Genomic DNA, 72,089 nt, shown 5'->3' with positions numbered 1-72,089 from the left:
CCAAGCGCATGCTCGGCGATCATGTTGCTGAACACCTCCGCTCATTCCGCCTTAACCTACTTGATTGCCCGGTTGCTCAACACTTTAACTCCTTCTCCCATTCCCACACTTACCTTTCTGTCCTGGGCATCCTCCATTGGCAGTGAGGCCCAGCACAAATTGGACCTTACACCCCAGCGGTATGAACATTGACTTCTCTATATTCAAGTAGCCCTTGCTTTTCCTCTCTCTCAATCCCCTCCCACTTCCCAGTTCTCCGAACAGTCTTACTGTCTCTGACTACATTTTATCTCTGCACTGCCTATACCCCTTACATCAGTCTGAAGGAGGGTGCCGATCCAAAACGCCACCCATTCATTCTCACCAGAGATGCTGCCTGTCCCGCTGAGTTACTGCAGCATTTTGTATCTACCTTCGAAGGGTAAATGTTGTCAGCAACGCTGTTTCCACGACTCTGTCAAGCAGTATATTACAAGTACTCAGCACTTCCTCATTCCGGTTTCCTCTCTGGAGAGAGGGGGGGGGGGGGGGGGGGGGGGGAGAGGGAGAGAGAGAGAGAGAGAGAGAGAGAGAGAGAGAGAGAGAGAGAGAGAGAGAGAGAGAGAGAGAGAGAGAGAGAGAGAGAGAGAGAGAGAGAGAGAGAGAGAGAGAGAGAGAGAGATTTGTAGGTTAATTGACTTGGTGTAAATGTAAATGGTCCCTACTGTGTGTAGGATAGTGTTTAATGTGCAAGGATCACTGGTCTGTACGGACTCGGTGTGCCGAACGGCCTGTTTCCGAGCTGTATCTCTAAACTGAACTAAGCTAAGTGTTTCAAAAAGAATTAAACGATGGTTAATTAATTAAAACCTATTTAAACTATATGATTTGTGATGGTGCCTCCTCCCTGGTGTGCCTCTCTGAACCCCATTAATAGTAGACAGACTCGGAGGAGCTGGTCTTCAGCACGGAGGACAGTGGTTGCCTACTGGAAATCAGTCAGTACCCCACACAGCGCTCTGGACTGAGGTGAGACCACAGCCAGAGGGGCAACAGCTGTGTCCAAATGGGTGTTATTGGATTGGTCCATATACATCTCATCACCCTCCAAAGAGGAAGATGAGGCAGAAATTAGAAAAAGAGAATGGAAGAAGTTCCCAGATTCACAAGTCACAGGAGCAGAATTAGGCCATTTGGCCCATCGAGACTACTCTGCCATTCAATCATGGCTGATCTATCGTTCCCTCTCAACCCCATTCTCCTGCCTTCTCTCCGTAACCTTTGACGCCTTTACTAATCAAGAACCTGTCAATCTCTGCTTTAAAAATACCCAATGACTTGGCCTCCACAGATGTCTGTTGCAATGAATTCCACAGATTCACTACCCATTGACTAAAGAAATTCCTCCTCGTCTTCTTTCTAAAAGTACATTATTTTATTCTGATGCATGCCCTCTGGTCCTATACTCTCCCATTAGTGAAAACATCTTCTCCACATCCACTCTATCCAGGTCTTTCACTGTTCAGTAAGTTCCAATGAGGTCCCCCCTCATCATTCAAAACTCCAGTGAGAACAGGCTGAGAGCCATCAAAAGTTCATCATATGTTATCCCAATCATCCCCAGGATTACACAGGTAAACCTCCTCTGGACCCTCTCCAATGCCGGCACACCCCTCCTCAGATATGTGGCCCAAAACTGCTCACATTAATCTGTGTATGGTCTGACCAGTCCCTTGTAAAGCCTCAGTATTACATCCCTGTTTTTATAGTCTAGTCCTCTCAAAATAAATGGCAACATTGCATTTGCCTTCCTTATCACTGATGCAACTTGCAAATTAACCTTTTGGCAATCCTGCAGCAGCACACACAAGTCCCTTTCCACCTCTGATTTCTGAATCCTCTTCCCATTTGGAAAATAGTCGATGCCTTCATTCCTACTACCAAAGTGCATGACTGCACACTTTTCTATGCTATATTTCACCTACCACTTTTTTGCCCACTTTCCCAACCTGTCCAAGTCCTTCTGCAGCTACCTTTACATTACCTGCCCCTCCTCCTATCTTCGTATCATCCACAAACCTGACCACAATGCCATCAATTCCATCATCAAATCATCAATATGCAATGTGAACAGTAGCGGTCTCAACATCGACCCCTGTGGAACACTACTAGTCACCTGCTGCCAACCAGAAAAAGCCTCTTTTATTCCCACTCTGCCTTCTGCCATCCAGCCATCCTCCCAGCCAGTCTCCTTCACAAGAAATAGATTATTGATTAATGTCTATTAGAAACCTGACTCCCAAAACTATCTTGACTACACTTCTTCCCACCCTGCTTCCTGCAAAGACTCTGTCCCCTACTCCCAATTCCTCCGTCTATGCCGCATCTGCGCCCATGATGAGGTGTTCCATACTAGAACATCCGAGATGTCCTCATTCTTTAGGGAACAGTGGTTCCCCTCTCCCATCATAGATGAGGCCCTCACTCGTGTCTCCTCCTTGCTCCCCCTCCCCCTTATCCCAACAGAGACAATCCCCCTAGTCCACATTTTCCACCCCATCAGCCGTCGCATACAACACATAATCCTCTGAAATGTCCGCCACGTCCAACGGGATCGAACCACTTGCCACATTTTCCCATCTCCACCCCTTTCCGCCTTCCGCAGAGACTGTTCCCTCCTCAACTCCCTGGTTAACTCATCCCTTCCCACTCAAGCCATCCCTTCTCCAGGTACCTTCCCCTGCAACCACAGAAGATGCCTGTTTCAATAGACAATAGACAATAAACAATAGGTGCAGGGGTAGGCCATTCAGCCCTTCGAGCCAGCACCGCCATTCAATGCGATCATGGCTGATCACTCTCAATCAGTACCCCGTTCCTGCCTTCTCCCCATACCCCCTCACTCCGCTATCCTTAAGAGCTCTATCCAGCTCTCTCTTAAAAGCATCCAACGAACTGGCCTCCACTGCCTTCTGAGGCAGAGAATTCCACACCTTCACCACTCTCTGACTGAAAAAGTTCTTCCTCATCTCCGTTCTAAATGGCCTACCCCTTATTCTTAAACTGTGGCCCCTTGTTCTGGACTCCCCCAACATTGGGAACATGTTTCCTGCCTCTAATGTGTCCAATCCCCTAATTATCTTATATGTTTCTATAAGATCCCCCCTCATCCTTCTAAATTCCAGTGTATACAAGCCTAATTGCTCCAGCCTTTCAACATACGACAGTCCCGCCATTCTGGGTTTCAGCGCTGTATCTCTAAACTAAACTAAGCTAAACTAAATGAAAGGCCATTTAGCCCAATATAAATTTGCTCGCTGTCAGAAAGACCTTGCCTCTTGTCCCTTTCCCCCCAACTCTTTCCTATGCCTATATTAATTTTCCCTTTTCAATTTTCAATCCACTTCCTTTCGTAAGAGTTTTTTTCGAATTCTGCTTCAACGATTTTTTTATGACAGGTTAATCATTGCGATATTGTGATCTGAATAAAAGATGGAGTGGGTCCAAAGATCTCTCTATCCACCCCTAATTGTTATGATCCTTATCAATGGAAAAACCTACGCACGATATTAAAACATCTGAAGTCATCTTTTGCCAACTAATTTAAACTTATTTACGGAATGGCTCGCTAGTGCAAATGGTTATTCCCGATTTATCTTACTGGGAAATTTATTTCCTGGAGAAGGAAGAAAAGAGAAAGAGATACAAAAAAAAAAAAGAGGTGGTTTTCAGAACGAAGGTGAAAAGATAGCTATGGGAGCCAGAGGGTTTGTAGTAGATACCAGTCTGTCTCCTATATCGGTCAATAGTCTGCCTCCTTAAGTCGGTCAATAGCCTGTCTCTTCACCGCGTTACATGACTTCTGCTGAAGCTCTCAAGTTTTGTAATTTTGGTTCCAATGTCAATATAGTCTAATATCCTGGTCCCTGGGCCCCAAGAAGACATCCGCACGAACCCTCCGCAATTTCCCCCCCGTCATCGGATGTATTGATCAACCCGTGGTATTGTTTTAGCGTTACGGTATCATCGTGAAAGTCAATCTATGATCTGCCCGGTGCTTTAAATATTGTCGCAAACACATGAAATAATAGTTCTATGAATCAGCCCTCCACCGACCAGTTTACCCGGACGTTCAAAGCCGCAGCTTTTTATCGAAAGGAGACATAAAGTCCTGGAGTAACTCAGCGGGTCAGACGGCACATCTGGAGAACATCAATAAGGTGGCGTTTATGGTCGAGTCCCTTCTTCAGACTGATTGTGGTGATGGTGGTGATTGGTGGGGGGGGGGGGGGGGGGGTCGGTCGGATATACTGTTTCTGGGGGCAACAGTACCAACTCCCCCCCCAAAAAAACCCTCCACGCCACAATCAGTCTGAAGAAGGTCCCCGACCTGAAACATCGCCTCTCCACGTCCTCCAGAGATGCTGCCTGGCCGGCTGAGTTACTCCAGCACTTCGTGTATTTTTCTTCGTCAACCAGCATCTGCGGTTCCCTGTATCTGCTTTCATCGCGAGGGTGTTTTCTCGGGCACGAGCAGTTATTTGATTCTAAAACAAAATAAAAGAGTTCGTGACGGTGTTGAATTACCTGCGATTTGCAATTATTTTCGTTTCATTGACGTCGAGCATTGACGTCCGCAGGAGGCAGAGTGCTGTTGGTATTACCTGGTCACATTTAGCAGGCGTGGGAGGTCGTCTCCTCGCAGTTTCGCTGACCTTTTGTACACTATACAATGGCACACCCATTCATTCCACACCCCATCCAGTTCCACACGCAGCAAGCAACCAGACCCTTCAGACGAAATAAACGTTACACTTATTTTATAAAATTAAACTGTTCAGTAAAAGTTATTCAGTTTGGCCATTGACATCGTGAACAGCGTGGAGTTAATCTATGCCTTGAACATCTATGAGCAAATGTCTGATTTCGTCCTCAAGAGGTGAAAGCCAAGAACAATAATTAACATTTATAAAAAGCAGGACATCCGTGTTCACTTTGAGAAAAACGAATTCAGGGTAGTGCAAGAAGTGGTCCGAGATGTTCCGTGGCCAAGTTAGGATTTGGGTAATACAAGTTGGTTCAAGCCCCTGAAAGTTGTGGGTGAGTAGCTGGTCGGTACCTGGTCAATAGTCAATAGTCCATTTATTTGTCACATACACATAAATGTGCAGTAAAATGAAAGATTACCCGCAGTTCAACAACAAGACCAATAAAAATAAGCAATAAAAATATGCAATAACACATACAATCATAAACCAACACCAAACAAAAGAAACATCCATCACAGTGAGTCTCCTCCAGTCCCCTCCTCACTGTGATGGAAGGACAGAATGTCTTTTTCTCTTCCCCTGCCGTCTTCTCCCGCGGTCAGGCTGTTGGAGTTGCCACGTCGGGGCGGTCGGGGCTCCCGACATTGAAGCGCCGCGCCAGATGGTGAAAGGTCCACGGCTGGTCGACCCAAGCCCCGTGATTCGTGGTTGTGTGAGGCTTCAGCATGTGGGAGGCAGCAAGACGAGAGCATGGACTGGATGGTGGAAATACTTGATGTCATTCTTCAGATAATTCATAAAGATGCTTTCTGTGGTGAAATGTGTTGTTCCCCTGTTTGTTCGGGATGAGGCCATGTGGATAAGTGTGAGGTTATCCACTTTGGTGGTAAGAATAAGAAGGCAGATTATTATCTGAATGGTGTCAAGTTAGGAAAAGGGGACGTACAACGAGATTTGGGTGTCCTAGTGCATCAGTCACTGAAAGGAAGCATGCAGGTACAGCAGGCAGTGAAGAAAGCCAATGGAATGTTGGCCATCATAACAAGAGGAGTTGAGTATAGGAGCAAAGAGGTCCTTCTGCAGTTGTATAGGGCACTAGTCAGTGACATACGTCAGTAAATTGTATAGGGCACTAGTCAGTGACATACGTCAGTAAATTGCTGAGCCTGCTGCATCCTGTCCAGTTATCACCTGTTTTACAAATTAGAATGTTTGCATAACAAAGCAACCACATTAAAAATATTCTTCCTTAGCAACCAACAGATAAAGAAATGTAGGAAAATAACTGCAGATGCTGATTCATTTAGAACGGAGGTGAGGAAAAACTTTTTCAGTCAGAGAGTTGTAAATCTGTGGAATTCACTGCCTCAGAAGGCAGTGGAGGCCAATTTGAATGCATTCAAGAGAGAGCTAGATAGAGCTCTTAAGGATAGCAGAGTCAGGGGGTATGGGGAGAAGGCAGGAACGGGGTACTGATTGAGAATGATCAGCCATGATCACGTTGAATGGTGGTGCTGGCGCGAAGGGCCGATTGGCCTACTCCTGCACCTATTGTTTATTGTCTATTCTCTATTGAAATGCCCCGAAAAACAAGATATGAATTCAGGTGAGGACTGTTTATATATATATTCCTTTATGTTCCTTTATTTGTCCCACACAGGGGAAATTTACAAAGTAGTCCACCATGGTGCTATTAAAATACCCGCCAAACACTTGTCCTGACCTTTGTGGGTGGAATAAGACTCTCTGCTTACGAGGCCCTATTGTCCATTCCACCTCTTGCTGCTCAGGAGTGGTAGCAAGTCTTGACTTAACATCAAGCTGTAAAAACCATGTCAGTGACATATGTCAGTGAATTGCTGAGCCTGCTGCATCCTGTCCAGTTATCACCTGTTTTACAAATTAGAATGTTTGCATAACAAAGCAACCACATTTAAGATATTCTTCCTTAGCAACCAACAGATAAAGAAATGTAGGAAAATAACTGCAGATGCTGATTCAATTTGAAGGTAGACACAAAATGCTGGAGTAACTCAGCGGGTCAGGCAGCATCTCAGGAGAGAAGGAATGGGTAACGTTTCGGGTCGAGACCATTCTTCAGCCTGAAGAAGGGTCTCGACCCGAAACATCACCCATTCCTGAGTTACTCCAGCATTTTGTGTCTATCTTCAACAGATAAAGAAATGTCAGAGGCAGCTACAGAGATCATACATTTGTCGTCAAAGCTCAGATCAAGAATGCATTGAACATGATGTGTCTTTTGAACTCTCTTCCTTTGAGGGCAGTGGTAGCTGAGTCTTTCAATGCTATTGAGGCAGAAAAATATATTCTCGAGAAGCCAAGTTCTGAGTGATTTCTTGGACAGGAATGCAGTTTACAATTAGGTCAGTTGTGAAATTGTTAAGTGGCACAGCAAATTTGAGGATCGAGTGGTATATATTCTGTCCTTACTTTGTTTGTTCTTAAATCAATATTAAAATGACATTGACCAGAAATAGTTTGATTTAGTTTAGAGATACAGTGTGGAAACGTCGGCCCACCAAGTCCACGCCAACCAACAATTGGTGGCCCGTTGTAGACGATGATATCATGTTTGCGCAGTCTCATGTCTTGTGGGATCGAGCGTGTCTCACGAGTCTGATGCATGAGCCACACATAGACTTATGTTATTTCACATTTGTGATTTTGAGAAACAAACACAGCATTTTCCCATGTTCAAAGTTCATAAGCTGGACACGGAATAACAATATCATTCATCAAAACAAACGGGTATACTGTCTCCGTGTACTTCTTGTTTACTGTCTCAGTGCACTATTCCTCTACACATGTATTTAACTATGATTGTTCGTGTATAATAATATTTTTACTGAACTATGCAAAAATGAAATTTCACTGTACATGTACAGTACTAGGTACATGTGACAATAAAGTACCTTTGAAACATTAATTCCTGTCATTCATAGTAAAGCACAATTTTCACATTATACCTGTAGATGAAACATTCCTGGTCACAGACTCAGAGAGGGCATTTTTGCAAAACAGAAATGCCAGAAGAACTCATTCAGTCCAGCAGGTTTGGTCGGTAGATTCAGGTCAACCGTTTGGGTCAGCTGACCTTTTCTATGCTGCAGGTTGGGGGTGTGTGAAGTGTTCACAGTTTTAAAGTAGAGCAAAGAATGATCTGTAAGACAAAACGATATTCAGATGATCAGATGATAAGGAGCATGGTTACAGATCATAAGAAAGATATTATAAGAAAGCAAGTTGAAAAATGGACACAAGTATGGTAATGGAAATGTTTACCTGAAGTTGGGGAATTCAGTCTTCACGCACAAGGGTTGTAAAGTGCCTGAGGTTACCTTGATGTTGTTTTCCAGTTTGTTGTTGGGCCTCAAGGGAGTGGAGGATGTTCAGACAGACAGGTGGTGATGGGAGTGGATTGAGAATTAAAGTGGCAGGCAACAGGAAACTCAGGTCACCTTTGCTGACTGAGCGCAGGTGCCCCGCAAAACGACCACTCAATCTGCGGTTTTCACAAAATGCTGGAGTAACTCAGCAGGTCAGGCAGCATCTCAGGAGAGAAGGAATGGGTGACGATACCCTTCTTCAGACTGATGTCAGGGGAGGGGGCAGGACAAACTTAGGATGTATTAGGAGACAGGAAGACAGTGGGAGAACTGGGAAGGGGGAGGGGAAAGTGAGGGACAGAGGAACTATCTGAAGTTAGAGAAGTCAATGTTCATACCGCTGGGCTGTAAGCTGCCTAAGTGAAATATGAGGTGCTGTTCCTTCAATTTGCGGTGGGCCTCACTATGACAATGGAGGAGGCCCATGACAGAAAGGTCAGACTGGGATTGGGAGGGGGATTTGAAGTGCTGAGCAATCGGGAGATCAGGTTGGTTAAGGCGGACTGAGCGAAGGTGTTGAACAAAACGATCGCCGAGCCTGCATTTGGTCTCGCCGATGTAGAGAAGTTGACATCTGGAACAGCGGATACAATAGTTGAGGTTGGAGGAGGTGCAAGTAAACTTCTGCCTCACCTGGAAAGACTGTTTGGGTTCTTGGATGGAGTCGAGGGGGGAGGTAAAGGGACAGGTGTTGCATCTCCTGCGGTTGCAGGGGAAAGTACCTGGGGAGGGGGTAGTTTGGGTGGGAAGGGAAGAGTGGATCAGGGAGTTACGGAGGGAACGGTCTTTGTGGAAAGCAGAAATGGGTGGAGATGGGAAGATGTGGCCAGTGGTGGGATCCCGTTGGAGGTGACGGAAATGTTGGAGGATGATTTGTTGTATACGATGGCTGATGGTGTGGAATGTGAGGACAAAGGGGACTCTTTCCTTGTTACGAATGGGGAGAGAGGGAGCAAGAGCGGAGCTGTGGGATATAGAGGAGAACCTATAGGGGGCCTCATCTATAATGGAAGAGGGGAACCCTCGTTTCCTAAAGAATGGGGACATCTCTGATGCCGTAGTATGAAACACCTCATCCCGGGCGCAGATGCAGCGTAGACGGAGGAATTGGGAGAAGGGCATAATTTTTACAGGAAACATGGTGGGAAGAAGTGTAGTCAAGATAGCTGTGGGATGCAATTGGTTTGTAGTAGATATTGGTCACTAGTCTGTCTCCTGTGATGGAGATAGTGAGATTCAGAAACGGTAAGGAGATGTTGGAGATGGTCCAAGTATATTTAAGAGCAGGATGGAAATTAGTGGTGAAATTTATGAAGTCAGTGAGTTCTGCATGGGTACAAGAGGTAGCACCAGTGCAGTCGTTAATGTAGCAGAGGTAGAGTTTCTCCAATTTAAAGAACACCACATTGTTAACATCCAATGTACTGCATCTGATTGAATGAAGTGCAAGTCAATCGCTGCTTCATCTGGAATGATTATTTGGGGCGCATTTTGTTTTTTCCTGGGCGACTACCAAAGATGTAACATTTAACCCCAGAACCGCCAAATGTGCTCACCAGTGTATGTGAGAGGAATCCAAGGTCATTTAAATCTACCCATATATTAATGACATCACGCTGCTTACATTTGAGATGCCACACCAGTTTTATAACATAACTGATATCTGATTATCTACCCTCTGCAGCCTCCTCCTACGTTGGAATTGCCACAGCATACAATTATGCCATCAGTCAAGGTGCTTTCTCAGTACATTATGCCGAATTTCTTTAAACTTTGAAAAAAGTTTAAGGAAGTGAAACAAAATTGACGTTTCAGGTCAAGGACTCTTCATCGGAATGAAAAAAATAAGAAACCAATTTTAAAAGTCTCTTTCACAAAGAAAATCTTGAAAGGGGCTGTGCAATGGATTGATAACCCTTAAAGATGGCCACAAACTCTTTCAAGTGATTGCTGGGATCAGAGCCAGACAGTTAGGCAAATATGTTAAAAGTGTGTAAGACTTTGAAAATGTCTAAAGTTGAGTAAGAGAGGACAGAGGTTATGCCATTTTATGACACAAAAACAAATTAGTCAAATTTGTAAAGTAATTAAAAAGAAATAACTGAAATATCACAGTTACATAAGTATTCAGACCCTTTACTCAGTACTTTGTTGAGGCACCTTTGGCAGCGATTACAGCCTCAAGTCTTCTTGGGTATGACGCTCCAAGCTTGGCACACCTGTATTTGGGTAATTTCTCCCATTCTTTTCTTCAGATCCTCTCAAGCTCTGTCAGGTTGGATGGGGAGTGTCGATGCACAGCTATTTTCAGGTCCCTCCAGAGATGTTCGATCGGGTTTAAGTCCAGGCTCCGGCAAGGGCCACACAAGGACATTCAAAGACTTGTCACGAAGCCACTCCTGCGTTGTCTTGGCTGTGTGCTTAAGGTCGTTGTCCTGTTGGAAGGTAAACCTCTGCCCCAGTCTGAGGTCCAGAACACTCTGGAGCAGGTTTTCATCAAAGCTTCTGTACTTTGCTCCATTCATTTTACGCTCGATCCTGCTAGACTCCCAGTTCCTGCCGCTGAAAAACATCCCCACAGCATGATGCTGCCACCACCATGCTTCACCATACTGCTCCAATGAACCAGTAATATCTATGGACTAATATTTTTGTGTAAGTTTATTTTCTTTCACGATTGCGATTTTGAGAAACAAACACAGCATTTTCACATGGACAAAGTTCATTAGCTGGCAATATAATTCAGCAAAGCAAATGTAATTGGTAAACCTGTGCCTAGACTTTGCTCAGGTATTGTTATTCTAGTTTCTTTTCAGGTCACAATGTTGCAGTGGAGCAGGTGCAGCCAGACATGTGGTGATGGGAGTGGAACTGAGAATTAAAGTGGCAGGCAATAGGAAACTCAGGTCATCCTTGCCAACAGTGCAAGTGCCCCGCAAACCAACCACTCAATCTTCATTTCATTTCTCCAGTGTAAAGGACATCACACTGTGAACACTGAATGCACTGCATCTGATTGAATGAAGTGCAAGTGAATCGCTGTTTCATCTAGAATGATTATTTGAGGCGTATTTTGTTTTTCCTGGGTGTCTACCAAAGATGCAACATTTAACCACAGAACCTCCAAATGCCCTCACCAGTGTATGTGAGAACCCAGAGAAACCCCACGCGGTCACAGGGAGAATGTATAAACTCCATACACACACCAGCATCCACGATTAAACTTGGGTCTCTGGTGCTTTCGGGCAGCCAAACTACCACTGCTCTACTGTGCCTAATAGTGTCCATCATGATGCTGCTCACTGCTCTGTACCTTTTATCTCTTGTTTTCCTTTCCCCTGACTCTCAGTCTGAAGAAGGGTCTCAACACAAAATGTCACCTATTCCTTTTCTCCAAATAAGCTGCCTGACTTGCTGAGTTATTCCAGCATTTTGTGTCTATCTCAGTGTCAACCAACATCTGCAATTCCTTCCTATACATTTTGTCTGCTTCACTGAGAAATCTCCTCAAGATATGCCTACATTGAAGAAGTTCTCCTCTCTATGACAAGGGTTCTGCAACACCCTCTCTCGCTGCTGTGTACCCTCTATATCTCCCATTTCCCTTTCCCCTGACTCTCAGTCTGAAGAAGGGTCTCAACCCAAAACGTCACTTATTCCTTTTCTACAGAGATGTTGCCTGCCCGCTGAGTTATTTCAGCTTTTTGTGTCTATCTTCAGTGTAAACCAGTATTTGTGGTTCCTTCCTGCACAATTGTTCTGTGTATAGGACTCTCTTCTTGCAAGGCCCTGTTCTCTTTTTAGGTGGGACCCCCAAATAGTCAATGGGAATTAGGAGAACAAATGTGCCGGGAGATTGCAGAGAGCTGTAGGTCAAATAAGGTTGTTGTAGTGGGGGATTTTAACTTTCCCAATATAGACTGGGAAAATCATAGCCTGAAGGGATCAGATGGGGTGCAATTCCTCAAAAGTGTTCAGGAGAGTTTTCTTAAGCAGTATGTGGCGGCCCCCACATGTGAGAGGGCAATGTTGGATCTAGTATTTGGAAATTGGGAAGGCAAATTAATGAAGTGTGCATGGAGGACCCTTTTGGGACCAATGACCACAGTTCGATTTGGTTTAAGATAGTTAAGGATAGGGACAGAGGGTCCATGGGTTAAAATGCTCAACTGGTGTCAGGCCAACTTTGAGGGTATGAGTGAAGGTCTCGCTCAAGTTGACTGGAGCAGGTCATTAGATGGGAAAGGAACATCGGCCAAATGGGATGTTTTTAAAAGTGTACTGAAGAAAGCTCAGGATGTGTACGTCCCCATTAGAGTGAAGGGCAAAGCAGGCAAAAGTAAGGAAGTTTGGTTGACAAGGGGAATTGAGACGTTAGTCAAAAACAAGAAGGATGCATTGGGACAGGTATAGGCAGCTGGAATCAAGTGCATCCCTGGAAGAGTTTCGGGAGCTAAGGAGTCAACTAAAAAAGGAAATCAGAAGGGAAAAAGGGGCCAGGTGATAGCTCTGGCTGGTAGCATTAAGGACAATCCCAAAAGATTTTATAACTAGAATTTATAACTATTCTAGACGACCCGTGGATGCGTTAGATCCAAACCTCTTCTGTGGGCCCGGCAACCCTCCCCAACTGATGACCCGTGGACCCATTGCTTGCCAGGGAGTCTCCCTGGGGCCGGGGGTGGGCGAGTGGGGAGAGGAAAGGGGAGAGGGAGCCACTCACCCCGGCCCCAGGCGGCCATCGCGGCGGCCAGCAGCAGAAGAGCGGCTGCAAGGTCGTCCTGCCGGCGGCCATCTTCTTTGACCCTCTGCCGCCGCGCTACACCACGGGAGGAAGGTCAGGCTTGGGGCATGCTGGGACGGGCACTGGTCCTCCCGGCACTGCTGCGCAGTTAGGGGGAGTGCATTTATTAAAGTTTATTAAGTTAATTACTTTAAAAATGTAACAAAACTTTATCAATGCATACCATAGGTGAATGGTGAGTAAGGTGGACCAAAAATTTGTGCGCTATCGTGTACCATTTTGGCTGTTGCCGAATACCACCATAGATCAACGGGGAATGCAATCTCGCTGCCTCTCCACTGCACTAGACCACTTGGAGAATAGTTTTTAGAGATACAGTATGGAAACAGGTCCTTCAGCCCATTGTGTCAACACCAACCATTCATCACCGTACACTAGATCCCAATGTTATTCCACTTTTGTGCGGAAACTCCACACATAAGATGGCTCTACTAGCTTTGTCACTATGCCATCCTTATGATATCCCACCTCATACAGATTCACAACCAAACTGGCACTCTTAACACTGATCAAACACTCCGGAATTGATCTTAAGTCTTCCGACATCTACATTATTAAACATCGACAGCTGTTTTATTTACAATTATTATTCATTAATAACACAGTCTCAGAGGAGAAGTTGCTTGCAACAGCTATTTGTAACAGTAAAATTGAGCTGACCCATCTTAATCTTGGTTGATTGGAGAAGTAATGTTGACAATTGTAGACTTGGTTACCATGGAGCCAAAGACTACTTGTGGATCAGAAAAGATTGAAGTGATAATGTGACTGAAATCCAATCTTATTAGTCACATCATACTTCTTATACCATCTCCTCTTATACAATTATCATTTGCTCGCAACAGGACATAGAGAGACCAAACAACTCCTTACTAGACTTCTCCCATGACTATAATCATATGGTCATGCCTTTCTAAATTTGGTCACTGAAGTTATTGTCACGGTCTTGTTTGGATGTAGTACATGCTGACTGACTTGGTTGTCGTGAACATTATTTCTGACATGACTACCAACAGGAGAGGTGGCAATATGGGATTGGTGTCAATGAGTTTGGTGGAAATGAGTTTCTCGTTACTCATTCCCCGGGGATGGTTGTTGGACATTTCAACAAGGTCAGTATTCATTGATCGTACCCTTTTTCCTGAAGAATAAATCTTTGAGAAGCCAAGTGATGAAAGACAACCTAGACAGGAATGCAGTGTTTGGGTTACAATTAGATCAGCCATGATCTTATTAAGTGCACAGTGAATTGGAGGATCAAGTAGTGTCCTCCCATTCTTAAATTGTTTGTTCTTAAACAAATATTTAAACGACATTGACCAAAAATTGTCCTTCTGCCCCAGCATGCCACAAGCAACGGTAGGAGGTTCTCCTAAAGGGACTTTTTAAATTATTTATCAACCAGGGTATTTTCCCAAATAAATTCTCATAACTGCACATCAACAGATAAGTATTCAACAGATTAAGAACCTGTTAGGAATTCAGTTCATTCCCATTAAATAAACCATCTTGTGAAAATTGATTAAAACCAAATAAATAAAATAATTCATGTGAGTGTGTGGGCCTATGTAAACATAAATAATACCATTGAGAGAGAGAGGTAGCTGCATCAATTGTCAAAGGTGAGATTTTTTCTCTATTAAAAATTCTGCTTGGAACTAAGCTTAGGGCATCTTGAAAGGGGCTGCAGATTGGATTGATTAACCTTAAAGATGGCCACAAACTCTTTCAAGTGATTGCTGGGATCAAAGTCAGGCTTTACGAAATAGTTTGCATAAATTTGTTTAAGGCGTTAAGGCTTTAAGGGCACAGAGGCTGTGCCATTGTGTAATTTTATGTCAGTTGCTCAAATTTAGATTAGTTTATTGTTATATATAACAGGGTGCAATGAAGTTCCTTGTTCACACAAAGCCCACAGAGTAAGCAATATATGGGAATGATTGGTACATCAATAAATAAAAGAAATGTAAAACAGCCGAATAGTGCAAAGATTGCTCTGCAGCCTTTAGTGGAGCAAAAACATTCTGGAAATGCAATATTGAAATAACCATCGGAGACCGCGTTGAAAATAAAAATACATCACAGCACCTCAGGAAAAGAGTGTGAAAGAGGTAATTGCTTTAGGAGTCTGATAGCAATGGGGATGAGGCTGTTCTTCACTGGCTGGCTCTTCACTCTGCTCCAAACTACTCTTCAATAAGAACACTTACATCCAGCTGTTGTTCATCACCTACAGCTCATTCCTTCCAAGCATGGTACTAGGCTCAGGGAACCAGGTCTCTGCGCAATGCTTTGCAAGTGGATCCTAGAATTCTTCACAACAGACCACAATGGGTACGAATTGGCAACAACACTTCCTCCTCGATAACAATCAGCCATGATACACCTCAAGTCTTTTAGTGTTGGAAAATAACTGCAGATGCTGGTACAAATCGAAGGTATCACAAAATGCTGAAGTAACTCAGTGGGTCAGGCAGCATCTCTGGAGAGAAGGAATGCTCAGTCTGAAGAAGGGTCTCGACCCGAAACGTCACCCATTCCTTCTCTCCAGAGATGCTGCCTGACCTGCTGAGTTACTCCAGCATTTTGTGAATAAATGCTCTTTTAGTGCTCAGTCCGTTGCTTCACTCACACTAAACCCATGCTGTGTGGCTGGACACAGTTCCAACTTCATCTTTAAATTCGTAAAGACACTGCCGTTGTTGGACGAATCACAGGTATCAATGTCAGAATGCATGAGGGAGATCAATCGCCTGATTGAAAGGTGCCAGAACAACTTTGCTCTCAAAGTCAATAATGCTAAGGAGCCGATTGTTGTCTTTGGAAGAGAAAGGCCAAGGATTCACAAACCTATCTTCATCGAGGGGTTGGTGGTGGAGAGTGACCAATGTCAAGTTCCTGGGCATGTATATCTCTGAAGATCTGTTCTGGACTCAGCACATTGATGCAATCATAAAGAAAGCCCATCAATGCCTCTCCTTCCATAGAAGATTGAGGAGATTCAGTTCGTCAACGAATACTCTCCTGATTTCCAATGGGTGTACGGTAGAGAACATATTGACTAGTTGCATCATAGCCTGGTTCAGCATCTCCAAAACCCAGGAACAAAGAAAACTACAAGAAGTGGTGGACACTGCTCGGTCCATCATGGTTATGGACCTCCCCACCTCAGAAAGGCAGCCGGCATCATCAAGTACACACACCACTGTGGTCACACCCTCATTTCACTTCTGCCATCGGGAAGAAGGCATTGAAGTCTGAAAACTGTGATCTCCAGGTTCACGAACTGCTTCTTCCCAATAACCATCAAGCTCCTGAATACTACAAAGGACAACAAAAATATGAACCTCAAATTCCCTTCATTGCACTATGGAATTTGTTTTGTACTAATACTGATTAAAAAATAAAATTGTTGAACTTTTCTTTTTGTTATATCTATCTGTGTATAAAGACCTATTATGCAGCTGCAAGTAAGAATTTCATTGTTCCGTTTTTGGTACATATAACGATTAAACTCTTCCCTCTTGGTTGGGCTGAGAGATCAATGTGGTAGACACAAAATGCTGGAGTAACTCAGCGGGACAGGCAGCCAGTATGGATATGCAAATGACTTGGCCCTACTGCACTCGGACAGGAGCTGGTCAAATGTTGAGGATGTTCTCTCGGCGTATATGGAACTTGTCGCGGGCTACCTTAAGACCTGGAGATTAAAACTGAGTATGGCAGTATGACAGATGGGCTGACAAAGGGCTAATATACATAGATCAAATGTTTCAGGGACAAACAATGAAAATATTCACACAACTTCAAAAAGAATTCAATTTACCTGCTCATGACTTTTACAAATTCTTACAGCTAAGAGATTACCTACAGAAACATCAGGAATGGGAGAACATCTGCAAGACTCCATCTAAATTAGAGGAAGTGTTGTGGGGGTTCTCGGAAGACAAGTCAAAAAAAGGGATTATATCAAAAATTTATGAAGCACTACAACATGAATCCAAAGAGAACAACTTACATATCAAAGAAAAATGGGAACTGGAAGCGAATATCATAATATCAGAAGAAGGGTGGGAGGAATCATTTAAAGAGGGACATAAACTAACTAAGAGCCCAACATGGAGGGAATTTGACTGGAAAGTTAAAATGCGTTACTTTTATACTCCATTCATTACATCGAAATATAGTAATACAACTGATTTATGTTGGAGGGAGTGTGGAGAAGTTGGGGACTCCACTCATATATTCTGGGATTGCCCAAAAATACAGGATTTCTGGAAGAATATTCAAAAGGAAATTAAACAGATTATGGGCATTAACTTCCCTCTGGAACCAGCACTTTACATTTTGGGTATAATTCCTGACAGTATGACAGATAAGAGTTCGAAACATTTACTGACAATCCTGCTGCTGATAGCAAAGAAGACGATAACAACTTCGTGGTTGAAACCACAGCCTCCAAGCATAATGCAATGGAGAGATAGGGTAAAAAATGTGTATATAATGGAAAAAATCACAGCAAGGTTACAGTTGACAACAGACATGTTTGATAAAAGCAGCTGAAGTTAATATGAATTCTTTATTAAAGCATTGCAAACAATAGTACACCATTGATCAACACCGTCAATTCGATTGATCTTTTGGAGTCACGCCACACGCAAGGAAGCAGGTTGTGGCTGTTGATTTTGCGAGGAGAGGAGAGTTGGAACTAAAAGTAAAACATTTCTCCCCGCCCCCAACCACCACCCTGTATAAATGAGGTCAGCAGCATCCCTTGGAGAATAGATGGAGTTGAGGGGTGTTTTTTGTTTTGCTGGAGGGTGGGGTGAGATTTTGTGGTATAACTTAAAGATGTAAAGACCCGTTATCCAATTAATAACCATATTTGAATGGCACCGGAAGTGTGGAATTGAAACAAATGGACCCAGGGTTCAGGAATGAGGAGAGAGCTGCTACATACAGAGTTCAACAAGCTGAACAGAAAAGGAAAACAGTTATTACCGTTGTGAGGAAGAATGATAGCTACCATACACAGCAAATTTCCAAAACAATCATTCATGCAATAACTGGCCACATGATAGCATCAGAATTCAGTTGGATAGCATCTGTTGTTTGGCTGCAAATCTCCTTATAATTTAGCATAGGGATGTGCACATTTAAAACAGCAGTAGAAGATATGAGAGCAGGCCGTTTTAGACTATAGATACAGCTTGGAAAAAGGCCCTTCGGCCCACCGAGTCCATGCTGACCAGCGATCACCCCCTACGCTAGCACTATCCTACACATTAGGAACAATTTACCATTTTTACTGAACCCAATTAGCTTACAAACCTGTACGTCTTGGGAGTGTAAGAGGAAACCGAAGCGCCCGGCGAAAACCCACGTGCCACAGGGAGAATGTATAAAACTCCGTAGAATAGTTACAAAAATAAGACATCCCACTTCCAATTTTATTATGGCTAAGCCAAAAGAGATAGCAAAGGCCTTTGCAGAATATTATAAAAACTTATACAGTGACTCAGAATCTAATCTCACTGAGACCAAAACACAAGAATTTTTCAAAAAACTACATTTACCAGCATTAAAGGTAGAAGAAGCATCTGAAATGATAAAACCAATTTCGTCACAAGAAATAGCCGATACTATAAAAACCCTTAAAAGTAACAAATCCCCAGGTACAGATGGCTTCTCAGGGGAGTATTATAAATGTTTTGCAGAAGACATAAGAATTCAATTTACCTGCTCATGACTTTTACAAATTCTTACAGCTAAGAGATTACCTACAGAAACATCAGGAATGGGAGAACATCTGCAAGACTCCATCTAAATTAGAGGAAGTGTTGTGGAGGTTCTCGGAAGACAAGTCAAAAAAAGGGATTATATCAAAAATTTATGAAGCACTACAACATGAATCCAAAGAGAACAACTTACATATCAAAGAAAAATGGGAACTGGAAGCGAATATCATAATATCAGAAGAAGGGTGGGAGGAATCATTTAAAGAGGGACATAAACTAACTAAGAGCCCAACATGGAGGGAATTTGACTGGAAAGTTAAAATGCGTTACTTTTATACTCCATTCATTACATCGAAATATAGTAATACAACTGATTTATGTTGGAGGGAGTGTGGAGAAGTTGGGGACTCCACTCATATATTCTGGGATTGCCCAAAAATACAGGATTTCTGGAAGAATATTCAAAAGGAAATTAAACAGATTATGGGCATTAACTTCCCTCTGGAACCAGCACTTTACATTTTGGGTATAATTCCTGACAGTATGACAGATAAGAGTTCGAAACATTTACTGACAATCCTGCTGCTGATAGCAAAGAAGACGATAACAACTTCGTGGTTGAAACCACAGCCTCCAAGCATAATGCAATGGAGAGATAGGGTAAAAAATGTGTATATAATGGAAAAAATCACAGCAAGGTTACAGTTGACAACAGACATGTTTGATAAAAGATGGTCATTATTAATACAGGCAATGCCGGGACTCGAGTCTCTTCCGTTTTTGGGAACTTAAAGTAAGGGTATTTACATTCAATATGCATCTCCTATGTTTGTTTAGTTTGTGTTTGTATGTATGTAAAAAAAATAAAAATAAAAATAAAGTAAAAAAAACAAAAAACTGAGTATGGCAAAAGCCACCACAACGGCCTTTCACCTGAACAACAAGGAAGCTCAACGCCAGCTAATTGTCTCCCTCAATGGGTCACCCCTACCCTACAACCCATTTCCTACATACCTTGGGGTGAAACTAGATCGACAGCTGACCTACAAGCAACACCTTGAAGCTCTCCGTCTCGGCACGGAACAACCTCCTGCGTTGCTTGGCCGGATCGTCATGGGGCGCCAGGACATTTACTCTTCGAACCAGTGCTCTTGCACTCGTGTACAGCGCCGCTGAGTACGCCGCCCCGACATGGTGCCGCAGCGCTCATACCAGCAAGCTAGATGCCACCCTCAACGACACCATGCGGATCATCACTGGCTGCCTACGCCCATCTCCAACGGATCTCCTGCCGGTGCTCGCAGGTATTGCACCTGCCAAGCTTCGCAGAGAGTTCTTCACTCATAGGCTGGTGTGCAAGGCCCCATCGGACGCCAAACATCCTTTGCACCACCTCGCCCAGGATTCACAGCAACTGGGACCTCAACGCCTGTCATCTCGTTGCCCTTTCTCCCGTCATGCAGCGACCCTCTGTGGCTCCGGTTTCAACATACTAGGAGCATGGAGAACCAGCTGGGAACAGACATCGCAACCTCCTCAATTCACTGTCGCACCGAACACCACAGCCCCACCCGGCTCGGACATGCCCCGCAAAGAGTGGGTCGCCCTGAACCGGCTCTGCACAGGGATCGGCCGGTTCAACGCCAACATGCATCGTTGGGGGTTGCGTCCATCAGCAGCCTGCGTGTGTGGAGCAGACCAGCAAACAGCGCAGCACGTCATTTTCGACTGCGCTGTCCTCCATCCCCCTGGTGGAGGGGTAGACCTCACGGCCCTCGACAACAGCACATTGCACTGGCTACAGCGCCTGGAGGGCATTACATAACTTCTGCTGCCTCAAACGCAAGAAGAAGAAGAAGGCAGCATCTCTGGACAGAAGGAATGAGTGACGTTTTGGGTCGAGACCCTTCTTCAGACCAATGCGGTGTGTGGTGTCACAGGCCAGGTGCCATGTACTCCTGGGTCAAGCAGCATGAAAACAGACTCTCGGCCAACCAAGTCGACAATGTGAATCAAGCACCCATCTACACTAATCCCATTTTTCTTTTAATCGCCCCACATTCTGATCTATCTCACCACTCACCTACCCACTAGAGGCAATTTATAGCAGCCACGTAAATCACAAACTTGTATTTCTTTGAATGTGGGAGGAACCAGGTGGAAGTGAGGTTCTCTTTATTCGTTCCTGGGGATGGACGTTGAGCATTTTGACGAGGTCATTACTTTTTACCATTCCCTTTTCCCTGCAAAAGTGAATTTCCGGAACTGCTGCATTGTGGCAGAAGTTGGAAACTGCTGTATGTGGTGAGCTACCAAAGAGAGAATGGCGATTCTTAGAACAGCTTGTACTGGAGCCTACCAGGGAGAAGGCAATGATGGATTTAGTGTTGTGCAATGAACCTGATCTGATAAGGGGACTCGAAGTAAAAGAGCCATTAGGATGCAGTGATCACAATATGATAAGTTTTACTCTACAAACTGAGAGGGAAAAGGGAAAATCGGAAGTGTCAGCATTACAGTATAGCAAAGGGGATTACAGAGGCATGAGGCAGGAGCTGGCCAGATTTGACTGGAAGGAGGCCCTAGCAGGGAAGACGGTAGAACAGCAATGACAGGTATTCCTGGGAACAATGCAGAAGTTGCAGGATCAATTTATCCCAAAGAGGAGGAAAGATTCTAAGCGGAGTAAGAGGCACCCGTGGCTGACAAGGAAAAATAAAAGAGAAGAAGTATATCATAGCAAAGAAGAGTGGGAAGCCAGAGGATTGGGAGTCTTTTAATGAGTAACAGAAGATAACTAAAAAGGTAATACGGGGAGAAAAGATGAGGTACGAGGGTAAGCTAGCCAATAATATAAAGGAGGATAGTAAAAGCTTTTTTAGGTATGTGAAGAGGACAAAATTAGTCAAAGCAAATGTGGGTCCCTTGAAGTCAGAAGCAGGGGAATTTATTATGGGGAACAAGGAAATGGCAGACGAGTTGAACTGGTACCTTGGATCTGTCTTCACTAAGGAAGATACAAGCAATCTCCCAGATGTTCTAGTGGCCAGAGATCCGGGGGTGACGGAGGAACTGAAGGAGATTCACATTAGGCAGGAAATGGTGTTGGGTAGACTGATGGGACTCAAGGCTGATAAATCCCCAGGGCCTAATGGTCTGCATCCCAGGGTACTTAAGTAGTTGGCTCTAGAAATTGTGGACGCATTGGTGATCATTTTCCAATGTTCTGTAGATTCAGGATCAGTTCCTGTGGATTGGAGGGTAGCTAATGTTATCCCACATTTTAAGAAAGGAGGGAGAGAGAAAACGGGAAATTATAGACCAGTTAGTCTGACATTAGTGGTGGGGAAGATGCGGAGCATTTGGATAGCAGCAACAGGATTGTTCCGAGTCAGCATGGATTTACGAAGGGGAAATCAAGCTTGACTAATCTTCTGGAATTTTTTGCGGATGTAACTAGGAAATTTGACAGAGGAGAGCCGGTGGATGTGGTGTACCTCGACTTTCAGAAAGCCTACGACAAGGTCCCACATAGGAGATTAGTGGGCAAAATTAGAGCACATGGTATCGGGGGTAGGGTACTGACATGGATGGAAAATTGGTTGACAGACAGAAAGCAAAGAGTGGGGATAAATGGGACCCTTTCAGAACGGCAGGCAGTGACTACTAGTGGGGTACCGCAAGGCTCGGTGCTGGGACCACAGCTATTTACAATATACATTAATGACTTGGATGAAGGGATTAAAAGTACCATTAGCAAATTTGCAGATGATACAAAGCTGGGTGGTAGTGTGAACTGTGAGGAAGATGCTATGAGATTGCAGGGTGACTTGGACAGGTTGTGTGAGTGGGCGGATGCATGGCAGATGCAGTTTAATGTGGATAAGTGTGAGGTTATCCACTTTGGTGGTAAGAATAAGAAGGCAGATTATTATCTGAATGGTGTCAAGTTAGGAAAAGGGGACGTACAACGAGATTTGGGTGTCCTAGTGCATCAGTCACTGAAAGGAAGCATGCAGGTACAGCAGGCAGTGAAGAAAGCCAATGGAATGTTGGCCATCATAACAAGAGGAGTTGAGTATAGGAGCAAAGAGGTCCTTCTGCAGTTGTATAGGGCACTAGTCAGTGACATATGTCAGTAAATTGCTGAGCCTGCTGCATCCTGTCCAGTTATCACCTGTTTTACAAATTAGAATGTTTGCATAACAAAGCAACCACATTAAAAATATTCTTCCTTAGCAACCAACAGATAAAGAAATGTAGGAAAATAACTGCAGATGCTGATTCATTTAGAACGGAGGTGAGGAAAAACTTTTTCAGTCAGAGAGTTGTAAATCTGTGGAATTCACTGCCTCAGAAGGCAGTGGAGGCCAATTTGAATGCATTCAAGAGAGAGCTAGATAGAGCTCTTAAGGATAGCAGAGTCAGGGGGTATGGGGAGAAGGCAGGAACGGGGTACTGATTGAGAATGATCAGCCATGATCACGTTGAATGGTGGTGCTGGCGCGAAGGGCCGATTGGCCTACTCCTGCACCTATTGTTTATTGTCTATTCTCTATTGAAATGCCCCGAAAAACAAGATATGAATTCAGGTGAGGACTGTTTATATATATATTCCTTTATGTTCCTTTATTTGTCCACACAGGGGAAATTTACAAAGTAGTCCACCATGGTGCTATTAAAATACCCGCCAAACACTTGTCCTGACCTTTGTGGGTGGAATAAGACTCTCTGCTTACGAGGCCCTATTGTCCATTCCACCTCTTGCTGCTCAGGAGTGGTAGCAAGTCTTGACTTAACATCAAGCTGTAAAAACCACGTCAGTGACATATGTCAGTGAATTGCTGAGCCTGCTGCATCCTGTCCAGTTATCACCTGTTTTACAAATTAGAATGTTTGCATAACAAAGCAACCACATTTAAGATATTCTTCCTTAGCAACCAACAGATAAAGAAATGTAGGAAAATAACTGCAGATGCTGATTCAATTTGAAGGTAGACACAAAATGCTGGAGTAACTCAGCGGGTCAGGCAGCATCTCAGGAGAGAAGGAATGGGTAACGTTTCGGGTCGAGACCATTCTTCAGTCTGAAGAAGGGTCTCGACCCGAAACATCACCCATTCCTGAGTTACTCCAGCATTTTGTGTCTATCTTCAACAGATAAAGAAATGTCAGAGGCAGCTACAGAGATCATACATTTGTCGTCAAAGCTCAGATCAAGAATGCATTGAACATGATGTGTCTTTTGAACTCTCTTCCTTTGAGGGCAGTGGTAGCTGAGTCTTTCAATGCTATTGAGGCAGAAAAATATATTCTCGAGAAGCCAAGTTCTGAGTGATTTCTTGGACAGGAATGCAGTTTACAATTAGGTCAGTTGTGAAATTGTTAAGTGGCACAGCAAATTTGAGGATCGAGTGGTATATATTCTGTCCTTACTTTGTTTGTTCTTAAATCAATATTAAAATGACATTGACCAGAAATAGTTTGATTTAGTTTAGAGATACAGTGTGGAAATGTCGGCCCACCAAGTCCACGCCAACCAACAATTGGTGGCCCGTTGTAGACGATGATATCATGTTTGCGCAGTCTCATGTCTTGTGGGATCGAGCGTGTCTCACGAGTCTGATGCATGAGCCACACATAGACTTATGTTATTTCACATTTGTGATTTTGAGAAACAAACACAGCATTTTCCCATGTTCAAAGTTCATAAGCTGGACACGGAATAACAATATCATTCATCAAAACAAACAGGTATACTGTCTCCGTGTACTTCTTGTTTACTGTCTCAGTGCACTATTCCTCTACACATGTATTTAACTATGATTGTTCGTGTATAATAATATTTTTACTGAACTATGCAAAAATGAAATTTCACTGTACATGTACAGTACTAGGTACATGTGACAATAAAGTACCTTTGAAACATTAATTCCTGTCATTCATAGTAAAGCACAATTTTCACATTATACCTGTAGATGAAACGTTCCTGGTCACAGACTCAGAGAGGGCATTTTTGCAAAACATAAATGCCAGAAGAACTCATTCAGTCCAGCAGGTTTGGTCGGTAGATTCAGGTCAACCGTTTGGGTCAGCTGACCTTTTCTATGCTGCAGGTTGGGGGTGTGTGAAGTGTTCACAGTTTTAAAGTAGAGCAAAGAATGATCTGTAAGACAAAACGATATTCAGATGATCAGATGATAAGGAGCATGGTTACAGATCATAAGAAAGATATTATAAGAAAGCAAGTTGAAAAATGGACACAAGTATGGTAATGGAAATGTTTACCTGAAGTTGGGGAATTCAGTCTTCACGCACAAGGGTTGTAAAGTGCCTGAGGTTACCTTGATGTTGTTTTCCAGTTTGTTGTTGGGCCTCAAGGGAGTGGAGGATGTTCAGACAGACAGGTGGTGATGGGAGTGGATTGAGAATTAAAGTGGCAGGCAACAGGAAACTCAGGTCACCTTTGCTGACTGAGCGCAGGTGCCCCGCAAAACGACCACTCAATCTGCGGTTTTCACAAAATGCTGGAGTAACTCAGCAGGTCAGGCAGCATCTCAGGAGAGAAGGAATGGGTGACGATACCCTTCTTCAGACTGATGTCAGGGGAGGGGGCAGGACAAACTTAGGATGTATTAGGAGACAGGAAGACAGTGGGAGAACTGGGAAGGGGGAGGGGAAAGTGAGGGACAGAGGAACTATCTGAAGTTAGAGAAGTCAATGTTCATACCGCTGGGCTGTAAGCTGCCTAAGTGAAATATGAGGTGCTGTTCCTTCAATTTGCGGTGGGCCTCACTATGACAATGGAGGAGGCCCATGACAGAAAGGTCAGACTGGGATTGGGAGGGGGATTTGAAGTGCTGAGCAATCGGGAGATCAGGTTGGTTAAGGCGGACTGAGCGAAGGTGTTGAACAAAACGATCGCCGAGCCTGCATTTGGTCTCGCCGATGTAGAGAAGTTGACATCTGGAACAGCGGATACAATAGTTGAGGTTGGAGGAGGTGCAAGTAAACTTCTGCCTCACCTGGAAAGACTGTTTGGGTTCTTGGATGGAGTCGAGGGGGGAGGTAAAGGGACAGGTGTTGCATCTCCTGCGGTTGCAGGGGAAAGTACCTGGGGAGGGGGTAGTTTGGGTGGGAAGGGAAGAGTGGATCAGGGAGTTACGGAGGGAACGGTCTTTGTGGAAAGCAGAAAGGGGTGGAGATGGGAAGATGTGGCCAGTGGTGGGATCCCGTTGGAGGTGACGGAAATGTTGGAGGATGATTTGTTGTATACGATGGCTGATGGTGTGGAATGTGAGGACAAAGGGGACTCTTTCCTTGTTACGAATGGGGAGAGAGGGAGCAAGAGCGGAGCTGTGGGATATAGAGGAGAACCTATAGGGGGCCTCATCTATAATGGAAGAGGGGAACCCTAGTTTCCTAAAGAATGGGGACATCTCTGATGCCGTAGTATGAAACACCTCATCCCGGGCGCAGATGCGGCGTAGACGGAGAAATTGGGAGAAGGGCATAATTTTTACAGGAAACATGGTGGGAAGAAGTGTAGTCAAGATAGCTGTGGGATGCAATTGGTTTGTAGTAGATATTGGTCACTAGTCTGTCTCCTGTGATGGAGATAGTGAGATTCAGAAACGGTAAGGAGATGTTGGAGATGGTCCAAGTATATTTAAGAGCAGGATGGAAATTAGTGGTGAAATTTATGAAGTCAGTGAGTTCTGCATGGGTACAAGAGGTAGCACCAGTGCAGTCGTTAATGTAGCAGAGGTAGAGTTTCTCCAATTTAAAGAACACCACATTGTTAACATCCAATGTACTGCATCTGATTGAATGAAGTGTAAGTCAATCGCTGCTTCATCTGGAATGATTATTTGGGACGCATTTTGTTTTTTCCTGGGCGACTACCAAAGATGTAACATTTAACCCCAGAACCGCCAAATGTGCTCACCAGTGTATGTGAGAGGAATCCAAGGTCATTTAAATCTACCCATATATTAATGACATCACGCTGCTTACATTTGAGATGCCACACCAGTTTTATAACAGAACTGATATCTGATTATCTACCAGTATATTCCCAGAGAAACCTTAATTCATTACAAACAAATTCAAAATGCACTACAGAAGTATATAATAATACAAATAAAAATCTGTTGTATAGAGTGAAACTGCACTCTTATAGTAAGGGGTAAAAAAAATGGGATTTCATCTTCAATAAAGCACACTCAGAGGTGTTATGCTCTGGGGCACACAGGAACTGGACTCAAACACACGACTCACACACAAGAGTCAATTTGGAGAAAATAAAGGCGTTCTTTAATTTTCACATTAAAGAACACTGCGATTCGAACCAAAAACTCTAAACTTACTCAGCTACAAAAACATTAGTTACAAAAATTACTTACTGGCTATACTACGACCGAGAGCACATGAATCAGAGCACATGAATCAGAGCACATGAATCAGAGCACATGAATCAGAGCACATGAATCAGAGCACATGAATCAGAGCACATGAATCACAATACGAACTGGCACAGGACAAAGCGAGGCGTGGACTATATATACATGAGGTAAGGGCACACAGGTGGAAACAATCAAGGCGGGGTTGACAATTACAATGGCAGGAAGTCAAGGGACCTGAAATGAGAATCTAAACACAGAACATGACACAAGACTAACAGATATGATGGGACATTACAAGAGGCTAGAGTTGGGAATGGATTAGCCCATAAGACTCTGTACTGAAGCAGTCCTTCATTGGGATCTGCACTTGTTTGCCAATGTTACAATGTGTATTTTCTGAAAGTGTGTGTGTGCATTTGAATTCTAAATCTATATACTAAAACTCTCGTTTGTTATCTTGTTTGTGACTGAACTTCAGCCAAAACAGTACACGATAACGCGACAATTTTAGGCCCACCCAACTCACCGTTGTCACTTTAGTGATAATGCAAGTAGTTTTATTGAAATCGGTGTTATATTTTTAAAGTTATTCACATTTTAAAGTTTAAAAGGAGGGGAGGAGGGAAGGGGAGAGTGGGGGAGAAGGGAGAGGGGAGGGGTTGAGGAGAGGGGGGAAGGGGGGAGGACAGGGTGCTGCACCAATGCAGGAGAGGTTTGGGCCCAACGGGTCCACTTTGTCTAGTCTTTTATATTTCTCTGTCAGTGCGTGTTGAGTGGTTTTAATTTAATGAGTATTGTGATCCTGTGGAAACTGACAGTGTTAAATGGAATTAGGACACCGGATTTTAACTAGGAGCTGACCATTGAATCACCCAGAGTTAGAAGTCATTGTACAGAAGTACGAAAACACTTCTGCAGCAGGACCTATGCCATGGACGACAGCTAATGTGGGAAGGAGCAGCAACTGTACATATATCAAGCTGTATACACAAGCCACAATCCCAGGATCACCCTGCCCTCTGCTCCACCGCTTGTAGGCAGCGTTGACGTTTAAAAGCAGGGGGATGGGCAGAGAGCTCATTGCCTGGTGTGAAGTTTCACAGGCCTGGTGCTGTGTGTTACTAAGTCAGACAGAGATACGGCTCGATAAAATGCTGTTCAACCCACCAAGTCCACAATGTCCATCAAGCATCCATTTACACTAATCCTGCATTAATCCCATTTTCCTTTCATTCACCCCACTTCTTGACCAATTTCTCCATTCATCCACCAACTAGGGCCAATTTATAGTAACCAATGAATCTATCAAGCTGCACACCTTGGAATGGGTGTGGAACCCAGAGCAGCTGGAAGAAACCCATGCAGTCACAGAGAAAATGTGCAAACGCCACACCGACAGCACCTGTGATGGATTGAACCCTGGTCTCTGGTGCAGCAGCTCTACTATATCCACCCTTATTATATCCCTCCTGACAGATTCACAACAAAGCTGGCACCCTTAACACTGATCCAAAACTGAGAAATTGTGCTTAAGTCTGACAGACATCTGGAACTACAGCCATTTTATTCACAATTTGAAAGGCATTAACAATACACTCTCAGAAGAGAAGGTTGCTGACAACAGCTGTCTGTGACAGTAAGTTCAAGCTGACCCATCTTAATCTTGGTTGATTGGAAAAGATGATGTTGGCAATCGTTGATTTGTGGATCAGAGATGATTGAAGTGATAATGTGCTCAAATCCAATCCTGTTTGCCTCAACTCACCTCTTCTTCTACCATTATCATTCACTCGCTTTCTCCCATCACTATAATCATAACCATATGCCATTCTAAATTTATTTGCTCAAATTATTGTCCCGGTCTTGTTTTGAAATTGTGCATGCTGAATAAATGTCTTGTGGCTGCAATAATATCTGAGATGTCAACCATTGAGAGAGATGGTGGAAGTGAGCTTCTCTTTATTCATTCCTGGGGATAGACGTTGGACTTTTTGACAAGGTCAGTATTTGTTGACCATTTCCTTTTAGACAATAGACAATAGATAATAGAAAATAGGTGCAGGAGTAGGCCATTCGGCCCTTCGAGCCAGCAACGCCATTCAATGTGATCATGGCTGATCGTCCACAATCAGTACCCCGTTCCTGCCCTCTCCCCATACCCCCTGACTCCGCTATCATTAAGAGCTCTATCTAACTCTATCTTGAAACCATCAAGAGAATGGGCCTCCACTGCCTTCTGAGGCAGAGAATTCCACAGATTTACAACTCTGAGTGAAAAGGTTTTTCCTCATCTCCGTTCTAAATGGCCTACCCCTTATTCTTAAACTGTGGCCCCTGGTTCTGGACTCCCCCAACATTGGGAACATGTTTCCTGCCTCTAGCGTGACCAATCCCTTAATAAACATATATTTCAATAAGATCCCCTCTCATCCTTCTAAATTCCAGTGTAAACAAGCCCAGTCGCTCCAGTCTTTGAACATACGACAGTCCTGCCATTCCGGGAATTAACCGAGTGAACCTACGCTGCACTCCCTCAATAGCAAGAATGTCCTTCCTCAAATTTGGAGACCAAAACACTCCAGGTATGGTCTCACTAGGGCCCTGTACAACTGCTAATGTTACTTTTCCCTGCAGTGCAGCTCGAATCAAGAATGCATTGAACTCATCATGCACCTCTGCAGGCAGTGGTAGCAGAGCCTTTGAATACAATTGAGGAGGAGAGATAGATTAATTCGGCAACATTTTTTCCAATGTGATCAGATTATCGGTCACTTCTTCCCATCCACACGCTTTTCTGCTTTCTGTAGAAACCACTCCCACAACTCACATACAACCATGGATGCAAGCAGGCCTTCCAGCTGAGACAGAGATTGGCATGCTCTTGAAAATTGGAAAATTCAATGTTCATTTCCAGCTTTTACTCCCTGACTACAATCAGTCTGAAGGGTCCCAACCTGAATCATTGCTTATCCATGTCCTCCAGAGATGCTGCCTGACTCATTGAGTAACTGCAGCCCTTTGTGCTGTTTTGGTTTGTAAAATAGCATCTGCATTTCCTTGTATCTTAGGTCTCTGGCACTGCGAGGCAGCAGCTCCATCAGCTGTGCCACTCTGCTGTTCAAATGTTGCAATATTTGCTGTAACTTGGTGTTTAGTTAATTATAATAATTATTTGATACAGTAAGAATTCCATATATCTTGATCTGCAACTGTGACAAGTTATCATTGAAGAGTCACATTGTTCAGAAACGGGACCCTCTGGCAAACTTGCACATGCTGATCAACGTGCCCCATCAACGCTAGTGCCACCTGCTCGCATTTGGCCCATATCCCTCTAAACCTTTCCTATCCATGTACCTGTCCACATGTGTCTCAAATGTTGTTAGGGTACCTGGCAAGGCCTACCGGATCTCCTGGTTGCTAACCATTTTAACTTCCTTTCCCATTCCTATACTCAACTTTCTATCCTAGGCTTCCTCTATTGCCAGAGTGATGCCACACGCAAACTGGAGGAAAAGCTTGGGTAGCTTATGAACAACCCACTGGTATGAACATTGAATTCTCCAATTTTATGTAACCTCTAACAACACCCTCCTCCCCCTCCCCCTCCCCCTCCTCCCCCACACCCTACCTTTTGACCCAAACCCAGGCCCCACCTGGACTCACTTTGGAGGGGGAAGGGGAGAAAGAGGCATGAGTTAGTGTGGGGCGCAGGGATGGGTACGGGTCAAAGGGGAATTCTGGACCAAGCCAGAGTCCCAGGATAACCATAAGGGCAACCATTGATTGTGGCAAAGCTTGCATATTATAAAGTGAGGTCACGCAGTGTGGCAACTCCCTGACAAGTTCAATGCATTCTATGTTCACTTTGAACAGTGGAATGAATGATCTGCTTACAGTCTGATGAGAACTGGTAAACTGTTACCACAGTCAGCATCAAAGATATCAGATTGGCCTGTCTGAGAGCAAAGCTGCGGAAAGCAACTGGCCTCTGATGGAGCTCCGGCTGTCCTCAGAGCCTGCAAGGGTCAGCTGACAGAAAAAAATCATGGAGATCTTTACCTTTCACTTTTCCATTCTGAGGTTCCCACCTGCTTTAAGAAGACCACGATTATCCCGATGCCAAAATAAAGTAAGATAGCATACCTCAAAGACTACCGTCCGGTGGCTCCAGCATACTTTATTGCGAAGTGCTTTGAGAGGCTTGTCATGGAGCACATAAACTCCAGGGTCTGAGAAGGCTTTGACCCACTGCAATTCACCTGTCGACACAACAGGTCCATGGCAGGCACTTTCTTCCTATACCCACACTCAACCATGAAACATCTGGTAACAAGGACATGCACGTCAGATCCAGTGCTGGAGGAACTCAGTAGGTCAGCAACATCTGTGGAGCATGACCCTCTAGGTTCTTCCAGCACTATTTTGCTCAAGATTCTAGCATCTGCTGTCTCTTGTGTCTGTCAGATTTCTCTTTATGGACTATAGGTCTGTCTTCAATAATTCCGACCAAACTTATCTCAAACACTCACCCCCTACCTGGATCCACGACTTCCCTACCGATAGACCATAATCTGTAAGGAGAGGTGACAAAATATCCTCCATGACAATTCTCAACATCGGTACCCTGTAAGGATGACCACAGCCCCGACGATACTATATTGTATACTAACTGTCAGTGGGTTGAAATCCCAGAACTCCGTACTTAACAACAGTGTGATATAACTTCACCATGGGGACTTAAACACATCAATGCAGCTCTCCACCAGGTTTACAGGCCAACCCCGACTAAATTAAAGAGGAATCAAAATCACTATTGGGTCTCGTTGTCCCTCTCAGGGTGATAAGCTTAGCATCTATTCGAGTACATTGAAAGAGGCAGTTACATTAAAACAACATTTTTTTTTTTTTTAAATTATTTTTAAAAAAAAATTTATTTATAGTATTTTCAATAGGCATACAAAAATACATAAGTGGATAAATATAAGGGAATACATAAGCATAAGCAATGGCAATGAATAACATAAATATCCCCAGGTTGTGTAAAACAAATTGTTATCTATACCTAGAAGATATGTCGGTATATATATGAAAAAGATAAGGATAAAAGAAAAACGAAAAGAGAGAGAAAAAGAAGAAAAAAGAAAGAGAGGAGAAAAAAAACAGAAAAAACCCCAAAAAAACCCAAAACCAGACTGTACCAGGTGGTTAACGAAAACATAGTAGTGTCGCCCGCTCCAATCCCCTCTACCTGCATAAAGCAATATCAAGAAGAACGAAAAAGGTTGGAATAAGGTCACATTACATGATATGAAAATATTGAATAAATGGCCTCCAAGTCTGCTCAAATTTGATCGCAGGTTCGTAAACAGTACTTCTAATCTTTTCCAAATTTAAACATGAAATAGTTTGAGAAAACCAATGAAATAAAGTAGGAGGATTGATTTCTTTCCAATTCAACAAAATAGATCTTCTGGCCATTAATGTAAGAAAAGCAATCATCCGACAGATGGGGGGAAATAAACAAGTAGAGTCTATCATTGGTAAACCAAAAATTGCAGTAATGGGATGGGGCTGTAGATCAGTATTCAAAACTGTAGACAAAGTACTGAAAATGTCTTTCCAGTACCTTTCCAAGGAAGAGCAATTAAAAGAACATTTTAAACTCTATCTAGACATGCAATCAAGGAAAAAAGCTTGCAAATATCAAAACATCCTTGTGCAAAGTCGCACTGCCTGTATCCTACATACCTTTGCCAGTCCCAGTGTTTCTAGACAATATCCCCCAGAGGTTGCACTCAAATTACTCCACTTCAAACCCAAAACCTCAAATCTCAAATGTCAGTTAACTCCCCTTTGGAAATGTCATATTCCAAACAGAATGGTTTAATATTAAAGCTAACATTATTAATGTTAGGTAATGGTCAATAATCATGACTAATTAAGATAATGGAATCAAATAATTTGTTTGTTACAAAAGATATTTATTTACAGTGACAAAGATGAAATCAAAATTTTCAAGACGTTTAAAATTGCACTTCAGTTTTAGACAGATAAATTTAAGATTTCCAATGTATTGTTTCGATTTGGTGATGCATGGTAAACAAATGTCGTTATCTCTTTTCGGAAGGGCACACATGTGAAAGAAACACGTCTATTTCATTCTTTATTATGACTTTCAGAGGGTGTATGTTATGGGGCAGGTAGTGGGCTATGGTCATTTCCCATGCATCCACAAATGCCACGTTGATGCCGGCAAATATCCTTCTCAGCACTAAATCAAGTTGAAAAGAGAACCAGTCACTGTAGTTAAGAATTACATTTTGTTTAAGTGCCCGTACATTAGCAGTCTTTATAACGACCACCGTATCTGGATTCCTGCTAAGCAGCTGTAGAACTGATCTTCGGATGTGCTGCAGTCTTCTGATGTATACTTCCACTGGAAAAGTGTTGAAATGGGCACATATAGCAATGACAATAACTGTATCTTTCCCTCCTTTAATTTCATTCAGTTTATTTGAAATGTAGTACAGATGCTGGCTTGAAAGGGTGGTGAATTGTATTGGCGGGCCATGAGCACAATATTCCAGCATGATGTTGTTTTGCATGTCCAAGGCACACAGAGGGCCAGCCTTTATTGGATTGCCAAGGTCAAACCTTCTGATACCTAAACGGAAAAGACAATTTTTAAACTTGCTAAATATTAGAAATGTTAATATTTATGAAACTGGGATGAGCACTTCAATCAAAACAACATGACACCAAAGGAAGCTGTCCATTTACCTGCCGGTAAAAGCTGAACAAAGGGAGAGAATTCTCACAGTGAATTACAGTGGAATCATAGAGCAAACACAGGCTAACAAATTGGAAACAGGAACACTTCACATTCATCATTCAGATTCTTTCAAGCTACACAAGTGCCACGCTATGGCCATCTACAAGGGAGAGAATCTAACTGCAACCTTTTGCAATTCAAGAGCATTTATTTGTCATATGCACCAGATACGAACTGAAACAATGAAACTTAAACTTGCTGCATCTTTACATTCATTAGATGTAACAACCACAATAGAGGAATCTGAAGAAGCACAATCTGAAGAAGGATCTCGATCCGAAACATCAACCTTTCCTTCTCTCCAGAGATGCTGCTTGTCCTACTGAGTTACTCAAGCGTTTTGTGTCTAACCACAATAGATTATCAGTTATTCTTAAGTAAATCAGACAGTGTAAAGTACAGGTACATGAAGCCATATAACCATATAACCATATAACAACTACAGCACGGAAACAGGCCCGTTCCGCCCTTCCAGTCCACGCCGACCACTCTCCCTGACCTAGTCTCATCTACCTGCACTCAGACCATAACCCTCCAATCCCCTCCCATCCATATACCTATCCAATTTACTCTTAAATAATAAAATCGAGCCAGCCTCCACCACTTCCACCGGAAGCCCATTCCATACAGCCACCACCCTCTGAATAAAGAAGTTACCCCTCATGTTACCCCTAAACTTTTGTCCCTCAATTCTGAAGCTACGTCCCCTTGTTGGAATCTTCCCCACTCTCAAAGGGAAAAGCCTACCCACGTCAACTCTGTCCGTCCCTCTCAAAAATTTTAAAACCTCTATCAAGTCCTCCCTCAACCTTCTACGCTTCAAAGAATAAAGACCCAACCTGTTCAACCTCTCTCTGTAGCTTAAGTGCTGAAACCCAGGCAACATTCTAGTAAATCTCCTCTGTACTCTCTCCATTTTGTCGACATCTTTCCTATAATTTGGCGACCAGAACTGCACACCATACTCCAGATTCGGCCTCACCAATGCCCTGTACAATTTTAACATTACATCCCAACTTCTATACTCGATGCTCTGATTTATAAAGGCAAGCATACAAAATGCCTTCTTCACCACCCTATCCACATGAGATTCCACCTTCAGGGAACAATGCACAGTTATTCCCAGATCCCTCTGTTCCACTGCATTCCTCAATTCCCTACCATTTACCCTGTACGTCCTATTTTGATTTGTCCTACCAAAATGCAGCACCTCACACTTATCAGCATTAAACTCCATCTGCCATCTTTCAGCCCACCCTTCCAAAAGGCCCAAGTCTCTCTGTAGACTTTGAAACTCTACTTCATTACTAACTACACCACCTATCTTAGTATCATCTGCATATTTACTAATCCAATTTGCCACACCATCATCCAGATCATTAATGTAAATGACAAACAACAGTGGACCCAACACAGATCCCTGGGGCACTCCACTAGACACTGGCCTCCAACCTGACATACAATTGTCAACCATTACCCTCTGGTATCTCCCATTCAGCCATTGTTGAATCCATCTTGCAACCTCACTATTAATACCCAACGATTTAACCTTCTTAATCAACCTTCCATGTGGAACCTTGTCAAATGCCTTACTGAAGTCCATATAGACAACATCCACAGCCTTGCCCTTATCAATTTCCCTGGTAACCTCTTCAAAAAATTCAAGAAGATTAGTCAAACATGACCTTCCAGGCACAAATCCATGTTGACTGTTTCTAATCAGGCCTTGTTTGTCCAAATAATTATATATATTGTCCCTAAGTATCTTTACCATTAATTTTCCCACCACAGACGTCAAACTAATAGGTCTATAATTGCTAGGTTTACTTTTAGAACCTTTTTTAAACAAAGGCACAACATGCGCAATGCGCCAATCTTCCGGCACCATCCCCGTTTCTAATGACGTTTGAAATATTTCCGTCATAGCCCCTGCTATTTCTGCACTAACTTCCCTCAATGTCCTAGGGAATATCCTATCAGGACCTGGAGACTTATCCACTTTTATATTTTTCAAAAGTGTCCGTACCTCCTCTTCTTTAATCCTCATAATTTCCATCACTACTCTACTTGTTTCGCTTATCTCACATAATTCAATATCCTTCTCCTCGGTGAATACCGGAGAAAAGAAATTGTTTAATATCTCCCCCATTTCTTCCGGCTCAGCACATAGCTGTCCACTCTGACTCTCTAATGGACCAATTTTATCCCTCACTATCCTTTTGCTATTGACATATCTGTAGAACCCCTTGGGGTTTACTTTTACATTACTTGCCAAAGCAGCCTCATATCTTTTTTTCGCTTTTCTAATTTCCTTCTTAAGATTCCTTTTACATTCTTTATATTCCTCAAGAACCTTATTTACTCCCTGCCGCTTATATTTATTGTATATCTCCCTCTTTTTCCGAACCAAGTGTCCAATTTCCCTGGAAAACCACGGCTCTTTCAAATTATTATTCTTTCCTTTCCACCGAACAGGGACATAAAGACTCTGTACTCTCAAAATTTCACCTTTAAATATCCTCCATTTCTCTATTATATCCTTTTCATAAAACAAAAAGTTCCATTTCACTCCTTTTAAATCCTTTCTCATCTCCTCAAAATTAGCCTTTCTCCAATCCAAAATCTCAACCCTTGGTCCAGATTTGACCTTCTCCATTACGATATTGAAACTAATGGCATTGTGATCACTAGACCCAAAGTGCTCCTCAACACATACCTCCGTCACCTGACCCGTCTCATTTCCTAACAGGAGGTCCAACACTGCCCCTTCTCTGGTAGGCACCTCTACGTATTGCTGCAAAAAACTATCCTGCACACATTTTACAAACTCCAAACCATCCAGCCCTTTAACAGAATGTGATTCCCAGTCTATATACGGAAAATTGAAATCACCCACAATCACTACTCTGTGCTTACTACTAATATCTGCTATCTCCTTACATATTTGCTCTTCCAATTCTCGTTCCCTATTTGGCGGTCTATAATACACCCCTATAAGTGTTCCACCCAAACAGCCTCCCTAATCGAGCCTTCTAGTCTGTCCTGCCAAAGTACTGCTGTGATATCCTCCCTGACAAGCAATGCCACACCCCCACCTCTTGCCCCTCCGCTTCTATCACATCTGAAACAATGAAATCCTGGAATATTTAATTGCCAATCGCAACCCTCCTGCAACCATGTTTCACTGATCGCCACAACATCATAAAGCAACCATAGTAGTTCAAAGTCCGGAGTGGTTCGATACTTAGCTACGGTTGTGATTTAGGTTGTGCAAGATAGTTCTAGAACCTTATGGTTGATGGGAATCCAGAGTTAATGGTTCTAAGGCTCCTATAAATTCTTATCAAAAGCTTGGGAAGGGCATCCCCAATTTTTTTCCTTAGATTCCCAACGATGCACTTGGTCAGGCCCTCAGGAATTATCCACCTTGATGTCCTTTAAAAGTGCCAATATCTTATTTTTGAAAAATCATGTATGATCCAAAACATCATCACATCCATGTCCCAATTCCTTAGCTCCTATGACCTTAGAAACATATAGAAACATAGAAAATAGGTGCAGGAGGAGGCCATTCGGCCCTTCGAGCCAGCACCGCCATTCATTGTGATCATGGCTGATCATCCACAATCAGTAACCCGTGCCTGCCTTCTCCCCATATCCCTTGATTCCACTAGTCACTAGAGCTCTATCTAACTCTCTCTTGAATCCATCCAGAGATTTGGCCTCCACTGCCAGGGCCGTTTTTATAGCATTATGGGCCCCCGAGCAAAGCAGTGTACTGGGGCCCCTACCGTTACTCTCCCCCACCCCCCTTTCCCTACCAGCCCCCCCCTGTCGTGCCGGCGAAAAGCACTTACCGAAAAGCACTTAGCGATGGACTTAGGGTGCTACATTGTTGCGAAAAGCACTTACAGATCGCTGTGAGAAGCAGTAGTGACTGAAAATGTTGCGAAAAAAGCACTTATTGAACCTACATTTTTAAAGTAGTATTTATTTATTGCAAGTCACTTAACATACACAGATCAGCATGGGGCCCCTAAGCTCGTGGGGCCCTGGGCAAGTGCCCATCAGGCCCATGCGTTAAGACGGCCCTGTCCACTGCCCTCTGTGGCATAGAATTCCACAAATTCACAACTCTCTGGGTGAAAAGGTTCCTTCTCACCTCAGTTTAAAATGGCCTGCCCTTTATTCTAAGACTGTGGTTTTGGGACTCCCCCAACATTGGAAACATTTTTCCTGTATCTAGCTTGTCCAGTCCTTTTATAATTTTATATGTCTCTATAAGATCCCCTCTCATCATTCTAAACTCCAGTGAATACAAGCCTAGTCTTTTCAATCTTTCTTCATATGACAGTCCCGCCATCCCAGGGATCAATCTCGTGAACCTATGCTGCATTGCCTCAATTACAAGGATGTCCTTCCTCACATTAGGAGACCAAAACTGTACACAATACTCCAGATGTGGTCCTTCTCCTCAGTAAAAAAGTGATGAGAACTATTCATTTAATACAGGGTGAACACTGATTTTCCAGCACCCTCGGTTCCAGATCCTTACTGGATTATCCATTTTCCTCAACCAACAGAGTTCACGTGATAATGAAACGCCAATACACCCCTGGCCCACTAATGACACTCCGCCTGTGTCTCTAAGCCACCATGGAGTGCAAGCTGGGATGAGTCGACAGGTCTGTCAGCTATATCCGACATCTGACTTTAGGAAAACCAGTGGAGATTACGACCCACTCTACATCAATGGGGTCTGTGTGGAAAGGGTACCAGCTTTCAGATTCCTGGGTACGCACATCGCAGAGGATCTCACCTGGTCTACCAACACCATCACCACAGTAAAGAAGGCACAGCAGAGACTCCACTTCCTGAGGATCCTCAGGAAAACCAACCTGCAGGAGAAGCTCATGTTGTCCTTCTATCGCTGCTCCATCGAGAGTGTGCTGGCATACTGTATAACCACATGGTATGCCAGCTGCTCAGAAAAGGACAGGAAGGCCCTTCAGAGGGTCATCACGACGGCCCAGAAAATCATCGGCTGCTCACTGCCCTCCCTGGAGCACCTGTTCAGCCTACGCTGCCTCAGTAGAGCACGCAAAATAATAAAAGATCCATCCCACCCCGGCCACCGTCTGTTTGTTCATCTGCCCTCTGGTCGACGTTTCAGGTCGATAAAATCCCGAACAAACAGACTTAAGAACAGTTTTTACCCCAGGGCCATACGAGAACTGAACACTACCTTTGCACTAGGCAACACTAAAAAATCTTTGTACTTAACATAATTGTATTTAATTGTATTTATGTATTTATTTGTTTTTGCATTTATTGCATATATGTTTGTACGCACCGTCAGGATTGGCTATTTTTTAATTTCGTTGTACTCGTTGCAATGACAATAAATGAATATTATTATTATTATTATTATAAAGGGGTTGTTAAAATGAGATTCACTATTTTGTCATTGCGAAAGTTAGTAGAGAAGATGGAGAGCATAGCTGATCCTTTCACGATGGAGGGACATGACTGGAAAGTGTGCCTACCACTCGCAATGCCATCTGTGGCCGCTCAGGCAATTTCAACTGAGCTCTCGTAATTTTGTCTGGATTATAGGGGTGGGCGGACCATTACTTGCCAGAAATTCGATGTTCAACCTGTATCTAGCTCAACTCTTGGGGCTCCAAACCAGGACGGCTATGTTAATTTTTAACGGGGGGCTACCTATTCTCTCTCTAGCCACCCTTTTACTCTTAATATACCTGTAGAATCTGTTTGGGTTTGCCTTTATCTCGCATGCCAGATCATGTCCTCATTTTACCTTCCTGATTGTTTTCAATATACTTCTGCCCTTCTTATACTCAGTGAGGGATTTGCTTGATTCTGACGGCCTAAATCCGATAGGACTCATTTTTTCCTGACTAGAGCCTCAACATCTCTCATCAACCAGGGTTCCCTAAATTTGCCAGCCTTGCCTTTCACCCCAACATGAACATGTTGCTGTTGTACTTCTGCTATCTCACTCCTGAAAGCCTGCTGACTTATAGTAAGTACATGCATTATAATGGTTACATATAATGGTTATAATTCACCAGTAACCCACTTTTCTCCGTAGTCTTTGATCCTGTTTTTATCTCTGCCAGAATTGCTTCTATCTGCCTGACAGCTGGGACTTTTAAAAAGATTCAGCACATTTTCAGTAAGATGATTGTCTACAATTATGATTCACTTGCACTTTTTAGTAACACATTTCAGAGTGGCTACTTCCACAATTGCTGAAATTTCTCATGAATACTTTAACCATTTTTCTAATTTCAGTTTTGTAAGTGGATGTAAAACGGATAAATAAGCCAGACAAATCTGCATAAAGATAGTCAGTTTGATGAATCACACTAACCTGGAACAAATTCAGTCAGGTATTCAAACCACTGACGTAGAGTGGAATCTCCAAACAGATGAACCTTTTTCCGACGAAGGCACTCGGTAACTTTTGCAGGAGTGTTGAAGCGACGAATATTGCAGGTCAGTGACATCCACTGGTCCTTATAATAGAAGCCAGATGGTGATAACATTGGTTTTCCCTGGACACATTCATCAAGAACTGTGGCTGAAAATAAGGGGACAAAGAAAAACATTCCATCTTTGGCTATCAATACTTTCTTAAGCGATTAGTTATAATTTCCATGGACAGAATGTATAGGGTAAAATTATATAAACAGCACCTGATCAATGTTGTGTCATTGTGGTTGATACCAGGCCATCTGTGTGGATTGTTCTTTGTTAAGATCCTTAACCGGGTTGATATACAGTCCACTTAGTGAATGGAGACAGGACAGTCCTCTGTGCATTTATGATCCAAATACATACAGCCTTTTGTTCATGTGGATTATTTCCTTTTCTCCAAGGAAAGTTTAAAAAAAAACTTATCTCCAACTACTGATAGTTTCCAATTCAGGTTTGATGGACTACACCAAGAAATAAAATACAGGAAAAGTTCTTCCCATCTCTTCCAGGTGGAATGGAATTTGTTAAATGTGTCCAAGAATGCTTCCTTCATCGATACATAGCAGGCCCCACTTGAGAGGGTGCAACACTGGACCTCTTAGGGAGCAAAGTAGGACAAGTGACTAAGATGTCAGTGGGAGAGCACTTTGGGACTGGCCAAAAATTAAGGGACTGTTTTGGAGGCACAAGGTGTGAACTTGCAGAGGTTGACTTGATGAGTCTTTTGCAATAAGAGGACAGTTGGTGGGTGGGAGACTTCTCAAAAGTGAGATAACATGAATGCAGTAAAACACTGTTAGGTAAAGTGCAAATCTGGCAAGTTTAGGGAACCCTGGCTGATAAGAGATATCAGGGCAAGGGAGGTCTGACGAAGGGTCTCGACTGGACGTCACCTATTCCTTTTCTCCAGATTCTGCCTGACCTACTGAGTTACTCCAGCATTTCGTGTCTATCAACGGACGTATACGTCTGACGTAAGCAGTTGAGATCACGAAAATCCTTCTACAAGTATAGGTGTGCAATTAGGAAGTGTAGGATTGATTTAAGAAGGCAATCAGGAGGTTAAATCTGATATAGATTGGTAGGAAAGATAAAAAAGCATCTAAAGCGATTCGTCAGATACATTAAAAAAAAGATGGTTAGGGAGAAAATACACCCCCTTAAAGATCAAAATGTCCATCTTTAGATCAGTTGAGAGATATAGCATAATATAGTTCTATATTATCTCCTTTGCACCTATTCTCTACACATTAGGGGCAATTTTGAGGTCAATTAACCTACAAACCCACACATCTTTGGAATGCTGGAGGAAACCGGAGCATCCGGAGGAAACCCACATGGCCACAGGGAGAATTTGCAAACTCCATGCAGACAGCACCAGAGGTTGGGATTGAACATGAGACAGCTCTACCAGCTGCACTTTTATCCCCGCCCGCCCCCCCTCCTCCACCCAAGAGGCTACAAGAGGGGGAAATATTAAATAAATATTTCTCATCTGTTTTCTGAGGAAAAGATCATGGAAGCAAAAAATTGAGGCATATAAGTGGTGATGTCATAGACCACATACAAATGACCAAAGATGAGCTACTGGGGTTTTAAAGCGCATTATGATGGATAAATCCCCAGGGTCAGATGAAATGCATCCTCATTAGCCAGAGATGAATTTCTGAAAGATGATTGGGTGGCTAATGTTGCATCATTATTTAAGATGGACAGTAGGACAAAACAGGGAACTACATTCCAGCGAGCCAGCCATCAGTGGTGGGAGAGTTGTTGGAGGGGGATTCTAAGAGACAGAGTTGATTAGATAGTTGATTAGATAGTCAGCATGGCTTTTTGTGTGGGAAATCGTGTCTCATGAATATGACACTTTTTTCCCCCCCAAGATGTCAACAATATGACTGATAAGGGCAGGGCAGTGAATAGTCTCTACATGGACTTTAGCAAAACATTTAACAAGATCACACATTGGTAGGTTTGTTTGCAAGGTCAGATCATATAGATTCGGAAGTAAGCTAACTATATAGATTCAAAATTGGCTTAGAGGACAAAGGGTAGTTGTGGAGATTGTTTTTCTGATTGAAGACCTGTCTAAATTTTTACCATCAATATTTTATTTGGATATCACTCCCAAGTCCACAGAGAGCTTATGTAGTCAGGTGAACATTTCCCAAACATAATCTCGAGGAACGTATTTCTTGAGTCACAAAATAATTGCGGTGCCAGCTGAAGTATGCTGTTGCTTTATATGTTCAAGTATGTGAGTGGGCAGAATAGAGTGGTGACAAATCAAAGTATGAGATCAATGTGCTTTGTATTTCTGAGTTTGAGAGCAGAATCTCCATTGTTTTAAATGAAGAAAACAGAAGCCCCGTGGCACTATAACAAATGTGAAATTGTTTGCCTGTACAGTTGTTTATTCAAAAATTGCCACCAAATGTCTCAATCGACAATTCTGTATTAACTGCAATAGGATATGTGCATCCAGAGCATTAGTCATATCACCATGGTGGCACCACAGCTGCATGTATCTATTAAATATTATATTATTAATAATAAATGAATGAATATGCTTACGATTACAGTAAAGTCTCTCACCTACAATTTCATATCACCAAAGTGATTAGTAGCAGGTTAACTGACAGATCAAACCTGTATCTTTTCCATTGAAAAAGTTAACATCTTTATTTATTGCTACTGTTGCTGTAGAGATCTGGCTAGGTGCTCAATGGAAGAGCTGCTCTGGCTAGATGTATGTTGGGTGATGATCTGCCTCCACTACTGAAGGACCACACCAGGAAAATGCAATTTTATTGTAAATCATATATTCAACCACATATTAAAATGATAAAAATACACAAATCTGTTTGACAAAATGTAAAGTGACAGGTGATTAATATTGAATCAATACTAGCCTTGAAAAATAATACATTTTGGTGAATAAGTTATAACTTAAATGTTCATCTAATTCAAGAAAGAACTACATGTGCTGTAAAGTTATATTTTGTTTTAAAAGTTTATTTATAGCAAGGAACTGCTTCACTATTCTATTAATATTTCTTCTAATATACTGGACTATCAATTTATTAGATGTGATTGAAAATAATCTTACTTGGTTGAGGTGACGGCTCTACGATTATATAATTCGTGGCACAGGGTAATATGGGCGTCATGACGTTGACTTTACTGCAAATGTTAATACCATTCATTAAGTCACTGCTTCAATATAAAACACACATGCATACAGGGGACAGTCCAAAAAAGTCTTCAAATAATCTACTTCTACAACCAAGCCCATTGCAATTAACGTAGCTTCCACAAGTTTAGCTTCGAACATCATCTTCTGAAGTGGCGGCGCCTAACGGCTGCGGCTCGCTAGCAGTCTGTTCGTCTTTTTTCCTTTTTTTTTGTTTTCTTGTTGTGTGTCGGTTTTGGGATGGGTTTTTTTTTTTTTTGGTTGTGTATGTGTGGGGGGTGGTGGTGTGGGTGGGGGGGGTGGTGGTGTGGGTGGGGGGGTGGTGGTGTGGGTGGGGGGGGTGGTGGTGTGGGTGGGGGGGGTGGTGGTGTGGGTGGGGGGGGTGGCGGTGGTGTGTGGTGGTGGGGGGAAACCTTTCTCTTTTAGGTCCCTTCCTCACGGCGCGGGGTGCGGCTCGGCGGCGGGGCCTTCCATCGCCCGGCGCAGCTCGGACGCTGGACTTAACAGTGCCCGGTGCGGCTTGGCCGCGGGGCCTTCCATCGCTGGTGCGGCTCGGCCGCTAGACTTAACATCGCCCGGTATGGCTTGGCCGCTGGACTTAACATCGCCCGGTGCGGCTTGGCCGCGGGGCCTTCCATCGCCCGGCGCGGCTCGGCCGCGGGGCCTAACATCGCCCGGCGCGGCTCGGCCGCAGGACTTAGCTGCGCACGGCTCGGCCGCGGGGCCTTCCTTCGCCCGGCTCGGCCACGAGACGTTTCAGCGCCCGGTGCGACTCGGCCGCGGGGACTTCCATCCCCTTGCGGGGACTGTGCTGTCTGTCCGTGGGCGTGGGGAAGAGAGTGGAAGTTTTGTTGCCTCCATCACAGTGAGGGGGTGTTTGGAGTCACTGTGATGGACGTTTGTGTTGGGGTCATGTGTCTTGTGTTCTTTTTTGTGTGTGACTGCTATGTAGTTTCGTTCGGTACCTTGGTACCGAATGACAAATAAAGCTCTGTTGAACTGTTGAATAGTATGAAACCTGTAATTTAGCAAATCCATCTAGATCTCATATTGCACTACATTAATTGACATTTCTATTGAAAACGATTCATTTTTCTTTAAATATCAGACTATAATTAACAATTTAAACAACAGATTAGAGGATAATCAGAGATTATTCACAATTCAAACGAAAACAATTCAGGTCTGCAGACGTTGGTACAGAAACTTCTCATATCCAGTCATTGTTCCAGTTACTCAATAAATTTGTATGGTCTGCTGAAAGAAGAGTCTCTTTACATTTACTCCTTCAGGGCCTTCATAATTTAATCCACCTCAAATTAATCACCCCTCAATTTTCTCATCGTAAAAATAACACCAGTTTCTCAAATTCGAATGAGTTTTTGTGAAGAAGTAACCAAGAAGGGTGATGGTGGCAGGGCTGTAGATGTAGACTATATGGACTTCTACAAAACCTTTGTGCCTTTGATAAGATTCTGCATGGTAGTCTGCTCTGGAAGGGAGAGATAGCTAACTGGATACAAAATTGGCTTCGTGGTAGGAAGTACTTGGTAGCAGAAGGTTGCTTTTCAGACTGGTGGTCTGTGAATAATGGTGTGCCTCAGGGATAATTGCTGTTTGTCATCTACTTTGACATTTGGATGAAAATATACAAAGCATGATCAGCAAGTTTGCAAATGATAGTCAAATAGGTAGTTTCATAAACAGTGAAGATAATTATCAAGATCTATAGCAGGGTCTTGATCAACTGAGCAAGTGGGCCCATGACTTGCGAATGGAGTTTAATGTAGATAAGTGTGAGGTGTTGCACTTTGGAAAGTCAAACCAGGGTAGGACTTTCATGGTGAAAGGTCTAGCCTCCATTGACTAGAAGGATCCAGGAGTAGAAGTACATAGTTCTTTGAAAATGGCATCGCAGGTAGATAGGGTGGTGAAGGCAGCTTTTGGCATTGTAGCCTTCATGAGTCAAGGAATTGAGTATTGAATTTGGAACATTATGTTACAATTGTACAAGGCATTGGTGAGGCTGCACCTGGAGTACTGTGCACAGTACTAGTCAGTCTGCAATGGGGAAGATGCCTTTAAGCTGGAAAGACTAAGGAGAAGATTTACAAAAATGTTGCCAGGACTCAAAGGCCTGAGCGACAGGGAGAAGATGGGCAGCCTAGGCCTTTATTCCCTGGAGCGCAGGTGAACGAGGGGTGATCATGTACAATTGATCGGGTGAATGCACAGTCTTTTACCCAGAGTAGGAGAATCAAGACAAGAAAACATAGGTTTAACATAGGTTTAAGGTGAACAGAAAAATTGAATAGGAACCCGAGAGGCATCTTTTTCCACACAGGGTGATTGGTATAGGGAAGAAAGGTAGTTGGTATAGGGAAGAAAGGTAGTAGAGACAGGTACTATGACAACATTTAAAAGTATTTTGGATATGTACGTGAAAAAGAAAGGTTTAGAAGGATATGGGTTAAACATGGGTAGGTAGGACTAATGTAAATGGGGCATCTTGGTTGGCATGGACAAGTTGGGCAGAAGAGGTTGTTTCTGTGCTGTATGATTCTATGTAATTATATACAACAGAGATCCCTGTACAACTCCACTGGTTTGAGGAAGGATTTGAGGAAGGATATTCTTGCTATTGAGGGCGTGCAGCGTAGGTTCACTAGGTTGATTCCCGGAATGGCGGGACTGTCGTATGTTGAAAGGCTGGAGCAATTAGGCTTGTATACACTGGAATTTAGAAGGATGAGGGGGGATCTTATTGAAACATATAAGATAATTAGGGGATTGGACACATTAGAGGCAGGAAACATGTTCCCAATGTTGGGGGAGTCCAGAAGAAGGGGCCACAGTTTAAGAATAAGGGGTAGGCCATTTAGAACGGAGATGAGGAAGAACTTTTTCAGTCAGAGAGTGGTGAAGGTGTGGAATTCTCTGCCTCAGAAGGCAGTGGAGGCCAGTTCGTTGGATGCTTTCAAGAGAGAGCTGGATAGAGCTCTTAAGGATAGCGGAGTGAGGGGGTATGGGGAGAAGGCTGGAACGGGGTACTGATTGAGAGTGATCAGCCATGATCGCATTGAATGGCGGTGCTGGCTCGAAGGGCTGAAAGGCCTACTCCTGCACCTATTGTCTATTGTCTATTGTCTATTGTCTATTGTAACAAACATCCAGCCAGAATAACACTCTTCCATTATGATCTTCTATGTGTAAGCCAGTTCTAATTCCGAAATGATCAAGTAACCATGGATCCAATGCGTCTTAATCTCTCTGGATCAGCCTACTATGAGGGACTTTATCAAATGCCTTACTAAAATACAGGTAGACAACATTTACTGCTCTTCCCTCAGCAATCACTTTTGTCACTTCCTCAAAAAATACATTCAAGTTTAGTCCCAGAGAGTTGTGAATTTGTGGAATTCTCTGCCACAGAGGGCAGTGGTAGCCAAATCGCTGGATGAATTTAATAGAGAGTTAGATAGAGGTCTGGGGGGTAGTGGAATCAAGGGATATGGAGAGAAGTTGGGCACAGGTTACTAATTGTGGATAATCAGCCATGTTCACAATGAATGGCGGTGCTGGCTCGAAGGGCCAAATGGCCTCCTCCTGCACCTATTTTCTATGTAAACATCAAAGAACATGTGAAAACAATCAATTCTGAATGGCTTGTCTAATAGTAAGAATGGAGTAAGGAAAGTAAAAAATCAAAGTATTCTTGAGAATTATTTTAATTACATATTTTATCCTTGTAATCCACTGTTACGGACTTCAAATATTTTTTAAAAGGACATTCTATGTTCAATTTGATAATGATCATGGCAGATTTAATTCATGGCTGAACAGTGCATGATGCTTTCCACATGGTTGGAGAATCAAGAGGTAACGGACATAGGTTTAAGATGAGAGGGGAGAGGTGTAATAGGAATTTACACATTTTCCCACTGTATGGGGAGTAAATAGAACGAGCTGTCAGAGGAAGTGATCGAGGCACATTCAATAACACCATTTAAAAGACATATGACAACTACATGGATAGTAAAGGCTGCGAAGAATATGTGCCAAATGCAGTCAAATGGCATAGCCTAGATAGTATTATGGTCAGTATGGATGAGTTGGGCCAAGGGTCTGTTTCTGTGTTGTACAACTATTGTAGCCACATAGCTAGCAACTAATATTCTACAAAGTATGATGGGGAAAAAGCTAACTTTATATGATAACAAGTTAGTGTGAGACAATGATGAAAAGTAACTATTCCAGAGCTGAGGGCAGTCACAAGCAATGGTAGATGTTAGAATTTAGAACAAAACAAAAAACTGCTGAAAGAACTCAGTGGGTCAAGCAGCATCTGTGGAAGCAAATCTGATGCAGGGTCTTAAACGTGAAGCAAAAGACTGAACAATATTTTCCGTTTGATCAGGCCACACATGCTCAACTCATGGTCCATAAAGTGTATTGAGATGCCCAAGAGAATTAACAACAATTTAACTGGAAGAATATTGACAAAGGATAGAGAATCAGGAACTGTTATGAAAGACCATCTATGGCTAAGGAAAGAAAGAAAAGCAAAAGCAAGTAGCAGTCTATCTGTGTAGGAAGGAATTGGAGATATTGGTTTACACCAAAGATAGACACAAAATGCTGGATTAACTCAATGGGACAGGCAGCAATGGGTGATGTTTTGGGTAGAGACCCTTCTTCAGACCTATCTCAGAAGGATTTGCAGGCTCAGAGGCATAATAAAATGAAAAAACAACAGCGACCATTAATTGTAATGAGACAAGAAAATCCAAAAGTAACAAATGCCTCAAAGTCAGGTAAAGGGGCTTTGTCACTTTGACAGGAAGGGGTAACCAGATGTACAAGTTAAAACAGTGAAATATCAATGTAGGAAAACTTAGTTTTGATACCCATGTGAAAACATTGTCAGGAGCAATCAAATCTATGCTCCAGTGTCCAATTGTCTCATTTGGGATTTGAGAATTCCCAGCCTTCTGGAGGATTGATGTGAAAACATCTTAGAAACATTAAGTACACCAGGAGTGATAACTCGAGAACAACTGACACAGAAGGCGAACCCTGACTTCTGAACTCAGAGACGACCACAACCCATTGAAGTAATAATCCCAGCCTGTTCATTTTACATGTGGAATCCAAGTTCAAGTGATGTTTTATTTATTGGGCAGCAAGATAGGAAAAGCTGTATCAGTAAATGAGTTTATTAAGAGTTACAAAGTTCTTGTTGAATGGTTTAGTTCAATGCTTGTATATTTAAAACTGATATGAATATTAATATTGAGTTATGTCAGTGCTTTCTTTGTCACCACATCAATTAAGCCCCCACATTGCAGAGGGTTTTCAGTTAGACTCCTTGGATGGGCATGTCAAGTGATCATCTTATCATTACACCGTGCACAAATCGCAGATGTCTTAAAAACACAAAGGAGTTGCAGAGAACTTGATTAGTTAGGGTAAACTGGATGAGTTAGGGTAAACTCTGCAAGTCAGCTTCGAGCAGTGCTCAGTAAACCTTCCCTGCTTTGCCAGAGGGATCAGACACAAATTTAATGAAGTATGACTGTAACTAACAGTTAAAAGAGATTGCCAGAATAAACTTTTCTCCGCAAAAACTAGATTAGCTGCATTCCAACTGGATGTCTGTTGGTAATAAGGTGCAACATTGTGGTGAGAAAGACTATGAAAAATCTTTGGGCAACGATGTGGCCTTATTTGGACATCACTCTCCATGGAGATTAGTTCTGTTTGTGAACACATCGGTTAGATTCATGGCTTGTATGCCACTATGGGGCAAATGCAGGCTGGATATTAATTTCTGTACACAACTAGTGTGAAGGAAACAGTTCCATATAGATAGGCTTACTTAACTTTGTGCTGGAAAATAAAATACCTCCCTATAATAATTTAAGGGGTGGACCATGGGAGGGGGGGGGGGGGGGGTGTCTTCAAATGAGGAACCATTTGGAAAATTAAGGGCAAATTGTAAGATGGCTGTGCAAGGAAACAAATGTGTAATAAGACAAATATTGTCTTGGATCAGTCGATGCATATGAAAAGTACCCTCAAAATAGAGAGTAGAGAAAAATAACCAGGCAAAACGTAATACATTTTACCTGAACCTATGAAGCATTCATTCCAAAATCATCACATTGGTAGCATAAATAAAACTAAACAGCATCATTTAAACATTAAAAGCATTAGTTATAAGGAAAGATAAGACAAATTTAGATTGTTTTCTCTGGAGCATCAGAAGCTGAGGGGCGACTTAATAGAATTATGTAAATTTATGAGAGATAAAGATAGGACAGATTATCAGAGTCTTTTTCCCCATGTGAGATACTTTGTACTTGTCCAAGTTAAATTCCATCTGTCAATCCATGGCCCTAGGTAATGCAGATCCTGTTGTAATCTTAGATAACCTTCTTCACTGTTCACCATACCAAACATTTGTCTCATCCATAATCTTATTAACCATGCCATCCATACGCTCAGCCAAATCATGAATATAGTTGACAAACAACACATCCCTGTGGCACACCACTGGTCACAGGCCACCAATTTGATCAACAACGCTCCACTATCACTCTCTGACTCCTACCACCAAGCCAATTTTTGTATTCACCCTGGATCCTATGTGGTCTAACCTTCAAGACCAGCCTACCATGTGGAAGCTTGCCAATCCTTTGTCACCTCTTGAAAAAAACTCAATCAAATTTATGAGATGCGATTTCCCATGCACAAAGCCATGCTATGAATAAGTTAATAAATTCTATAAATTAATAAGAATTACATAAAGATCCAAAATGAATTGTAACTTAGAAGCAAAAAGCTGCAGATGCTAGAAGTCTGAAATAGAAAGCACTAAATGGAAATACCAAAATATAATAAAAATGTAAGTGGAATACCTCTGGAAAAATAGCCTCTCTTCTCCAATTAAAATATCTGTCAGATGTCCACCTACAGCATGATTGATTCGAGTAGAACAGGGGAGACTTTCTGGTTTGTAACAGAACCAAGGCTCCCCTGTCCTGAGATCAGTAAAGTTACATAGTGGTTTAGTTGGAGTCAAAATCAGATTGCAAACAGTAGTCTTTGAAATAGCTCCAGCTTTGAAAGTGCTTTTCAAATACACTCGATCTGGCCGTTCTTCACGCAGCCGTTTTAGTACTTTGATCCCTTCACTGGGATGAACTAGGGAAACAGACACTTGGACTTTTCCCGGCCAGGATAAAGTAAAGTTTATGTAATAATATCCATTTTGGTTATCTATAACTGTTCCTGCTGACCCAGCCTTTAACTCTGGGGTGTGGATCCGTGCTTGGAGATAGTCACCTCCATATTGTTTCGGATTTCCTTGAAAGTCAAACATACGCAGCGTCACCTGCAATTGATCTCCAACGTGGAAAGTCTTCTCGGAATTTAAAATGATAAAGCAAGTATGCAGTGGGTCGCTGCTTTTGCTAAAGGGCACAATGGGATCGGGAGGCATTGGCCATTCAATCATTTTCATCAGAACTGTACCCTCTGTTCTTTCTTCAAGGGTGAAGCTATGACTCTGATAGCCATACTGCACCAGCTTGTGGATCCATTCAGTCTTCGGCACTTTTACTTCCTGCCGCAGTGTGGAATAATTCTTCGGAGCTGGGATTTTGATCCACATTGACTTTGCTCCGGAAATTGAAAATTGCTTGAACTATAGAAAAAAACAAATTCAATGAATGTCCTTTAAAAAAATCATTACATCCATATTGTTTTACAGCATTCATAATCACCAAGTCAAAAAAGTTTAAAATTTAGTTTCAATCAGAGAATTTTTACAACACGATTAAAACATTATATTCAAGAATCAATCGTGTTTTCTTGTCATACTAGACCAAGTGGTCCCGTTGGGCCCAAACCTCACCTGCATTGGTGCAACACCCTCTCCTCCCCCATCGCCCCCCACCAACCCCTCCTCCTTCCTCCTCACCCCTCCCCACCCCACTCCATCCCCCTCAACCCCTCTTATCCGCCCTTCTCCCCCTCCCTCAGAGATAGATTTAAACTTTAAAATGTGAATAACTATAAAAATGACACCAATTTCAATGACATTTCTTCCATTAGTACCTCTTAGAACTCCCGTTTGATTGTTTGTTTGTTCCTGAACAACAGCCAAAACGGTACACGTTGGTGTGACAATTGTAGGCCCATCTTACTCACTGGTACTAATGGAAGAAATGTCATTGAAATCGGTGTTATATTTTTTAAGTTATTCACATTTTAAATCTATCTCCGAGGGGGTGAGGGGGGAAGGGGAGGGGAGAGGGAATGGGGGGGGGTGGGGGGTGGGGGGGGGGGGGAAAGGGTGCTGCACCAATGCAGGAGAGGTTTGGACCCAACGGGTTCACTTGGTCTAGTTTCATCTTAAAACTAGGCGCCGATGCCGCTGGTCTGCACCTGCCATCCCTTCTTCACTGGTTAATGCGGCTGTTATTGTGGCTCATGTTGCAGCTAACAGCTTAAGGCCGCTGCCAATGACAGGATGTGCTTGGTTACCATGGGGCTCCCTACCCTCACCAGCAACTCCTTCTTCCTATCGCTCTGTCCATCCCCCTCTTCCAAGTCGGTGACTCTGGGGGAGGAGGAAGAGGAGGCAGCGGCGGCAACGGAGGAGGGATGGGCGGAGTTGAGTAAGCTCTAGGAGAAGGAGTTCGCTGGTAGGGGGAAGAAGCCAAGTGGACAAAGCAATGGTATAGAAACAGTTGGTAGGAGAGAAGGGTGCCCCATAGTGATTGAACGTGTCCTGTCGGTGCCAACGGCTTGAAGAAAGCACAGTCCCCAGGAGGTTACAACTTGACCCACAGCAAGAGCTGCATCACCTGGAGAGTGGTGTGGATGAAGGACTCCTCGCTGGTTTACCTTGCAAGCCGGGAGTGGCTTTGGAAGCCAGGGTTGGGGTGGGTCAGTAGGTCAGCTATAACCAAAATCCATTGTAAAGAGGTTAATTAAAATGAGGGTTAATTGTATAGTCAAAAAGAAAAAAAGCCCAAAGTCCCTAATGCAACCTAGGCAGTTCATAGTTTAGTTGGAGTTCACAGTGTTCAATAGCCTGATTTTTGTTGGGAGGAAGCTGTTCCTGAAACTGGACATTACAGATTTCCGACTCCTACACCTGCTTCCCAAAGCCATGTATCTGTGAAACAGCGCACACAGCATTCCCTCATCTTTCTCTCATAAACACGTCTTGCCCTTAAGTCCTCAGCTTAATTTCGAGGGACAGTAGCCAGTAGAATGGTAGGGAGGGAGGGGTCGTTGACCCCTGTGCTTCATTCTCCATTCTCACTTGCGGGCCACTCCGTTGACTACATTTCCAGGCACACTGGTGGCCTTTCCAGTGTTTCCTGGTATTGTGGGCATGGTACCTATGATCCTCTGTGAGCTGGGAGAAATCCCTTACAGTCGGTAGCACCATTGCCATTGGGAGATCGTAACAGTGCTAACCCATTGACAGTGTCTGGCAGCTTGTCAGTTACAGTACTGATGTGCTTTTTCATTGATGCTATTAAGTTCAGAACTGTTGTATTTGATCATTTGATCACTGTTGCGCTGCTCGCAAAATGTCACAACAGAACATTTGTGCAGAACATTAAAAAAAACTTCAGCAAAGCAGTCCAGACATAATATTTAATAACATGATCTTTAAAATCAGGTCGCAAACTAAGTTGATAAAAAGTCTTGCAATTAAATCCGATAGAGCCGAGTGATATTTTGTTCCAGCTAGTGCCTGAAGCTAACCAAAAGAGAATAAACCCATTTGATTCTCAGTTTGTGTTCTTCAGTTAAAGAGGGGGTATAAATGAAGAATCATTCTCACCACTGATGACTGTTCAATGACTCCTGTTTGATTAGTCCGTGTGCTAAAGTGGGAGAACAGATTTGGGCTTCACTACAATGCCCCACTATAGGTCAGATGAACTGCTAATTCCCACTGTCTACACTAAGCAATGAAGAATACTTGGTTAGGGCATGGGATGCATCCACGATGACAGATGGATTTATATCTATAATGATTCTATTAACAATGATAATCTCCATCAAAAGAGATTATTGAATTCCATACTATCAATATCAATTGCCCATAAACTCAAGTGGCCCAGCCACACAAATATTATGGTTACAAGTGGCTGGGTATCCTGCAGTGAGTGACTCCACATTTATCAGCCCCAAACCTAGCCATCAATCCATATTGATATCCATAAGTGTCCATAAGCACATATCCATAAGTATGTCAAAAAGCTTGGTGATGCACCCTTCTACACCCCAAGTGCGTGAAGGAGAGATATAGGAGGTCCTTCCTTCCCGCTGCTGTGAGACTGCACAACCAGGACTGCTCCCAGCAGACGAATCAACAATAACAGTTAAGAACACACAGAAAACTGATGACAATTTATCCTTGTCTTTACTTTTATTTATAATGTCTTGCTGCTGTAACACTGTAAATTTCCCTGGTGTGGGATGAATAAAGGAATATATTATTATTATTATATTCCTGCCTGGATGAGTAAAATGCCAACAACACTCAAGAAGCCCAGCACTATTCACTATTCAAAACAGCCAACTTGACTAATACCTCATCCACTAAACTCACCATTTGTTCCCTTTCCTCTATGAGTCAGCATATCTGTAAACATAGTGTGGTCACCATGATGTGTCATCTACAAATCACTGTAAAAACCTTGTCAAAAGCACCTCCCAAATCAGCAAGGGCAATGTTGCAAGACCATAGAAAACGCCATTCCTGACAGGTTTCAAATCACTCAAGACGCAGACTTTGAAATATATTGCTGTTCCTCAAATACCCAGTCTAAATCCCTGGCTTCTCTATCCTGAAGCTTTTTGGGAGTATTTATTTTCACCAGGACTTCAACAGGCAAAGAAAATGGTGTCCAGCATTTTCTGTACTGGAATTGGGGATGAGAAATGTTGACGTTTGCATCTCAAGGGCAGGATAGTCGGTATTATGTCTTTTATTCTTCGGAGGAATAAACACACATGCTCTCATACATCGGTGTTGCTTTAACCGGAAGTGAAGACTTTTATTTTGTTTTCACATGCATTTTATACCTGGTACACAGGAAGTGACATCAGTATAAGAGCACAGTTAAACAGTTTCATTTTAACATCCAACACCCCCACTTGCTCTTATGCTGTGCATTACATTTAACAACATATACAACATAACTTAATCTGATTACATTCTCTGTATCACCACATTTTACACATTTACAGTGTTCAACCTTTCAAAAAAAAAATGTTGTTATGATTTTACACTCCAAACATATAATCCCTGAATTTCTCAGTTTTAAACTTTGTTGCAGGCTTAGTTAAGATATCTGCAACCATGTCTGCTGTTGGACAATACTCAATGATTACTTTCTTATCACTGAGTGCAGACCGAATGAAATGATACCTAATGTCGATATGTTTGCATCTTTGTCAGTTCACTGGGTTCTTTGATAATGCAATCGCACCTTGATTGTCCTCAAAGATTTTCACTGGCTCGTACTGGCAATCTTTGTCCATTCCTTTCAATAGCTGCACAAGATACAAGCTCTCTTGTGTAGTAGCCGCCATTGCCATATATTCGGCTTCACATGTGGATAAGGCTACTGTCTGCTGTTTCTTGGATTTCCATGAAATAACAGGCCCATTTTCAGACAAACTAAAACAATATCCTGTTGTGCTTCGCCTGTCATTTTGATCTGCCGCCCAGTCAGCGTCACTGTATGCAACAAGTTTGAGTTTTTCTCTCTTTTCTTGTAACACAGCTCCTGGTTTATAGTACCCTTTAAGTACCTCAACACATGTTTGGTAGTTATCCTATGTTGTTCTTTAGGCTCTGCTAGATATTGTGACAGTTTACTGACAATCCAGCTTAAATCAGGCCTTGTACATGTCATCACATATATCAAGCTGCCTACCACTTCCCTGTATTGTGTTGGATTAACAGGCTCATCATCATCATAAAAGTTTTGTTTCTGTTCACATGGAGTTGACCTTGTTTTACAGTCAGACATTCCAAACTTCTCCAGTATTTTTGCCATGTACCTCTTTTGGTTCATTTTTATTTCTCCCTCTGTCTGTGAAAAATCAATGCCTAGAAAATGTCTAAGTTTCCCAAGATCTTTCATCTTAAACTTTGCACTTAGCATTTCTTTCACACCATTGAGAGATTCTTTATCACTGGCAGCAATAATTAGGTCGTCAACCCACATGATCAGAATTATTCTCTCATTTTCAGTCTCTTTACTGTACACGCAGTGATCTGCTGGATTTTGTGCGAAACCATTTTTACTGAGATGATCATGCAGCATCTTGTTCCAGTTCCGTCCTGACTGTTTCAGTCCATACAGTGATTTGTTAAGTTTGCAGACCAGCTTTTTACCTGTGTCTGTTTTCACTTCAAATCCTTCAGGTTGTTCAATATACAGCTCACAATCAATTGGAGCATGTAGATAAGCTGTTTTCACATCCATCTGGTGTAATTCCAAATCGTACTGAGCTGCTAGCTGCATCAGACTGCGCACTGATGTCATGTTAGCTGTTGGGGAAAACGTCTCCTTGTAATCTATTCCTACTACTTGACTATACCCCTTTGCAACATACCTGGCTTTGTATGTCTCAGTCTTATCTGAAGATTCTTTTACTGCAAACACCCACTTCCCCCCCACTGCATTTTTGTCCTGTGGTATTGTGGTTAGAGTGTATGTGTCATTTTCTTTGAGAGATTCGATTTCCTCCTTCATAGCTTTAGCCCAAATGTCAGATTTTGATGAGCTCATAGCTTCTTTGAAGGTTTGTGGAACATTATACATCACTCTGTAGCAGTAGTCTACATTTACATTTATCTGGTCATCCTCTTCTCCTTTACACTCATAGTCTCGTAAGTACTGTGGCCTTTTCCTTTCTCTCTTAGGGTAGCGTGTGTTCTGACTACTTTCACCCTGTCCAGTTTGAGTGTTGCTATCACTCTCAGTAGTATCAGTGTGTGACTTCAGTGTCACTTCTGGACTCTGATCAGTCACCTCTGCGTTTGGTCTGGGGGATGTTAATCTCTTCCCAGGATGGTCATCATCACTCATCTCCATATCTGTCTGAGTTTGGCTTTCAGTTACACTTTTTGTTATGAACTTCACTAGTCTGTTTTTGAGAACTCGCCCTGTCTCTGGGTAGTAGACTAAATATGCAGGGCTGTTTTTGTCATAACCTACAAAAATCCCTTTTTCACATCATGAGTCTAACTTCTTTTTGACTTGTTTGTATGAGAAACAGACTGATCCAAACTTCTTCATTTTTGAAAGATTAGGCTTTCTGCCTGTCACCATGTAGTGTGGAGTCTGACCAACACGTTTGTTGTAGCATCTGTTGCGGATTACTGCAGCAGTCATTACAGCATATGTCCACAATTCTTTCGGTAGGTTACTCTCGAGTAGCATGCACCTTGCCATTTCAAATAACGTTCTCCAGTTTCTCTCAGCTGTCCCATTTTGATGGGGGGAGTAAGGTGCGGAGGTTTCATGCCTTATGGCATTTCTACTGAGCAATGATTGGAAATCTTCTGCTGTGAACTCTGTGCCATTATCAGACCTTATGCACTTAATTTTTCCATAGGGGGCCACGTCCGCTATGAACTTTTCTGTAGCTTTTATAGTGTCACGTTTTGTTTTCAAGAAGTAAACAAACACTGCTCCTGAGTAGTCATCTGTGAAAGTTTGTATGTATTTGTATCCATCTTTTGCTTCTGGCTCTATAGGGCCAGCCAAATCAGTATGCACTAACTCAAGTGCTTCTTTAGCCCTTACATCTGGCTCTCTGTTCCTGCTCTGTGCAAATTTGCCTTTTATACAGACCTCACAGTTGAGTTTGGACTTATCAACTTTACCTTTGATTTTCATGCCCTCTGTTACCCTCTCTAACTGTGATACATCATCATAGTTACAGTGACCAAGTATCTCGTGCCATGTTTGAATATCATAACACCCGTGACATCCGTCATTAGTTTTATGACTTACACTGTTTAGATAGTATAGTTTGTCGTACTCCTTAATGTCGAACTTGGTACCGTTCTTGTGGATGAGCTTGTTGCTGCCTTGGCGAAAGATCACTGAAGCTCCGGTGGTCGTTGCTGCCTTGACAGAGAAGATGTCCTGTGGGAATGATGGGATGTACAACGCCTTTCTCAGCGTCGTCCTCACACGACGGCCCTCGCTGTCTCTCAGGTACACCTCTGCTTCGCCTTTCCTCCGTGCGACACCGCTCGTCCTTGTCCCGTCAGCCAACTCGATGAAGTGTTTGGCGGGCTGGAAAGTCTCATCAAAGTTCTTAAACTTTTCAATGTCTGTGATTATGTGTGACGTTGCGCCCGTGTCGACCATAAGCCCTTTACGAGTCTCTTCACTTGCCTGGCAGTCATTTATTTTGAATGCAAATGTGTGGTCGTTGGAGTCGGATGCTTGTTTCACGTTGTCTCGCTTTTTCTTTCTGCAGTTTGCCTCCTTATGAGTGGGGCTCTTGCAAAAACTGCACCACTGTCTCTGTTCTTTACCGCTGCGCTCTCCGCTGCATTCCCATGCTTTGTGTCCCGTCTGACCGCAGTTGTAGCAGGTGAATGTTTTCTCTGAGCCTTTAGTCCTTTCTTTCACCCAGCCTCTTGCTTTCATTACGTTGTCGTCACTCATATGGCCGCTAAATTTTTCAGTGCTCTCGTAGCTTCTTAACTTGGTTTTAAACTCACCAAAAGTTGTCTTCTCATGTGGATGGCAAATGGCTTAAATGTCTCTGGCAAGCCTTTCAGAATCATGGCAATCAGCAGCCCGTCACTAAGAGTCTCTCCGGCTTTTCTTAGTGCTGTAATCGCCGTTTCTGCACGAATAATGTATTCTGTTACACTTTCGTTTATGGCCTTTTTCAGCGACGTCAGCTCAGTGTAGAGGCCGATCACTCGCGGCTTCCCTGTGTCCGCGTAATGGCTCCTCAGTAGCTGCAACGCTTTTCTCCCGTCGTCTGCCGCTTCTCTCATAATGAGCGACAAACTTTTGTCGTCTAGCACTTGTATCAGCTCGGCGTAGGCTTTTTCGTTTTTCTCGGCTTCCTCGTCGTCTTCTTCATCGGTAGCCGGCTCGTTCAGAATTGTTGACTTTAAGCCTTGTAGCCGCAGGTGGCCTAAAAACTTTGTTTCCCATAATTCGTAATTATTTTCATCTCCGTCGAAGCATAATCTGTTCCATCGGCTTCCACCATCCCTCCTGGGCCCATAACCTGTTGACGTTTGCATCTCAAGGGCAGGATAGTCGGTATTATGTCTTTTATTCCTCCGAAGAATAAAAGACATAATACCGACTATCCTGCCCTTGAGATGCAAACGTCAACAAGAAATTAACATTGTTGTCAGTGACACACGCATCTCTAAAAAAAGTGTACTTTAAAAATTATCACAAGCGTTAAACATTCTGAAGCATTCTCAGTCGTCAACAAAACCCTCGTATTATTCTGCTGAAAACATGATTGGTGAGCTTCAACCCAGTCGCTCAGCTATAGACTTTAGAGATACAGTGTGGAAACCCGCCCTTTTGTTCCACCGTGTCTGCGCCGGCCGGCGATCACCCCATACACTAGCACCATCATACACACTGGGGTACAATTTACAGAAGCCAATTAACCTGCAACCCTGTGCATTTCTGTGCACTACAGAAGCCAATTAACCTGCAACCCTGGGAGGATTTCGGCTCGCCTGGAGAAAATCTACGTGGTCACAGGATGAAAGTACAAACTCTGTCGTGTTGGGACGGAACCCGCCACTGTGCCGCCCTGCAATATATTGAACTTTGCGCTAACAGCTTAGGGGGAAGAAAGCAGCATGAATGCACTATGCCATAAAATGTGGTCAAGGGGCACCACGCAAGGAACTGGATGTTTCAACACTCATTGGAAAAGCACTATATCTGTGTATCTGCTTCCTTTGGTTGGGTGGGGTAGAGGTGAGAAAGAGAATAAGCAGATTTATTCACAAAATGCTGGAGTAACTCAGCAGGTCAGGCAGCATCTCGGGAGAGAAGGAATGGGTGACGTTTCGGGTCGAGACCCTTCAGTCTGAAGAAGGGTCTCGACCCGAAACGTCACCCATTCCTTCTCTCCCGAGATGCTGCCTGACCTGCTGAGTTACTCCAACATTTTGTGAATAAATCGATTTGTACCAGCATTTGCAGTTATTTTCTTATACCAAGAGAATAAGCAGGATGGACTGGAAACCTGCGTCCACTTGCAGCGGGTGGTGGCTGAGAGGGAGGGTAGTCAGACTAATATTCTTGCGCACTTCCCAGCCGTGAGGGGTCGTCAAAGAGACAATTTTGATCATTTTCGGATAGAACAAATGCTTCACCAGCGTCAATCTGTCCCATGTTTACACACTTGTCACTTTAGTCCCTTATCGGCGTGATGGTTTTCACCGAGAGCGCTAGTTTTATCGTTCTACACACCTTCATATGCTGCGTGCTTAGAAACATCAACGCCAGTGCCAGCAACGCCACAACCAGGAATCGTCGGACAACAGTGATCTTTTTGGTAGCTTGTCCGTCCATGTTGGCGTGCCCCCGAGTCTACAACTAAGAAAAACAATTAAGAGCCTGAGAGTTTCCGCCCGTGGCTTCGCACGTTAACTTTACAAAATGACAGTGGGAGTAAAAACTGTGGCAAAGGGACTGGAGGAGGGCAAAACTGAAGAGTTCAAAAGACGTTCGTGACCAGCCGTTCATTGTACATTCCGGGGAGAGGAGAGAGAGAGAAGGAGAGAGAGAGGAGGATCTATACTTTATTTAAACACGAAAAAACAAGAAGATTAGGGTTAACTGTTTACTTACGTGAAAACGGCCAATGCAACGCTTGTGCTAAATGACAAAGACGATTTACTTTTTAGTGTTTAGTGTATGCGCGCCGGAATAAAGAGTTTAAGCATCCAGCAAGAACGAGAGTAGAAACAATGAGCTGCAGGTGCTGGTTTACACCAAAGAACACATTGTCTGAAGACAGGTTCACGCCACCTATCCATGTTCTCCAGAAGTGCTGCCTGACCCGCTTTTACAGTCACTTCGGCACTGTGTCCTTTCGGCAGAACTAGCTAGGTACGGTGCTTACCCAGGGAGTTGCCCAAGCACTTTTCTTGTGTGTCTTCATCTCAATGTAGCAGATCTGCGGGTTTTTTCCCCAACCACTTATTTACGAAGCAAATTGCAAAGCAACGCCGCATGACTGACAAACACACTTTTTGTTTGCATTTCTTCGCGGTTGATAATGGATTAAAGTCTGGATGTGTGTTTAATAGTCAAGAAAGCTTTTTATTTCATTGTTCAATCTATTTATTTACTGGAATATTTACATATTTACTAGTTTACGTATTCTGTTGTGCTGTAGTAAGAATGTCATTGGTCTATCTGGGAACATTAAGACACTGAATCTTGACTCCTGAATATACCGGAAATAGCGGTCTATTCCAGAAATCAGAAATAAAAACCGAAAATTCTGGGGATATGGAGTAGAAGTGCCCAAGAGAGGAAAACGAAAACTATTTAATCGGATTTGAACCCTTTTAATTATCTTCCAGAACGTCACCTCTCTATCCTCGGCTTCCTCCATTGCCATGTGATACCGCACGTCCACTGCAGTAACAGCGCCGCGTGTTCCGTTTAGGTAGTTTGCACCCCACGGTATAAATTTTGAATTCTCTATTTTCCCCTACACTCCTCCCTTTCCGCTCTCAACATTCCGTCAACCAGTTACTTTCCCCTCAGTCTGAAGAAGGGTCTCGACCCGAAAAGTCACCCATTCCTTCTCTCCCGAGATGCTGCCTGACCTGCTGAGTTACTCCAGCATTTTGTGCATAAACTTTCCCCTCTTCTATCTGCTCATCTCCCGCCCATCCTTTACCTGGATCCCCCGTTGACCAACCATCTCCCCGCCCGCCGCCTTTTACCCACTTTCCCTCTGATGCTACATTTCACTCCCCATCTTTCCACCATCTGCATCCTCGTCTCTTCTCCACTTATTATTTCCTGCCTTGGTTTGCTATCTCCACCCTTCTCTTTCCCCCATCTGTCAAATCAACTCTTCCTCAGCTAGATCCACTTATTGGTTGCCAACTCTTGCCCCAACCCAACCCTTCACCTCTCTCTTCCAGCTATCTCCCCTCTGGTCCATCAATCTGAAGGGTCCAAACCCCAAATGTTGCCTGTCCATTTCCCTCCTTTGCTACCTGAACAGCTGAGTTCCTCCAGCAGTTTGAATTTACTTAAAATTCCAGCATCTGCAGTTTCTTGTTTCTCGCTACTTAATTGGTACTGATCTGCCTGGGGAAGAGTAAATAAAGGGAAATGGCTGAGGGCTTGAGTTAAGGACTCATGGTACCTTTAGGCAGGCTTCTATTATCTCAAGCATTTTGTTCAAAGATATCCAAACATATTCTGAACCTTGACTCTGTAAGGTTATCACCTGCACCACAACCACACTTTTCATGTTGGTCAATGTAACTGTTACTCTTGCAGAACGTTCCATGCAGTAGGATATGGCTTGATTCCAGGTGCCTGCAATAATAAATGATAGATGACAGGAGGACGTGGAGCCTGGTATTGAGGGTGACTCAAGGGATCAATCATAGTTGCACCTCTAGGAGGAAGCTGGAGTGTGGCTTGCTTCTCAACTGGAAGTGAGTATTTTGCAACGTGGTCTTTGCCTCTACTCTTCCTCAAAGATACCAGTGCATTCTTAGAGTGAGCGATTTCAAGAAGTTATTGCCCATCATCCTCCAGTCCTAGAAGAGAAAGAGTATATTTTCGTGTGGCGGCGCCTAACGGCTGCGTCTCGCTGGCAGTCTCTTCGTCTTTTTTCCTTTTTTTTGTTGTGTGTCGGTGTTGGGATGGTTTTTGTTTTTGTTTTTGTTTTTTGGCTGTGTATGTGTTAGGGGGTGTGGGGGGTGGGGTGGGAAACTTTTCCTTTTTAGGTCTCTTCCTCACGGCGCGGGGCGCGGCTCAGCTCAGCCGCGGGCCTTCCATCGCCCGGTGCAGCTCGGCCGCGGGACCTAACATCGCCCGGTGCAGCTCGGCCGCGGGACCTAACATCGCCCGGTGCAGCTCGGCCGCGGGACTTAGCTGCTCACGGCTCGGCCGCGGGCCTTCCATCGCCCGGTGCGGCTTGGCCGCGGGACTTTACATCGCTGGTGCGGCTCGGCCGCGGGACCTAACATCGCCCGGTGCGGCTCGGCCGCGGGACTTAGCAGCGCACGGTACGGCCGTGGGGCCTTCCATCGCCCGGTTCGGCCGCGAGACGTCTCAGCTTGGCCGCGGGGACTTCCATCCCCTTGCGGGGACTGTGCGGGTCGGTCGGGGACGAGCTGTCTGTCCGTGGGCGTGGGGAAGAGAGTGGAAGTTTTGTTGCCTCCATCACAGTGAGGGGGTGTTTGGAGTCACTGCGATGGATGTTTGTGTTGGGGTCATGTGTCTTGTGTTTTTTTTTGTGTGTGACTGCAATGTAATTTTGTTCGGTACCTCGGTACCGAATGACAAATAAAGCTCTGTATATTGAGTGCATTAGCAATGATATTTGGGATTGAAGATCTGCAAGCTGATTTGGTGAAAGCAGTGTCTAGGGAGGATACAATAGTTTGTTACTGTGCAGTAAATCAGTAGGCTAAGCTGTTGAGGTTGTGATGTTACTGTGGATTCAGTCATTGAAGTGTGTATATGATGTGGAGTCATAGAGTGTGGAAACAGGCCCTTCGGCCCAACATGCCCACACCGGCCAACATGTCCCATCTGCACTAGTCCCACTTGCCTGCATTTGGCCCATATCCTAAACCTGTCCTATCCATGTTTTGTGAATAAATCGATTTGTACCAGCATCTGCAGTTATTTTCTTATACTACTGGTTGCTCCACTGCGATTTCTCTTCGAGGTATGTCCACTTTGAAGAAGTTCTCTTCCTCTCTTCGACGAGAGTTCAGTAACATGCTCTCTCGCAGTCTGAAGAAGGGTCTCGACCCGAAACGTCACCCATTCCTTCTCTCCCGAGATGCTGCCTGACCTGCTGAATTACTCCAGCATTTTGTGAATAAATCGATTTGTACCAGCATCTGCAGTTATTTTCTTATACTATCCATGTACCTGTCTAATTGCTTCTTAAACATAGTGATTGTCCCTGCCTCAATTACTTCCTCTGGCAGCATGTTCCATATACCCACCACCCTTGTGTCTTTGGTCGTTCATTTACTTGCAGCAGTCGAGCCATATCCTGGCACCAGGGCTCAAGGCTCTACTTCCTGGGTAATTTCCTACTGTTTTGAGAAGTATCAGCTACCTCTGCATCCCCCTTCACTCCAGCTTGTCTCTACTCCCTGCAGCTGGATTTTCAGTGCCGCATCAGCAAACATGGATGCTGTGACAAACTTTATCAAAGTATCCAGTTATTTGAGTACTGTGACTACTGAACAGGTTCCAACATGTTAAATAATGCATGTACACACATTTGTTATGCAATTGCCATCAACTGCAACATTGGTAAAAAACAGTGGCAGCTTGTGAAGGATCTGCACAACAGTAAGGTTGGTCTCACTGGAATAAATCACTTCCATCAACGATTCCATTCTTGGCAGTATGGAGGCAATAGATGTCCATGTGAAGCTGAAGACTGAAGCATAGCTAATAGAAAGGAAGGAATACATTCCTTCCTCCAATTTCACAATTTGCAACTCTTCAATCTTTTTGTCTCACCCCTTTTTTTAATCATCTCTGGCCTTTGTCTTACCATCTGCCTATCAAATGCCCCTCTTGCCAATGTTCATTTAATACCTGCCATGCTTTGTCCTGCCCCACCCCCACCCCCCTCCAATCAGTCTGAAGAAGGATCCTGACCCAAAACTTCACCGATGGATGTTTTCCAGGGATACTACCTTACCCACTGAGTTACTTTAGCAATTTGTGTCTTTTTTGATATTTGGTGGAAAATAGTGCTGACATAAATGATCACTCATGATGTTGATGAACAGTGACACAGATTGTAAGGGCAAAGTGGTCACTTCTTCACTTCACATGTTCTTAAATTAGACCACTGAAACATAAAAATGCAGCAGCTAATTAGTGTACAGCAAATAACAGAATGCTGATGTACAAAATGCTGCAACACAGAAATGACCAGGCAAACTATTTGAAGGTAAATGTTGGACCCAGTGGCTGTCCACTGCTTTTCTATGAGAACTTACACCTGAGGGAACTTTTGACCCCACCTCCAAAAAACTGTTCCTTCAACAGAACGGAGATGAGGAAAACCTTTTTCAGTCAGAGAGTTGTAAATCTGTGGAATTCTCTGCCTCAGAAGGCAGTGGAGGCCAATTCTCGGAATGCATTCAAGAGAGAGCTAGATAGAGCTCTTAAGGATAGCGGAGTCAGGGGGTATGGGGAGAAGGCAGGAACGGGGTACTGATTGAGAATGATCAGCCATGATCACATTGAATGGTGGTGCTGGCTCGAAGGGCCTACTCCTGCACCTATTGTCTATTGTCTAACAGTGCTGCAGAATTTCAATACTGTCTTGATGTTTTAGCCAAGATTTATGCTCATAAAGAACTGTGGTCTGAAGAATAGTTTTTGCTTTCTTTATGATATGGGCTGTATTGCACAGAACTAAGCATTTGGCAGGGGGGGGCGTGTCCAATGCTTGGCTGAGTAGACATAACTTTTCAGCACTCCCTAAACTGCTAAAAAAAGACGAACTAAAGGAAATCAAGTACTTTAAATCAAATCAGAAAGTATACAGAACGTACGGATGCCTTCCAAGAAAGAAAAAAGAGGACTACAACGGCCACAGAAGCAAGGAAATCCAACAAAGGAATCAAGAAAAAAAATCGAAGGTAGGCCCACAGCTCTGATGGAGCAGGGCACTGGATTTGGTGACCCCTCGGCAGGCGGTGAGACTGGGGAGGGCTCCGGTACGAAGCTGGAGTCGGCTACTCCCAGCAAGCGCTCTTTGACTCGGGGCAAAATACGAGGGGGTCACCGTGAGTTACCAAAAAGGCCCACTGTTTGCCGAGAGGCTGCTGAAGTCGAGTCTGGACTTTCGGACATGAGTGATGATGAGGTAACGGGAGACCCCACTAGCAGTGGAAGTGGAAATGAGGAAGAAGAAAATCAAGAAGATACAGAGACTAATATGAAAACGACGTTTCAAGAAATTATTAACAGGCTTAAGAAAATTGAAGGAGATAACAAATTAATGAGGAGAGATAACAAGAAATTGCATAAGACTTTGAAAAAAATGGAGGAGAATTTTCAAACAGTGACAAATAAAGTGGATAATATACAAATGGAAAATGAAATGTTAAAATCTAGAGGGGAAAAAAATGAAGACAGTATTACTGCTGCAACAATTGAAAGCAAAAAGACGGCGGAGAAGTTGGATGCCTTGGAAAACTATAGCAGGAGAAATAATGTTAAAATTGTTGGTTTGCCAGAGGGAGTGGAGGGGGAAGACCCAATTAACTTTTTTTCAAGATTGGATAGTGACCACTCTGGGAATAGATAAACAAGGTCAGATGGAAATAGAAAGAGCACATAGGGCTCTAAGACCGAAACCCTCGGCCAATCAAAAGCCAAGATCTGTGTTGATTAAATTTTTAAGATACCAAGATCGAGAATTGGTTTTCAAAACAGTCGGGAATAATATAAGAGAGGGAAAACCAATAGAATATGAAGGTACTAAAATAATCTTTTACCCAGACATCAGTAATGTCTTATTGAGCAGAAAAAAAGAATTTAATAAGGCAAAAAATATTCTATGGAAGAAGGGCTATAGGTTTATTTTACTGCATCCAGCTACTTTGAAGATTATGATCAACACTGGAGAAAATAAATTTTAAAAAGATTTTGTCAAAGCAGAAGAGTATGCGGAAGAATTGCCATCGAGAAATGCTTAAGAAGACTCATGAATGAATGATTATTAATAAGATCTGTATACTATAGAGGGGATTAATTGTATTAAGGATTGTTAATTTTTAGAAGTACTTGATACATCGGGGGGGTTGGAGAATGTGGATGCTCCACCATAATCATGGGCACAAGTGTGGTGCGGACCACACCTCGTATAATAGAGGGGAGTAATGTTGCTAATCTATTTATTAGCAACATTTAGAGGGAGGGTTTATTTCTCTATCTCTCTTTTTCCATTTCTGTTTTTATACCTGGACTATGGAGGGGAACACACTGAAATACGGCACAATGTAAATACCGGAAGAGGTATCAAGGTAAGGAAGAAGAAAAAAAAGGAATGAATGGATAACAAATTAAATTTTTTAAGCTATAATGTGAATGGGTTAAATGGACCGATAAAAAGGAAGAGAATTTTAACACAGATGAAAAAATTGGAAGTAGATATAGCTTTCTTGCAAGAAACACATCTAACGGAAAAAGAACATCAAAAGTTAAAGAGAGATTGGGTAGGAAGTATGGTCGCATCTTCTTTTAACTCAAAAGCAAGAGGGGTTGCTATCCTATTTAAGAAAACACTACCAATTAAGATACAAAATATTGTAAGTGACCCAGTAGGTAGATTTGTAATGGTACATTGTCAAATTTTCTCAGAATTGTGGACCTTAATGAATATATATGCACCAAATATAGATGATGAGAAGTTTGTGCAGGGTACCTTTTTAAATCTGGCGGAAGCACATGAAAATATATTGATAGGAGGAGATTTCAATTTTTCTTTAGATCCAGTAATGGATAGATCAACAAGGACAACGACAAGGACAAGAGCAGCGAAGACAACCTTGAATTTAATGGAAAATTTAAATTTAATAGATGTTTGGAGGAAAAGCCATCCCAGGGAAAGAGACTACTCCTTTTATTCCAATAGACACGATACATATTCAAGAATAGATCTATTTTTGATTTCAGCTCAATTAAGGGGTAGAATAATACAAATAGATTACAAGGCTAGATTGCTATCGGATCATCACCATTACTAATGAAAATTACGACGCCAGATAAAGAACAGTCAGTGTATAGATGAAGACTCAACTCTTTACTATTGAAAAGGCAAGACTTTTGTGATTTTATTCGAGGACAAATTGGATTATTTTTGGAAACAAATTTAAATTCAGTTGATGATAAATTTATTGTATGGGATGCAATGAAGGCTTATTTGAGAGGCCAAATTGTAAGCTACTCATCTAAGATAAAGAAAGATTATAGGAAGGAATCTGAAAGATTAGAAAAATAAATCACCATATTAGAAAAAGACTTACAGAAAGCTTCTTCAGATACAAAAAAAATACAACTTGCAAATAAAAAATTTCAATACAATACTTTACATACTTAAAGAACAGAAAAACTAATATTACGAACTAACCAAAGATATTATGAATTAGGAGAAAGAGCGCACAAGGTATTGGCATGGCAACTGAAAGAAGAACAAATATTAAGAACAATAAATTCAATTAGAACAGATCAAAACATTATTACTTATAAACCTAGAGAAATCAATGAGGTATTTAAGCAATTCTGCACTAATCTGTACCATTCTGAATCTGAAAAGGATGAAATTAAGATAAATAATTTTTTATCCAAGATACAATTACCAACAATCTCTAATGAGGAGCAGATGGGACTAAATGCCTCCTTTACTTTGAGAGAAGTGGAGGAAGTATTATATTCTTTACAGTAATAAATCTCCAGGGGAAGATGGTTTCCCGCCTGAGTTCTATAAAAAATTTAAAGATTTGTTGTTACCAGTATTTATGGAAGTGATACATCAAGCGGAAAAAACTTCTACATTACCAGAATCCTTTTCAATGGCAATTATAACCGTAATTCAAAAAAAAGGGAAAGACCCTTTAAATGCATCTTCTTATAGACCAATATCATTGTTCAAAGCAGATTATAAAATAGTTGCTGCTTTTGGCAAGGAGATTGGCAGAATATTTACCGAAGCTGGTTAAAGAGGACCAAACTGGATTTGTCAAAAAAAGGAAAATATCTGATAATGTAGCAAGATTTATAAGTATTTTACATTTAGCACAGAAAATAAAGGAATTGAGCGTAGCAGTTGCTTTAGATGCTGAAAAGGTGTTTGACAGGTTAGAATGGGATTTTCTATTTAAAGTATTAGAGAAGTACGGATTGGGAAATGGTTTCATTAACTGGGTAAAAGCCCTTTATAAACAATCTAAAGCCAAAGTAGTGACAAATGGCCAATCTTCTCAATCATTTAATTTGGAAAGATCTAGTAGACAGGGATGTCCCTTGTCACCGGCTTTACTTGTATTGGCCATTGAACCTCTGGCAGAGCTAATAAGATCAGGTTTAGACATTGAAGGATTTAAAGTTAATCAGGAAAATCACAAAATTACTTTATTTGCAGATGATGTTTTAATTTGTCGTACTAGACCATTGGAATCCTTAAGAAAATTATATTTCAGACTGGAAGAATATGGGAAAGTATCAGGATACAAAATTAATAAAGACAAAACTGAAATAATGCCTCTTTTTGAAGGTAATTATGATCAATGTAAAAGAGAAAGTCAGTTTAAATGGCAAAAAGAAGGCATGAAGTACCTAGGGGTTAAAGTAGATAATAAGTTAAATAATCTGTATAAACTAAATTATAAACCACTAATTAAAAAAATAGATGAGGACTTGAAGAAATGGATGAATCTTCCAATTACATTGCTAGGGAGAGTGAACTGTATTAAGATGAATATTTTTCCGAGGATACAGTATTTATTCCAAACACTGCCTATACCTTTACCAAATAATTTTTTTCAAGAATTGAATAAAATTGTGAGAAATTTTCTTTGGAAAGGTAAAATGCCAAGAGTGTCTATGGAAAAATTAACATGGAAATTTGAATTAGGTGGACTGCAATTACCAAATTTTAAAAATTACTATCTGGCAGCACAAATGAGTTTTATTTCATCCTTTTATCAAGAGGGTGGAAAAACAGCATGGGTTAAAATTGAAATGGATAAAATAAAAGAACTATGCCCAGAAGAATTTATCTATAAATGGGAAGCGAAGCTATTAGTTAAGGATCAAGAGTCATCTTTGCTAAAACATTTAATTAATATATTGTTGAAAACAGTTAAAGCTAATGATAAAAGATTCTTTCTAACAGCTAAAACTCCATTAGTAAAAAATAGATTACTGCCGTTTGCTTGGAATAATCAAATATTACAAGTCTGGGAACAGAAGGGTATTAAACATATAGGAGATTGCCATGAAGGAAATAATTTTTTGACATTTTCTCAATTGAGAAACAAATATCAAATTCCAGGGAACAGTATTTTTTTCTATTATCAACTACAATCTTTTTTAAGGGAAAAGTTAGGTAATTCAATGTTTTTATTTCAAATTAGAGGAATTGAATCCCTGATTCAGGGCAAGGGAACTAAAAAATTTATATCTTCAATGTATAAACTATTACAAAAATCTAGTCCAAAGACAGGAATTCAAAAATCAAGACAAAGATGGGAAACAGATCTGAATATTAGCATTGATGAACAAAGTTGGGAAAGATTGTGTTTAGAAAGTATGAAAAATACTATTAATGTGAGATATAGTTTAGTACAATATAATTTTTTACATCAATTATATTTAACTCCGAAAAAATGAAACAATTTAAATCCAAATTTACCTGACATTTGTTTTAGATGCAACCAGGATGTGGGTACTTTTTTACACTCCACATGGGCATCTCCGAAGGTAACTCCTTTTTGGAAAGACCTAAAAAACGTTTTGGAACAATTGATGAATAAGACCATACCATTGGATTCAAGGTTGTTTTTATTGGGAGATACTAAAGGAATATTACCAAGATTAATTTTAGATAAATATCAGGAAAGATTTCTCAAAATAGCAATAGCAATAGCAAAAAAATGTGTAGCGGTCACTTGGAAAGATCATAAGGAAATAAGAATTGAAAGATGGTATGCGGAAATGCGTTGTTGTATCCCATTAGAAAAAGCTACTTATAATCTGAGAGATAGATATGATTTCTTTTTGAAACTTTGGAACCCATTCACTTTAAAACTAGGATTAAGAATTGGAAATATTTAATTTCAGGATTGTTTTGATACCCTTAAAAAGAATTTAATAAGAAATTAGCCGGAAGTGTTTCCTTCTTGTCTCCAGGTTTCCTTCTTTCTTTCTTTCTTTCTTTTCTTTCTTTCTTCTCCTTTTTCCTCTTTTTTCTAACTGGGGGGTGGTGGAGAGATAATACAGAACAATACATGTATAATCGAATCTATAATGTATAATCACATTTATAATGTAGGTATCATTGGGTACGATGAGCTGTAACATGTATGTGTTTTGTTAAAATTTAAATTAAATTAATTAAAAAAGTTGACATTGAGATAGGAAAAAAAAAAGAACTAAGCATTTGGCCAAAGTGTATTTCAGAATTGGAATACACTTTTGCAGCACACATTTTCTGCAATAAACTTCATCGACAGTGAATCTATCCATTCCACCAGCTTGTTTATATTGTTCTGCAATCATTACTATTCTATTTGCCGAGTCATTCGCAAATTTAGAAACTTTGGCTTTCATCTCCAATCCAGGACATTACTACAAATCAAAGAAAACAGTGCAGGCCCCAACAATGATTTACCTTCCCCTAGCTTGAGAAATAACTATTCACTCCAGTCCTCTGACATTTGTTACTTTCTCAACTAGCTATAATCACATTCCTGTCTTCTCAACACTGTATATTTCATATATGCTGTCCACCCTTTCAACAAAAGACTCTTGGAAGACCATGTATATCACATCGATTGCATTACCCCATCAACTTGTGGCATTGAGGATGACGCCGGTCGACAATACTACACTGGCACTCGCAGTAGGGTGAACTTACATGAGATGGTATATTTGCAATGACATAAAAGTCCAGGTCCTTCTGGGGCACTGTCCCTTGTTGTCAGTGCTCATGCAAGGAGACACTGGCAATCTTGTGCTTGCCCCAGCAGCTCAGTAGTTAGTACAACCATCAGAGGTTATGGGGAAAAGGCAGGAGAAAGGGGTTAGGAGGGAGAGATAGATCAGTCATGATTGAATAGCAGAGTAGACCTGATGGGCCAAATGGCCTAATTCTACTCCTATTCCTTATGACATGACCTCAGTCCTGATCCCGAAGGAGGAGACACGGTGATCTCAGGCTTGTCCTTGCAGTTCACCCTTGCATCGAGTGGGAGTCCTGCTGCTCTGGCAGCGTAGCTTTGGGTTTGATGAGGGCTGGTGGTCTCAGGCTCCACTTTCCCACAATTCCCTTATTCCCCTCGCAAGGAACATGGAGTGTAAAAGTGGGGATGCTGGCAGCTCCTCCTGCTGGCTTCCTACCTCTTTGGTTTGTTTAGTATATTCC

The 72,089-nt window shown here is 42.5% G+C and overlaps 1 protein-coding gene across 1 annotated transcript; it reads right to left on the bottom strand.

Moving 5' to 3' along the window:
• Positions 1 to 33,128: 33,128 nt before the first annotated feature.
• On the bottom strand, positions 33,129 to 60,603 carry LOC144598564 (NXPE family member 3-like). The gene is made up of 6 exons (XM_078408743.1): positions 60,548 to 60,603; positions 60,167 to 60,292; positions 50,558 to 51,345; positions 43,554 to 43,627; positions 40,335 to 40,544; positions 33,129 to 33,769 (listed from the first exon to the last, which is right to left on the bottom strand). The coding sequence occupies exons 2-6, from the start codon at positions 60,266 to 60,268 to the stop codon at positions 33,216 to 33,218; spliced, it is 1,728 nt and encodes a 575-aa protein (XP_078264869.1). The 5' UTR covers positions 60,269 to 60,292; positions 60,548 to 60,603; the 3' UTR covers positions 33,129 to 33,215.
• Between the last annotated feature and the right edge of the window lie 11,486 nt (positions 60,604 to 72,089).

This window comes from Rhinoraja longicauda, chromosome 12 (assembly GCF_053455715.1).
Source record: "Rhinoraja longicauda isolate Sanriku21f chromosome 12, sRhiLon1.1, whole genome shotgun sequence".
Taxonomy (NCBI): Eukaryota; Metazoa; Chordata; class Chondrichthyes; order Rajiformes; family Arhynchobatidae; genus Rhinoraja; species Rhinoraja longicauda.
This window is presented reverse-complemented; position numbering and strand designations above follow the sequence as displayed.

What these genes read in the sequence shown, in the direction of transcription:
- LOC144598564 (XM_078408743.1), bottom strand. Translation starts at nt 60,268, where the DNA reads ATGGACGGACAAGCTACCAAAAAGATCACTGTTGTCCGACGATTCCTG. An exon ending in TAAGCACGCAGCATATGAAG is followed by an intron (nt 51,346 to 60,166) that starts GTGTGTAGAACG and finishes TTTTTTCTATAG; the next exon opens with TTCAAGCAATTTTCAATTTC. An exon ending in AGAGCCGTCACCTCAACCAA is followed by an intron (nt 40,545 to 43,553) that starts GTAAGATTATTT and finishes CCTTATTTTCAG; the next exon opens with CCACAGTTCTTGATGAATGT.